Source organism: Aotus nancymaae, unplaced genomic scaffold (assembly GCF_030222135.1).
Source record: "Aotus nancymaae isolate 86718 unplaced genomic scaffold, 86718_ANA_hifiasm-v0.15.2.pri h1tg000036l, whole genome shotgun sequence".
Taxonomy (NCBI): Eukaryota; Metazoa; Chordata; class Mammalia; order Primates; family Aotidae; genus Aotus; species Aotus nancymaae.
In genome coordinates, this window is record NW_026988450.1 from 1,412,855 (window position 1) to 1,484,943 (window position 72,089).

At 42.0% G+C, this 72,089-nt stretch overlaps 1 protein-coding gene across 4 annotated transcripts; it reads right to left on the reverse strand.

The window, feature by feature from the left end:
- Positions 1–6,670: 6,670 nt before the first annotated feature.
- CLXN (calaxin) lies at positions 6,671–18,159 on the reverse strand. Of its 4 annotated transcripts, none has more exons than XM_012442943.2 (7): positions 18,008–18,092; positions 14,258–14,413; positions 13,444–13,548; positions 12,624–12,775; positions 11,949–12,053; positions 8,400–8,485; positions 6,671–8,075 (listed from the first exon to the last, which is right to left on the reverse strand). In XM_012442943.2, the coding sequence occupies exons 1-6, from the start codon at positions 18,063–18,065 to the stop codon at positions 8,426–8,428; spliced, it is 636 nt and encodes a 211-aa protein (XP_012298366.1). In that variant the 5' UTR covers positions 18,066–18,092; the 3' UTR covers positions 6,671–8,075; positions 8,400–8,425. The 4 variants fall into 4 exon arrangements, 3 of the variants coding, with proteins under 3 accessions (XP_012298366.1, XP_012298365.1, XP_064240238.1); XM_012442942.2 differs by having other exon boundaries at positions 6,671–8,317; XM_064384168.1 differs by having other exon boundaries at positions 6,671–8,485; positions 18,008–18,159.
- Between the last annotated feature and the right edge of the window lie 53,930 nt (positions 18,160–72,089).

A 72,089-nucleotide genomic window follows, 5' to 3' on the forward strand; every position in this document is an offset into this window, starting at 1 on the left:
GTTATTCATATGGAGGTCAGTATATACTCAACATACAATAAAAAGTTTAGGTACAGATGTCTAAGGTGAGTACTTTAAATGATAAATTAAAATCATGCTCATAATGGTCCAGGACACTTGTAAGGAAATTAAAAGAATGTATATTACAGGGAAAGGGATTCTCATACATTGGGCATAGCAGTTCAATTGGAAGCCTTTAGTGACCTAGCAACATGTGCTAGAAATCTCAGAATTATGCAGAGCCTCTAATCCAACAATTCTATGTTTACAAACTTACCCCAGGAAAGTAAGCACTGAGCCATGTGAAAAGGTTTATCTACAGGGGATGTTCATTATTAGAATTATTTATAATAGCAACGATGTGGAAACAGCTGACATGCCAATGGCAGGAAAGTGGTTTAATGGAGTCAGTCAGTCATGATGGAATACCAGGCAGCCATTACAAGTCAAGCTACAGACACATTATGAATGACCTCAAAAAATGTTCATGAAATAGTGGTACATGAAGACAAAAGTGCATTTTCAACACGATCACCTGAAAAATACAGTGTTCTCTTTGCAAAGATACAGGTGTACTCACAAATACATTATAAAAGCCTGGAAGGATTTAAACCAGAATTTAATCAGTATTTTAATCTTATTTTTAAATTTCCTAAATATCTGAAATATTCTTCAGAGAACCTCAATACTTTGTAATCAGAAAAATTAGCTAAAAAATTAAAAGCAGGCAACTAATATCAACAAGATCATACACTAGGAGATCCCAGCTCTTGTCTCCCCCACGAAAGCAAGAATTTAACAACTACTTACCAACACAAACAGCTCTGGGAATGCTCCAGAGTACAATGAAGAAGTGGCAGGAACTCATTAAAGCCCCTCAAACCAAGGATGGCTGTATATAAAGGTGTTGGAAGCATTTTATCTGCATCACCCGACCTCCACCCTGGCACAGCTTGGCAACAAAGGGGATCTTTTTGGCTATGACCTCTCTCTATGGGGAAAAAGGTGATCAGAACCCCAGCAGCTTTTGTCACCATCATGGACACCCACAGCTTTTATGACTGATGATGCCCACAATCTTCACTGATGCTGACCCCAGCTAATTAAACTGCCCAGAATCCAAGTTGTATTCACCTGGAGCCAGAACTGTCACACCCCAGCTGGTGCCCTCATACCCACCCATAGGTGAAGGTCTTTCCCCACCAAAGCCATCCCATAACATCTGGAAGAGGTGACTGCTCCTTCAAATGTGTAGACATAAATGCAAGTTTATAAGAAACATATAAAACCAATGAAACATGACTGATTTTCCAGTAACCAACCCCAAAGGAAACGGAAAGCCTTGAATTTTCTGGCAAAGAATTCAAAATAATTGGCTTAAAAAATCTCAGTAAGCTGTAAGAGAACACAGTCAGACAACTCAACATATTCAGGAAAACAACACATGAACAAAACTAGACATTCAACAAAGAGATAAAAGTCATTAGAAAACCAGGAATTTCTGGAGATGAAAAGTACAATGAATGAAATAGAAAATGCAACAGTCAGCCTTAAGAACAGATTCAATCAAGCAGAAGGAGGAATCTGTGAATTTGAAGATAGGTCATTTGAGATTATCCAGTCAGGGGAGAAAAAGGAAAAAAACAACAATAAAAAAGAATGAAGAAATCCTATAGGATTTATGGACCATAATCAAGTGAAGCAATATATGCATTATGAAAGTATCAGAAGGAGAAGAGAAAGGTTTAAGAAGTTTACTTAAAGATTTAATGGTTGAAAACTTCCCAAATCTTGGGAGAGAAATGAATATCCAGATTAAAGAAACTCAAAGGGCTTAAAATAGGGTCAACCCAAAGAAGAGTACAATAAGGTACATTATAACCAAATTGTCAGAAGTCAGGAACAAGGCGCATTTTGAAAGCAGCAAGAGAAAAGTGACATCACATCTAAGCCAATGTGGATAAGACTATCAGTGGGTTTCTCAGCAGAAACCCTGCAGGCCAGGAAAGAGTGAGGTAACAAATTCAAAGTACCGAAAGAAAAAAAACCCTGCCAATCAAGAATACTATACCTGTAAAATTATCCTTTAAAAATGGAGAGAGAAAGTCTTTCCCAAATAAACAAAAACTGAGAAAGTTTGTTACCCCCAAGCCTCACTTACAAAAATGGTGAAGAGATTTATTCAATTTGAAATAAAAACCCGCTAAGCAGTCACACGAAAACACATGAAAGCATAAATCTCAGTGGTAAAGATAAATATGTAGACAAATACAGAATAATGCAACATTGTGGTATATAAATTACTGTTAACCCTAACATAAAAGTTAAAAGATAAACGTTTATTAAGAGACACACAATATAAAAAGAAGCAAACTGACTACAAGAACACAAAATGTGTAGAGGGATTGAAAGTATAGTTATTGTGTATGATCAAAGTTAAATTGTTACCAACTTAAAACAGACAAGATATTTTATGCAATCCTTGAAATAAGTACCCAAACCTCTATCATTGATACACACACACACACACACACACACACACACACACACAAAGCCAATCATTACAAAACATGATCAAATCAAGGAGAAAACAATGGCCAAACAGACAGAAAACAATAAAAAAAATGGCAATAATAAGTACATATCTATTAATGGTCTCTTTAAATGTTTATAGATTAAACTGCCCAACCAAAGGCATAGAGTGATTGAACAGATTTTAAAAAGACTCAGCAATATGCTGTCCACAAGAGACTTGCTTTAAATTTAAAGGCACATATAGGTGGAAAGTGAAAGGATGGAAAAAGACATTCCATGCAAATGGTAACCAAAAGAAAGCAGAGGTGAGTATGTTTATATCAAATAAAAGAGAAATTTAGTAAAAAATTATCTCAAGACAAAGGACATTATGTAATGATGAAACGGTCAACTCAACAAGTACATATAATAGTTTTAAATATGTATGCAACCAATATCAGAACATCTAAAGATAAGCAAATACTGACAGATCTGAAGGAATAAATTTATAGCGATACAGTAATAGGTACTGTACTTTGATGTCCCTCTTACAATAATGGATAAAACATCCAGACAGAAAATCAGTAAACACGAGTTGCACAACACCACAGACTAAAAAGACCTCACAGACACGTACAGAACTTTCTATCCAACAACAAAAGAATACATTCTTCTCAAGCGTACATGTAATATTCTCTAGGTTAGATCACGTATGAGGTCACGAAACAAATCTTAACAAACTTAAGAAGACTGAAATCATTCCAAGTATCTTTTCCAACAGTTAGAGAATGAGACTCGGAATCAGTAACAGTAAGAAAATGGGCAAATTCACAAATATACAGAAACTAAACAACACATTTTTGAACAGCTATTTGTTCAAAGAGGAAATCAAAGGGAATTTAAAAATTATCTCAAGACAAAAACAAAAACCACACAACAAAACTTTCACAAGGCAGCAAAAGTGACAAATGCCTACAGTAAAAAAGAACAGAGATCTCAGGTAAAAAACCTAACTTCACACCTCAAAAAACCAGATGAAAAGAACAAACTAAGCCCAAAGTTACCTGAAGGAAAGAAATAATAAAGATAAAAGCAGAAATAAATCAAATAGAGAACAGAAAAAAATTAATAAAACTAAGACTTGGTGTTTTGAAAAGATAAACAAAATTGACAAACACCTGGGCTGACTAAGAAAAAAAGAAAACTCAAAATCATAAATGAAGGAGGAGCCATGACAATGGATGCATCAGAAATAAAAATGATCATAAAAGACAATGAAAAATTCCTACTCAGGAGGCTGAGGCAGGAGAATTGCCTGAACCCAGGAGGCGGAGGTTGCGGTGAGCCGAGATCGCGCCATTGCACTCCAGCCTGGGTAACAAGAGTGAAACTCCGTCTCAAAAAAAAAAATTCCTATGTGCAAATTGGATAAATTCCTAGAAATGTATAACCTACCAAATTGAATTAGGAGGAAACGGAAAGCCTGAACAGGCCAATAACAAATGAGATTGAGTCAGTAATCAGAAACTTCCCAACAAAGAAAGGTCCAGACCAGGTGGCTTTCTAGGTGAATTCCACCCAGCATTCTAAGAAGAATGAATACCAATTCTTTTTTTTTTTTTTTTTTTAAAAAAAACTCCTCTAAAAAATAGAAGAAAAGGGCACACTTTTGAAAACTCCTTTTATGAAGCCAGTATGACCTTAATTCCAAATCAGACAGTAATGGCACAAGAAAAGAAAACTACAGGTCAATATCCCCAATGAGTATTGAAATAATAATCTTCAGTAGAATACTAGCAAACTGAATTCAACAATGCATTTTAAAGATCGTAACACCATGGTCAGGTGGAATGCACCCCTGGGATGCAAGGATGCTTCAGCAGATGCAAATCAGTCAATGCGATACAACACATTAACAAAAAGGAAAACAGCTTCATGATTATCTCAACAGACACAGAAATAAAAGCATTTAACAAAGTTCAACATCCATCCACGATGAGATCTTTCAACAAAGTAAGTACACTAGTAATTTACCTCAACACAATAAAGGCCATGTATAAAAAGTCCACAGCTGACATCATTATTAAAATAAAGAAAAACCTTTCTGTCAAACACCTGGTAGAAATGGTGCTCATTCTTGCCATTTCTACTTAACATCGTACTGGAAGTTCTAGCCAAAGCAACTAGACAAGTAAAGGAAGTTAAATCATCCAAGTTAGACAGGAAGGAGCAAATCACTTCCATTTTCCAACAGCATCATCATCTATGCAGAAAATCCTACAGACACAAAACAACAACAACAACACACTGTTAGAGCCAGTAAGTGAATTTCATAAAGCTGCGGGACACAAAATCAGCTTACAAAAGTCAGTTACGTTTCTACAAACAAACGAGCTGTCTGAAAAATTAATAAAAACTCATTCCGAATAGCAACAACAACAACAAATAATAAACGTAACCAGAAAGGAGACAGCCTTACACACTGAAAATTATAAAGGCAACGACGGAGAAAATTAAAGGGAACACAGACCGATAAAATGGCATCTACTACGCATGAACTGGAAGAATTTATATTATTAAAATGTTCATACTACCCAAAGTGATCTACAGACTCAATACAATCCTTATCAAAATCCCAAGGTTATCCTTCACAGAAATAGAAAAAACAGTCCTAAAATTCATATGGAACCAGAAAAGACCCTAAATAGCGAAAGCAGTCCTGAGCACGAGGAACAAAGCTGAAGGTGTCATACTTCCTGATTTCAAAATACAGTGCTTTAGTAATCAAAACAGCATGGTGCTGGCATAAAAACCAACATACAGACCAATGGAACACAAGACAAGCCTAAAATAAATCCAGGCATCTACAGTCAACTGATCTTCCACAAAGGTGCCAAGAATACACAACAGGGAAAGGACAGTCTCTTCACAAAATGGTGTTGGGACAATTGGAGTTCCACATCAAAAGAATGAAACTGGGCCCCACCTCATAACATACACGAAGATCAACTCAAAGTGGGTGAAAGACTCAATGTGGCTCTGCAGCTGTAAACCAGTTAGAAGACAACACAGAGGAAAACGCTTCGTGACGTTGGTCTGGGCAAAGATTTTTGGACATGATGACAAAAACACAGGCAACGAAAGCAAAAATCAGTGAGACTGAATTAAACTAAAACAGCAAATCTGCACAGAGAAGGAAAAAATCAACAGTGAAAAGGCAACCGCTGGAGGAAATACTTACAAATCATGTATTTGCTTCGTGGTTAATGTCCAGAATATATAAAGAACACCTGCCACTCAATAGCAACAACAAAAACCAAACAAAACCTGATTTAGAAATGGGCAAAGAACCTGATTACACAGTTTTCAAAGAGATAGCAATGATCAACAGGTCTATGAAAAAGTGTTCACTATCAGTAATGAAATCAGCAGATCAAAGCCAGCATCAGCTAACCCCTCTTACAGAAGCTATTAAAGACGAATGGTAACAAAGGCTGGCAAGGGTGTGGAGAAAAGAGAATCCTCTCAGTTGTTGGTGGGAATGCAAATTAGTACAGCTAGTATAGAAAATAGTATAGAGACATCTCAAAAAATTAAAAGTAGGACCACCATTTGATCCAGAAATACCACTTCTAGGCATATACCCAAAGGAAATACAATCAATTTCACAAAGAGAAATCTGTGTCAGATTTCAGTGTATTTCAGTGTAGTCACAGTAGCCATGATATGGAAACTACCCAAATGTCTGTCAATAAATAAATGGATATATGAAATACGTATATGTATGTACACATCCCTGGAGTCCTTCCGGACAGTTCCCGCCCTGTCCACTGCAGTTGGTTGCCAAAACCCCCCTCTGTCCTGGCACCCAGTGTCCCTCTACCCTAACTCCACATTTCACCCCCATGCCACTGCCTGCGTGCACCATAGTGTCCCCGTCCCCCTATTACACACACACACTTACACACAAACATCATTCTGCCTTCAAAAGGAGGGAAATTATATCACTTCCAACAACTTGGATGAACCTGGAGGCCATTATGCTAATTGAAATAAACCAGACACAGAAAAAAACAAATACTGCATGATCTCACTTATATGAGGGACCTCAAAGGGCAACACTCATAGCAGGAGAGAGTAGAATAGTGGCTTCAGGGGTGGGAGTAGCAGGGTGGGGAGAAAAGGGGGAATGTCGGTCAAAGGCCACAAAGTTTCAGTTACACAAAATGAGTAAGTTCTGGAGATGTAATGAACAGCAATGTGACTCGAGTTCACAGTATTACATGTTTGAAATTTGCTCTAAGAGTGGCTCACACACACAAAAAGAAAATGGTAACCATGTGAGGTGGTGTATGTGTTAATTAACTTGATGATTATTTCACAATGTATACAAATATAAAAACATCAAGTTGTATATCTTAAATATATACAGTTTCAAATTATCCATGATCTCCCGATAAACAAGCATTGCATGTTGCATTATTTATACTTACTGCAAATAGAAAAATTATGTCAAAGTCCATCTATGTAAGAATCTAAAATATAAAAAAAATACTTGCACAGTAAAATATTTTTTCTTTTATTTCATGGAACTGTTTATTCCATTTATTAGTAACAGTGCATTTTCACACAGTATTCTCTTTTACTTAAACTTAATGCATATGTAGTCAGAAAGATTTACCATCCCAAGTAGCCTCTGAGTATTTAGATGAGGATAAGACAGATATGGCGTAACACGCCTCTCCCCTGCTTACTGTGTGTACTTAGAAGGCAGAAAGCAGCTCACACAAGCCTAACCTGGCCCTGTCTTCCTCGGGCTTCTCGGGATGCCCACAGCACATACTGGGGAGCCAGATGCAGGGAGCAGCCAGGTCTGTTTTCAGGAGGTCGCAGCCAGCAGGGCACAGTTAGGATGTGCCCAACTGTGCCCTGATAAAGGGGTACACAAGAGGAACCCAGGCAGTGGGGGAATGGGGGCACTATGGTGCACTCAGGCAGTGGCATGGGGACGAAACGTAGGAGTTAGGGTGGAGGGACACTGGGTGCCAGCACAGAGTGGGGCTTTGACAACCAACTGCAATGCATGGGGTAGGGACTGTCTGGAAGGACTCCAGGGTACACTGAAAGCTGTGCCAATGCATTAGCTGTGAAACCTAAGAAACTCGGCACACGTTCTCCCTCTGCTCACCAACAGTGTGCATTTATCTTGTGGCACTTTTGGTTTTCAGTCCAATCTGCAGTAATTACGGACAGCCCGTTGTATGCAGAAGACTAACTGCTATGGCAGACAAAGACTTGTATAGATAAAAGCCCTGCCTTCAGATGCTTGCAATCAGTAAGGTTATTAAGGCAAAGCCTCAAACAATAATGCAAATCATATCATATCTTAACATAATATGATTTCCACACGTTTCATCTCTCTGGATCTCCCTCAACGCCTACCAGAAGGTGTTTCAATGCACAATTGGTACTCTTATTCTTTTCATGCCGTCTTCATTATTTATTGTTTCAAAGGAAATCCAGTAGTTTCAATGACTTCTCAATGTACATCCAGCTTCTTTCTGATATGCAGAATATTTTCATTAATAATTCGTGATTACATAATCTCTCCTTTCATTTAATGAATCCAAAGATTTTATGCCAGTTATGTGCTTCAACAGATAATCTATGTGGTAAAATATCTCTAGAAAAGTTAACTGCCTTGCCAAACCCAGCATCTAACAAAGGACTTCGTCTCCCATCTGTTTTAATTGCACCTTACACTGCTGTTAAATGAGATACGTAAGTGAACTTCATCTTCACCCTGAAACACACAATTCAACATCATCCTTCTGAACTAAATAGAAAAAAATAAGCAATACATATGTGCCTCCTTTTTTACTCACTTGAGACAATACAGACATTTAGGTATTCACATATCATTGAATTCATTTGGATCTTTGAAGACTTGAGCTTCAAATTCCATCTGGCTCTGTAAAAAAAAGGTACTCAATTTAGTATAGATTTACAAAAAAGGCAGAACAACACAAAATGTTCTGTATGCTCCTTAGTGTGCGTCAAGACAGGATAACGGAGCAATGCGCATCGCGAACGTCTGGTGTTTGCGCGTTTCACGCACAGATCTCATAACTACGCTCCAAGCACAGTGTTTCGTTCTGTGGCCATGGAGATGAACAAGACCACTTGACCCAGCTCTCCAAAAGTCTCCAGCCTGGTGGCAGAGACTGGTCAGAAACTGGCAAGCATCAGTCAGGGCTGAAAGGCTGTGGGAGGGAAAGGCACACGGTGGACTCCGGGAGTCCAGGAGGATGAATCAGGGTACAGCCAAGTCTTGGTTGGGAATGAGACACTTTCTGGAGCAGAAAGGCTGTACTGAAAGCCAAGGGTGAGGGGGATGTGGTTCAATAAGGCAAGAACCCAAGAGCATTCATGGGTGAGGAGGGTGACCTTGCACTAGCAGATTCAGGGATAGATGGGAAGAAGTGATAGTTAGATCTTAAATCTGGACAATTCTTTTGAGAAACTAGACTTTGAGAAAGAAAACCATTATACAAGAAATAGAAGTAATAGGTGTGAAATTAAGATAAGTTCTCTCCTTTTCTTTCCTTCTTTCTTTTTGATTTTCAGATGGTAGAGTTTTGAATCTTTTAAAATTCTAATGGGAAGGTTTCGCTAGAGAGGGAAGAGTGAAGATGTGGTATAAAGGTAAAGGTAAATAATGAAATATTTACCTTAAATAATCTCCTCTCTGAGGAGATTAAGAGATCCAGAGCTCCCCATCAGGCACTTCTGAGACCCACCCACCCACCTCACCCATTCATTCACCTCACTCATCTATCCATCCATCCATCCACCCGTCCACCCATCCATCTACCCACCCATCCACCTCACCCATCCAACCACCCATCCCTTTACCCACCCACCCACCTCACCCATCCATCCATCCATCCCTCCATCCCTCCATCCATCCATCCATCCATCCCTCCATCCCTCCATCCATCTACCTACCCACCTACTTAACTCATCCACTCACCTCACCCATCTATACACCCATTCACCCCATTCATCCATCCACCCACCCACCCATCCATCTACCCAGCCACCTACCTCAACCATCCATCTACTTACCTCACCCATCCATCCATCCATCCCTCCATCCTTCCATCCCTCCATCCATCAATCCATCCATCCATCCCTCCATCCATCTACCCACCCATCCATCCATCCATCCATCCCTCCCTCCATCCATCCCTCCCTCCATCCATCTATCCATCTACCTACCCACCTACTTAACTCATCCACTCACCTCACCCATCTATACACCCATCCACCCCACCCATCCATCTACCCAGCCACCTACCTCAACCATCCATCTACTTACCTCACCCATCCATCCATCTACCCCTCAATCTACCCACTTACCCACCCACCTCACCCACTGACTCACTTCATCATCCATCCATTCATCCTTCCATCACCCATTCATCCATCCGCCCATCTATCCATCTATCTATCTACTCACCCACCCATCCATTCACCCACCTATCCATCCACCCATCCATCTACCCACCCATCCACCTCACCTATCCAACCACCTCATCCATCCATCCATCCATCCACCCATCCATCTCTCATTATTAGACATACATGATATGCTACACACAGGGTATAGGGAAACACAGTGAAACATAAACTAAATTCTTAGCCTCAGTGAGCTGACTTCTGTGTGGGAAGGCAGATATACGTAGGTAATTAAAAAACTGCTAAGAAAAAGAAGGAAAGCAGGGCTAGGGGATGAAAAGGGAGGATTGTTAAGATGGTCAAGACAGGGCTCTGTGAGGAAGTGGCATTGGAGCAGAGACTGGATGACATGAGAGACTGAGGCCCAGGAAGTTCTGGGGAAAGGGCTTCTAGAAAGAGGCTGCAGCAAGTGCACAGGCATGGAGGAGGAACACGAGATGGTTGCTGTGGCTCCAGCAGCAAGAAAAAAGGGAGATGACAGGAGATGTGGGTAGAGAGAGGGAAATGGCCCACTGGGTCCATTTCAGAACCCTCGGGGGGGTTTTGAGCAAGGGAGGGGCCTGACAGCATTTGCATTTAAAACATATTGGATATTGTAGAGAAAAGTCAGTAGGGGACAACAGTGGAAGCCAGAAAGCTGACGATCTAGGTTACAGGACAGATGACAGTGGCTTAACTTAGAGTGGTGGCCAGCAGATATGTGGAGAAGAGGCTGTATTCAAGGACATATTTTGGAGGCATAGCTAACTGTATCACAAGAGAGAAATTAAAGATGGCCCCTAGGTTTCGACTGAACAACTGGGTGTATGTGGTGGCCATTTGTTGAGACAGGGAAGACCTAGGGAGGGCTGAGTTTGGGGGAAAGTAGAAAAGTGTGTTGAGAACATCTAAGTGGACATGCTGAGTGGGCAGCTGGAGATACATGCTAGGGCTGGGAGGAGCGATACTGTTTCTATATCAGATCACACTGCCTGCCTCAGTCTTCCAGGGATGCCTCATCACTTTCAAGACTAAACCTGAGCTCCAAGTTCCGCAAGCTGCTTCTGCAGCCTCATCACCAGCCTCAGAGCACACCAAAACCTCGTCCAGTGCAGATGCATTTGCATCTCTTGTTCCATCTCTCTCTCTCTCTCTCTCTCTCTCTCTCTCTCTCTCTCTCTGTCTGTCTCTCTGTCTCTCTTTTGTGCATACATCATCCATCTGCTCGGATTATTTTCCCCCATTTGATCTGGCTACTTTGTCCTTTGAAAACCAGTTCTTCTGATAAGCTTCCTGTCTTGCCAGCCAATCACCAGTCCTCCCATACAGCTGTTTAGATGACCTCTTCTCAAATTCCACAACGCTCTACACATATCTCTATGACTCTGGTGCCAGGGTACCCAGGGTACTCCACTAATAAGGGGGTGAACTTAGACAAGGTGCCTAAACTCTCCAAGCCTTGGTTTCCTCCTGGAAAATGAGGCTAATATTACTACCTACTTCACAGGGTTGTTATGGGGATTAAATGAGGCAATACGAGGCTTGGTGTTTACAACATCACCCGGCATAGACAAAGCACACACAAGTAATTAAGTATCATTATAATAATACATATCATGCTCTTGTGTAATTATTTTCACCAGAAAATATGAGCCCTTGAGTAAAACCACTGAGCCTTTCATCTGTGCTCTGGCACGCATTAAACTCATTAATTGTTTCTGACATGAATGAGTTAAAGAATGAAACACAGCACTCACTGGGCCATAGCAGTACCGTGAAATGAATCAGCAGGTTCTTCAGTGGGCTTTCTGTATTTAAAAGGTGTTCTCTCTGGGTGGACAGGATTTGTCTGATCCACTACTCATCAAACGAAGACGTCCTGGGTTGTTCTACATTCTACTTTGGTTACTGTTCAGGGAAAGTCACATCAGTACCTTTGGATCAGGAAGGCATGGTCCAAAGGCCTCCAGTAGAAGAGTCTCTTCTCTCACAGCCAGTTCATAGTCTGCAAAAGACAGCTTCCCATCATGGTCATGATCCTGGAGGGATGAGAAACATGTGAAGCAACACGTAAAATGATTACTGTAAATACATGCTCTTCATAGTCAAGTGTCAATTTTTTAAAATGTGCTAGGCTGGGCATGGTGGCTCAAGCCTGCAAGCATAGCACTTTGGGAGGCTAAGGCCAGGTGACTCCTTGAGGCCAGAAGTTTGAGATCAGCCTGGGCAACATAGTGAGACTTCATCTCTACTAAAACAAATTAGCTGGGCATGGTGGTGTGCATCTCTAGTCCTAGCTACTGGGGAGGGTGAGGCAGGAGAATTGCTTGAACCCAAGAGTTTGATTATGCAGTGAGCTGTGACCACACCACTGCACTCTGGTCTGGGTGACAGAGCGAGACCCTGTCTCAAAAAAAAAGAAGTCCTAGAAAAATAAGAGGTTAGATGGTGAAATTGAAAAGAACTATTAATTTTTTAATGAAGAGCATAATTTATGAGTTTTATTTAAGCAAGCAGGAAACTGAAAATTATTATAATTTGAATTCTTATTTTTAGCTTATGTCTGGCCCACGAATTTTAATATAAAACTTGACATTACCCATATTTACCATTTTCTTAAGTGTTATTTCAACCAAATCTTTAATGCCTTCATCAGGGTCTTCCTCGGATGGCTGTTTGAGAAGGCTGTTCTTCAACATGTGAAACATTTCCTCCTTTGAAATGAATCCATCACCATTCAAATCAAACACTTCAAAGCAATCTTGTTTAAAAATAAGAAATTATGAATTTGATGCTATCAGTAAGGTAATATTTTCTCTGGTAAAGTTTTCAGGGCCAAGTTCTATCTTGATGCTGTAACAATCCCACGGGCCTTAGTACAGCCTGATTTCCATAGTGAGTGCCAATATATACTAGGATATATTCAATAATCCTTAGAAAACATTTCCTTACTCTCAAGTATGAAAAAGCATACCAAGGAACAGTAACTTGAATATCTTCACCCTGAAACTCTTGGAAAACTGATTGAAATATGACTCATAAGCAGAGTTCATCAGAATTAATTGAGAGTTAATTAAGAATAAGAACACTTGCATCAATATTCTCCAGTATTATGGTTACAATTGAAGTACTGAAATCTGTCAAAAGCTTAATATATAAATGTGTCTGTACACAATTAGCATGTGTACTAACGCCTATGGAGTCTTCCTTGGCATAAATTACTCCTCGGAATCACTTGATATTTCTTCACATTAACTTTCATATTTCATTGACTTGAATTCATTCCATAAAACAGTCTACTGGGATCCAAATCAACTGACCAGCCAACCAACAAACCCACTTCACTGGCTGGGTTGAGGCACACTGATTTAAGTGCCTTAGATATGTAATTCGCAATGTGCACACCATTAGGACAAAGTTCAATCTTACATTTCATTTTTTCTTCCAAAGATCCACGGAGAAACAGTGATAATCCATGAACCCACTCCAGTACATTTACACAGCCATCGTTATCTTTATCAAAACCTCGGAATACTAAAGGGAGAGAGGTTAAATGTAACACGTGTGCTGCATGGCAACTCTCAGTAAAGTATCTACATTGGCATCACCCACTTTTAAAATTAAGAGAACACGTCAGCCTGTATGGTCCAATATTCTCATTTGACAAAGAGGAAACTAAGACATCATCATATCATGAAACTCTTTTATTAAACATTCAATTTTTAAAATGTTTTTGTGGGAACAAATAGTTTTCAATGTCTAAATATGTTAATCATTAATTAATAATAAATATGTTGGTATAAAATATGTTGGTCATGTTAATTAGATATGTTAATATACTAATATAAATACAATAATCTGTATTTTTGTTACTCAAGTCATTACATGATGCATAGAATTATATCTTGTCACTGAAATATTTTCTATAATGTAAATAAATGTCCTTTAAAAACTATTCTATTTATTAGTTTTATTAAGTATAAATAGAAATTCTTTGGGTTTTCTGACATAAAGTAAGGGAAAGGTAGTTAGTCAACATGACTTTGCCTTCTTCGTAAATACAGAAAATAAAGCCAATATTACCTATTTTCTACGATCTTTTCAAAATTGAATTTGTATATTCCAGTGACACAGGGAATGCAAAACACTAAGCTTCCTACCAAGAGGATGTCCAAATGCCAAACCTTTTTTTTTTTTCAGTTGTGGCTGGATTTGGCTAATTTGAATCTTCTGTGTCTCTTACCTCTGTCCATAATCATGTCATCTGTCATTCCAAATGTCACATGCAGAATGTTTCGAAAGGCATTACGATCCAGTCCAATAATCAGACCTTGCCTCTCTACTCCTCCCACCAAGTTGTAAAAAAGCTTTATAAGACAGTTCACTTCAAATTTATTAACTGAAAGAATAAAATAGATATAACAAAAATGAATCCTTAATCTTTAAGTTCTAACTTAAACTTTGCATCAATAAGTTTTACAAACAACATAAAAGACATCAAATAGGTAATTGTCAATAGAAGACTCTTGTTTTGAGATTCATGACCCTTAATAGAAATAGAAGAAGTAGCATACCCTCCAAACAGGAGTTCCCACGTTTAGGGGAAAAATGTGATAGTTAGCATTAGCCTAGTTATTAGACTAATGATGGTAGTGTCAGATTCTAAACTCTACAAGGCTGGTAGAAATATGACTCAAAATAAGAACAGTAAGGTTTAAGAATGGTAACTTTTTCCCAGTATTTATAGACATTGATGAGTTTACAACTTCTTTTCCATGGAAATAGATGTCAGCTTCATGAAAAGTAGGTAACAATTTTCATTTCACTTTAGTCTTCATGAATTCATAAGCCAGATTTTGGAAACCAGAGTCACTTGTTTTCCAATAAAAAAGCTTTACAGTATATTCTAGCACCCAATATGGCTCTCGTTGAGGATTACATAAAAATTAATATGCAACTATTCAGGAATTGTTTGGAGGAAGGAAATTTTTTTAAAGGATATATACACACAGATGCTTGCTCATACACATTACTGTGTAAAAAACCATGGTTGTAAATACCGAGTTGATTATTTGTGTTCCAATTCCCATTTGAGAATGTAGGTGGAAGGGTTATTGCCTGGTCTTGGAAATATAAAAGCCCAAATACCAAGTATGGGCGAAAGCTGGGGAAAATTTATTTTGAAACCAGACAGAACTATGATTGAGCATTGTAAAAATAAAACAAGGACAAAACCTGTGTGTATAACAGAAGACAGCATCTAGGAATGGAAAAATCACACCTCATCTTAGAGGTCAGCACAGGCTTTTGTGGGATTCCTGGTTTTGAGAACCACGCTTAAAGAGAAACACTGAAAACTTTGGGAATAAAGGACTCAGTAAATAAATAGTAGGAAATAATATAATGGTTATGATTTTTAAAACAGCTGTTAGCCACTGTGGAAAACAGTAGGATGGTTCCTCAAAAATTTAAGCACAATTATTGCATGATCCAGGAATTCTACTTCTGAGTGCATACTGAGAAGAACTGAAAGCAGGAAACTGCACGACAATGTTCATAGTGGTATTATTCAGAACAGTCAAAAGACAGGCGCGAGAGTCCATCAACAGAGGGACGGACAGACAAAATGTGGCATATTTATACAATGAAATATTATTCAGCCCTGAAAAGGAAGAAAATTCTAACAGATAAATGAACATTCATGGACACTATGCTAAGTGAAATAAGCCAGACACAAAAGGACACATATTGTGTGATTCCTCATATATGCGGTACTTAGAGTAGTCAGATTCATAGAGACCAAGAAGAATGGTGGTTGCCAGGGGCTAGCGGGAGGAGGGAATGGTGAGTTAGCGTTTAATGGGTAGAGTTTCTGTTGGGGATGATGAAAAAGTTCTGGAAATGGATGGTGGTGATGGAAGCAGAACAGAGTGAAACAGAACAATGTGAATGTACTTAATGCCATGGAATTAAGAACTTAAAATGGTCAAAATAGTAAATTTCATGTTGTATGTAAATACACACACAACACACCCTTCTTAAAAAGCAAGAGCTGTTAGTGGCTGGGGAAGAAAAGCCTGCATGAAGAATGATGTACTCTGTTATGTATACAAAATGCTAGCAGATGGGATGTTGGTTAGCCGTTTTTCTATCTCAGCTGAAATAAAACTTTTTAAAAATCAGTTTAATTTGTTACCCAAAGGATCAAAGGTTAGCCATAAGAAAACTTTTATTGCTAAACATTTCTCAAATTCTAGAATACAATATTAAATGAAACTGAAGAAAATTCGAGAAGAGATTTTCATACTCTTGGAAGGCTCCAAATATGTCCTGCAGAACACATCTGCAGAATGGTGCATCAACTAGATGCCCTCTTAAGATCTTTTACTCTTCTTTGATTCTACAAAATTTATCCATTGAATCTTGATAGCTCAATTGTCTTGCAACTAAAACAAAATTTGACTTTAGGGGAAACTTCTTCTGTTCAAGGAAATTTAAAATTATTATAATGCCCGTGACTTGTGACTATTTCTATAGACTTTAATAATTATCTAAGTTTGTAAGACTCATTAAAATTGTTTTATGTAAAGAAAAAAATCAAAAGAGTAGACTTTTTCCTGCCATATTTTTACTTGTCTTTTAAAATATACACTCACTTTTGATTGTTCACAGAATGATTGTTTGCAATGCATTAAAATTTACTGAACAGAGACTAAATAAATTCACACTTACGGAAAGGGACAAAATCAGTATTGTGTGCAGCAGCAATCGCATTGTTTCTGAATATTTATCAAAAATGTTTACGAGATGTTTCAAGAATACCTATTTTTCTCCCAGAAATGAAAATGTTTTAAGAAAAACAATAACAGAACAAAACTCTCATCGGAGTATAAGTCATAATAATACCTTAAATTACAGGATAGTTTTCCTAAAAATTTTAAGATGCTTATACACACGATAACGTTCATTTATGTCACCATCCAACTAAGAGAGCATTTCTTACCAGTTATTAATCAGATACTAATGGTGATTAGAATGCACTAGATCTCATAATCTCTAAAACTACATCAACAGGTTTATTGCTTCTGCTTTGAGCAACCCGGGTATTTGGGAGACTGTTGCTTCTGTTTCTTCAAGTGGCTAGCAGTTTTGCAAATCAGCACACAACTTCTAAGTTTGCTCGACAGGCAATATCTTCCTCATCTCAACCACATCCACGGCTTCCCTTGCTCAAGTGCAATTCCGTTTTTCAATCTGAATACAATCTCAACATTTCTTATGAAATTCTAGGACCACCCTTTCAAATGCGGGATTAGAGCAGGCGCCTTCAATAAGGCAATACAGTTGGGTTGAAAGCCTCCTTTATCTTTCAACACCACGGGCCACTGGAAAGTGGGAGTCTAAAGTTTGGAACCCATTCTTTACCACGTGTTTAGTTGCGCTGAACTCTGGTTTCCAAACAAATCTCCTTGCTCTGAGGCACAGATGAGATGACACAACTCATCTCTCCTAAAGATGTTCAGAGGTTGAGCACCGTTTTCTCCTGTGGGTCTCTCGGCAAGCTTCCAGAACTTGGACCTGCGGGTATATGTGCGCGCTAGAAAGCAAGGTGGGTGCACGATCTACGTCGGGGGTGCTACTTTTCTTAAGACCAGTGGGTTTTAGCATTTATTTTACACCTCCCTTAGGCTAACACCACAAGTTTCTATCATGTAAAGGAAGAGGCTTGGAGAAGTAAGGGCATGTGTGGGAGTGTAGGTAGCACCAGCAGCGTAGGCCTGGGTGCCTAAGTTCCTGGGCGTTGGGGCCAAACGCAAGGAGCCGGCACCCCGGGATTCCCTCCCTGCTCCTGCGTCAGGGGCGCGGGTGGAGGGGCGGTAGCCCACCGAGGCCCAGGCTGCGGGGAGCGGGCACAGCTGCGGCCCTCAGCACCGGGGGGGGTCCAGGCCCGGCCCGGGAGCCTCGTCTTGTCCGGCACGAGATTCTTACTCACAATGCTTGCAATTTTTAGTTAAGGTGTCCGTCAGCTTCTGCAGCTTCTTGCGGTTCATGCCTGGCGCCCACGGAATCCGGCCGCGGCGGGGATCTCGGGGCGCCCGGCTGCCGAGACCCCCTGGGGCTGGGGCACAGTGGTGAGGTCTCCGTCAACGGGCGCGTGCGCGGCGCTCCCAGACGCTGTAGCCATGGCAACGGCTCTGCGCGCCGCCGATTGGCTCCCGGGGGGCCCCGCCCATTGGCTCCGCGGCGGCGCGCTCTGGGTCCCGGATGAGCGGTGCCGCCGGCGGGTCCCAGCCGGGCGCTTTGTGGTCTGCCTTCTGATGCTGACGTTGGGGTTTAAATGTTCAGTCGTCTCCGGCTGCTGAGTTCACAGCCTCTTCGCTTTGCAGTGTTAATCGTTAACATCTGAAATATGGTGTGCACGCTGCGTGAGGGGTGCTGAGCGTCACCCCTCGAGGGGAGGCCTAAGGTCTTGGCCATCTGGGGGGCCGGAGCAGCGTCACAAAACAGCAAGGGTGCTGTCCAGATGGCTGTCGGCCTGCGGCAGGAGGGCGAGGGGCTTGCTCTGCGCGGAGCCACTGCCCAGGCTGTCGGTGTCGGTGCGTGGCAGGAGGCGTCTGTCACCTGAGGTCTTCAAGTTTTTTATTTTTTTTTTATGGCATTTTAGGTTTTGAGGTACATGTGAAGAACACTCAAGATTGTTGCATAGGTGCCCACGTGGCAGTGTGATGTGCTGCCTTCCTCCCCTTCACCTATACGTGGCATTTCTCCCATGCCGTCTCTCCCAACTCCCCACTCCGCGCTGTCCGTTTTTTAGTAGTGTTTCTGAGAGCAAGGGGAAACTGGAATACCGTCACGGCTCGCCTCAGGAGGGGCATGCGTTCTGAGGTCACTAGGCGATGTCATCACAGTGCACGGACGCAAACCTAAGGGCCTCGCCTACTGCACGCCGGGCTGTACGGTAGCGCCCACTGCTTCTGGGCTGCACCCCTGCACAGCAGGTCACCCGCGGAGTGCTGCAGGCAGCTAGAACGGAGTGCTAAGCCCTCCGGGGAAGGTGGGCTTCCCCACACGGCTTTTATATATGTGTCATACATAAAATATTTATTTATTTATTTATTCATTCATTTTTTTGTTTGTTTGTTTTGAGACTGAGTCTGGCTCTGTCACCAGGCTGGAGTACAATGGCGCGATCTTGGCTCACTGCAACCTCTGCCTCTCGGGTTCAAGCGATTCTTCTACCTCAGCCTCCCGAGTAGCTGAGACTACAGGTACGCACCACCACGCCCAGCTAATTTTGGTATTTTTAGCAGAGACGGGGTTTCACTATGTTGGCCAGGATGGTCTCGATCTCTTGACCTCAGGTGATCCGCCCACCTCGGGCCTCCCAGAGTGCTGGGATTACAGGTGTGAACCACCGCGCCCGGCCCGGTGTTATATATATATTAGGACCACTGTCCTACTGCTGTCTGACGTTGATCTAAATGGCGCTATGTGGGGTGTGACTGTAGTGTTTTTCTTTTCCCACTGCCCTCATGTCACTCTCAAAAGGTGGAGGTTGTCTGTGGAATCCGAGGAGAGCCACTGGGAACTTTAATACTGGTTAAATAGGCATTCCCCCAATTAAAAACAAACTGACTACTACCCCTTGGGTGTGGGGTACAGCCCAATCTTGCTTTTCCGGTGAATATCTCAGTAACCTTGGTCCTTTACTTATTTGAAAGACGGGTTCTGTGCCTGCGGACGAAGGATAGTCCTTACATCTTCTGTGTGGGGGGACTTTCTGCTTTTCCTAACCACAGAGGGGATACCCTCTTTCAGCTAAGGTGGCAATACAAAGGGTGGCTCAGCCAGGCGCACCAAATCTACAGTATTCCCCAGAGAGCCTGCTTGTTTAACTTCGAGGGGAAGACGCCTTTGGAATACAAATTGTTTTACTGTACACGTACTGGCATTTTTAGACTGAAGGCAGAAAAATTCTACTAACCATGAATAATAATCCCAAATGAATAGTTCCAATGTCGAGGCCTCTGGTTTTTCTTCACGGTTTCATTTGTTTATGGAATGAAGGATTGGGACATTGTTTGAAACCACAGCAAAGGGTGCTTGGTAAAGCAGGGACTGTAAAGCAAATGTCCTGACAAACGTTCTGACAACAGTTAACTGATATGAATTGACGGTGGTTATGAGCTTGTAACGGTAGTCTGGTTAAATTGTGTTTCCACGTGTCCCCTTGTCTAGAAGCTGTGAAATTCCTGAGAGCCTAGAGAACAAAAGGGAAGGCTGGATATGAATATTTAATTACATATTTGAATATTTGAGTACTTACCTGTGACACCTCAATGATTTCTGTTAGATCACAAGAGTTGTAGCAATTATTTAATTCCTAGAGATTGCTGCTTCTTGCTCACTTCAAGAGATAAGGAACTGAAAGAAGGGTTGTGAGTAATTACTCAGAGAACCTGGGCTCCGCGTCTGATGTAGCAGCCCTGCGCTAGTGGTGAGTACATTGGAGGTTGTTTCTGACAGTCTGGGGAGATCGCATACACCGGGTGCTTGCTCTGAGTGAGCTGATCAGTTATTCCTTCACGAGTTTCAGGCCTAGAGCCCATCAGCCATATTCCGTTAAAGTGAAAAAAAAAAAAAAAAAAGATGTAGGGGCAATATCACAGATTGTATGCCAGGCAAAAATCCTTAACCTGTTGAGCAAACTTTGTAAGTCCCTCCTCCTCTTCTGCTTCTTTTCTCCTTCAGTTCTTTCTTTCCTCCATGATGTTCTTCTAGCCAAAAAAACTCTATATCTGTCTGTCTGTCTGTCTGTGCGAGTGCATTGTTTCGTGAATCTCACTTATTAAGAGAGTGGTTTACAGAGTTGACCTTACAGTAAGGTCTTGCCATGTTTTTCAGGGAAAGGACAGTGTTTATTTAGGGTATGTTTTGTCAACATGTGGGTAAACTTCAGAGCTTTCATTACATTCCTGCAAAGTTTTGGAAGTTAATATTTTTAGATTTTAGAAACAAGTTGCAGGCCTGCTAGAGTCAGTGAAGGACATTTCAAAGCAACTTGCAGTTTCTGTTTGTAGTTCTAGTTGCTTATGCTGAGTAGACACAGGACTGCTTTCCCCCAAGGGCTTTCTCAGAGTAAGGCAATGAAGCCTAAGAGGCTACTTCATATCAAATCAATCAATAATGAAATAATAAAGGATTGTGTTTAACTTGTATTGGACATACATTTTACTGTGCATGGAATGATCATAGAACTTTCCAAAATCCAAGCAACCTCAAGATGAATAGCCTGGTAAACACAGAAGGACATTAAACTGACTATTAACGTTGTGTTTCCTTTAGTTTTGTGTGCAAAACAATCTTCCCTTTGACTTGGCGTTCACTGGATTGTTGCCATGATAAACAGCTAGGGCCTTGACTTGATGAAAGCGTTTTCCTTAATGTGGACCTTTTATGATGAAGGCCTTTGGACGCTGTTGAGGAAATGACATCACAGAATTGATCTCCAAGTATATCACAAATCTATTATAAAATTGCTTGAATAAAAGGAAAATAGAAAGGTTAGTTACCTGCATAATAGAAATTGAATCTTACTAATCTTATTTTGTGGAGATAGTGATACCAAAGTCAGAGTTACCTGTGTGACCAGCTTTTGGGTGGTGGAATCGCCACCGCTCGCCACTGTCCCCTCTGCTTCAGGGCTGTGGTGACAAGCTGCTGTCAGTATTCAGACCCACAGAACACTGTCTCATGCACAGCTTCTGCATTTTCTTTGCCCTAGCCACTCCCCATGGGCAACTCTTCAAAGTGCTCTTTCAGCTCCTGATGTGAAGTGAGAATCCTTCCCCAACCAGCCATTTTCTTCCTCGGTACCATTTTTCTAGCACTGGCTACTGTGTGAAACAACTTGTTTTTTCTAACCTCTCCTTCCACTAGACTAAATTATACGATCTCTCTCTCTCTCTGTCTGTCTTCCTATATTTAAGTCTATTTCACTTGCTGTATCTCTGCATTTTTTTTTAATCATCTGCCTGTACCTCTGAAATTTGACCACACGGTCCATATTGTGTGGTCTGTATTGATGGAAAGTGGTGGGAGAATCACTCCAGCAGGAATGAACTCTGGGTTTCCCTGTGGTAGCACCCTGGGGCTGAGCCCCTGGTACAGTAACCACAGTGGGGCCTTTAAAGGGAGCCAGGCAATGTAGAAGAGCTTTCATTTAAACCGACCTTTCTCCAAAATTCACACTCGATATTCACTAGTGTTGATACATTTCTAGACTTTTTTTTTTTTTTTTTTTTTTTTTTTACTGCAATCAAGACCAGCCAGTAAGACAAATGCCTAATGTTTACTAAGGATAGGATTCTTGTATCCTACATGTAATTTACAAAGTTGTAAATTAAGATGTGGCCTGTGACAGTTAGTTATTGTGATAGCCATAATGTCAGCAGGTTTGAAGGTTTCAGTAAAGAATCTGGCTCTTTGAGACCTGGCAGAGCTAACCAAAAAATCCTGCTGAATTTGCTGGGCTTGATCCCCTGAGAACTGGGTCATGAGTCCCTGTAGCCAGAGTCATGGCAACTGTACTATTGGCAAAGCTGCCTCAGAGACAGAAGATATCCACAACTTTTTCCCACTCAGCCCAGAGCATCTTGCAAATTTGATCCCTGACCTGGGAATTCATCAGCATCACACACCACAGAACAGGACCCGGCCTACCCACTGACCCCATCAGGCAATTCCTGGCCCTCCTAGCCGATGACAACCAGAAAATAACTGGTGTCACTTCTAATACTTGCTTCCGTCTTTTAAACCCCTTCCCCCAACTCCGCAGCTCTTGCTCCCTAAATAAAAAGGAAGCTCCCAGGATCGCCTGCCCTGAGTCATCTTACCCCTTTAGCAGACTCCGATTATTAGTCTGCACCCTTGTACCCCTTTCACTCATAGTCAACAAAACTCCTTTTCAACTGCAAATGTTTACCTTACTGGGTCCATCTTTGCACAAAGCCAGCTCTCCACCTTTCTTCCCTAAACCTGCCACTCCCCTGAAAATATTGCTTGTCTTGTAGATATTCTCCACAAAAAAACTACCCATTTCCTCAAACCTACTCACTCATAGCCAGAAGAAAGTCAAAATCCTCTTGACCGTCATCAACTTTCCATGATCTTATGAGCCTTACCCTTTCTTCTCTACACTTCCGAGGAAGTTCGGGTGTGGCTTCCCCCTGCACTGCGGCACCTCTTTCTTTGTTCATCCTGCATGCTCCTGTCTGGTTCCTGAATTTGCCTGCTGTCATCCATCTTGTGCTCCTCAAAACTGTCTGCTGGGTTGCCAGAGTGATCCAACCATTTCTTCCTTCCGCTTAATATTGAAAGGACTTCCCAGTGCCAGCAAATGGAGTCCAGACCCAGTAGCATGGTTTGTGTGGTTTTCTAAGATATGGCCTCTGTCAGGCTTGAATGCCTGGCATTCTCTGACCGGTCTCTGTTTTTAAAGGCTGGAGCCCTAGCAGTGCTATTGGACTATGAGGTTCACTGGGACTCGGGGCCACTCAAAGTGTTGCATTAACTAGAAGAGGCTGTGTCTCTCATACTGTGGGCATTCCTCAACAGGCATGTGAAATTAGCTTGTCTCATTTATCCCACTGATATTTGGCGGCCTTCAAAAATTTTCATTTATACCCAGTCCTGCAAATGCAAACTTATAATGAGAAAGTTGGACTTCATTTTTTAAGGGTCCTTCAAGCTTTATGATTCTTGAAAACAAAAATAAAGTTGATATCCATATACTCCCACTGTCCTTTAACCAGGTCAACCTTATGAAAATGTCAGCAGTTGACCATTTTCACTACAAAAAAACTGCAATTTCATGCCAACCTAATGCATGGCTGTATCTTTTCCTATCTACTCAATATTTCAAATAGTCTAAGCAAAGCCAAGATTCATCTGCAAATTGAAAGTAGTTGTGTTATCATCAGTCATTCAAATTCCCCATGATTTCCGCTCTAGATGTATGTCGTGCTATAGGAAGGAATTTCGGATTTGCTTTTTCTGCTCGTCTCCTGTGTTGGTGGCAAATACCAAACGGCTGTATCTGGAGCAAGTGCCTTGCTCTTTTCTAACTGCTGTAGGGGGCGGCCACCTCTCTGGGAATGACAGACAGAAAAACTCTGTGTGTGTGTGTGTGTGTGTGTGTGTGTGTGTGTATTTATATACACAAAAATATCCTTTCATTAAAATTAATGTTGCCCACCAAGCCTCTTAGAGCAAACTTTGTCTAGCACTTGAGAAATGCAAGTATGTTAAAAAAAAAAACCTTTTCCTGCTCTGATGTAATCTTTAACATGGGGTTACATTTAGGGGGATTCAAAGGGGCATTTTTTGTTTTTTAGTCCTAGAAACTGGCAAATTAGAAAAAGTGATTTCACATCCATAATTGTGGGAAGTACTTGGTCAACTTTGTTGTCTTTATGTTAGTAAATATGTGTTGGGTCTGTTTCAGGGTAGACATTTTTCAGATGATCCAAATCCTAGGATCAAGTGTCACGTGGTGCACCTGCTTCATCCACTCATCCATCTAATCTACGCAGTAGTTTCGGGTGCCTGCTCTGAGCCAGGTGTGTCACGTTAGGACCTGATGAACCACACCTGCTTCCCACCTGGTGGGCACTGACCCTTTGTGTTGGAACGTGGGCACTGTGGTCTGTACATGAGGCTGGGAAGACCCAGCCCTGCACAGTATGGTTCCACAAAGGAATTCAGTTCTTGGGACGTGCTAATCCAGGCAACACTTTCTGGACTCTGGAGTGTGCAAGGATGCAATTGTTCACTTACTCAAATGTTATGATGAGATAAGATGTGATGGTTCACTACGATAAAAGATTTGGATCTCTGGGGGAGCAGGGCCCTGGCAACTGCTGTGCACGTTGTCCTTTTTTTTTTCATGTCATATTAATAGCGTCCTATGGTTTTGTATCTGGTCTGGCTGCTTTCACTTAGCACAGTGCTTTTGTGATTCACACTGCTGCATGTGTCACGGTCTATTTTATTTCTCAGCATCACTTCATCTTGCCAGTCTTTTAAGTTTTAGTCGTTCTGGTGGGTGTGCAGTGGCATTTCATTGTGGTTTAATTTGCATTTCCCAAATGATTAATAAATTATCTTTTTTTTTTTTTTTTTTGAGATGGAGTCTCACTCCTGTCACCCAGGCTGGAGTGCAGTGCCATGATGTAGGCTCACTGCAACTTCCGCCTCCCAAGTTCAAGTGATTCTCCTGCCTCAGCTTCCTGAGTAGATGAGGTTACAGGCGTCCACCACCACACCCGGATAATTTTTGTATTTTTGGTAAAGATGGGGTTTTGCCGTGCTGGCCCAGCTGGTCTCAAACTCCTGACCTGAGGTGATCCGCCCACCTTGGCCTCCCAAAGTGCTGGGATTACAGGTGTGAGCTATTGCACCTGGTCTATCTTCTTAATACTGGGTTGTATGTTTTCTTATGGATGAAATATCTTTATCAGATATTAGTCTGTGACATCTTTTGTACTCTTACTAGTGGCATTTAAGAAGTGAAAGTTTTGGCCAGGTGTGGTGGCTTATACTTATAATCCTAGGACTTTGGGAGGCTGAGGTGGGTGGATCACTTGAGGTCAGAAGATTAAAACCAACCTGACCAACATGGTGAAACCCTGTCTCTAATAAAAAATACAAAAATTAGCTGGGTGTCAAGGCAGGCACCTGAAATCCCTGCTGCTTGGGAGGCTGAGACACGAGAATCACTTGAATCTGGGAAGCGGAGGTTGCAGTGAACTGAGATTGTACCACTGCACTCCAGCCTGGGTGACAGAGAAAGACCTTGTCTTGTCTAAAAAAAAAAAAAATGTGAACGTTTTGAATTTTGATGAAGTCCAATTTGTAGAATTTTAATTATATGGTTCATGCTTTTTGTGTCCTGTCTAAAAAATCTTTCCCTAACTCAAAACCACAAAGATTTTTTTTCCCTGTGTTTTCTACATGGTTTGTCGTTTTATCTCTTAAATTTAGATTCCTGGTGCATTCGGTTAATTTTTGAATATGTGTGAGGTAAGTGTTGATGTTCATTATTTTTCGTGTGGATATCCAATATCAGAAAAATCAGAAAATAAGATGACCCATTTTCCACTGAATTACTTTGGCATTTTTTTGGTCAAATAACTTAGTAAGTGTGGATTTATTTTTGGACTCTGTATTCTGTTCCTATCCTTATTCCAATATTGTACTGAGTTGACTTTTGCAGTTTTACTGGTAGTCTTTAAATTAGATAGTGCAAGTTCTTTAAGATAGTTCTTTTTCAAAATTGTTTTGCCTAGTCAATATCCTTTCATTTTATATGTATTTTAGAATTAGCTTGTTCATTTCTACAAAAATACTGCTGAGAGTTTTATTTGGATTGCATTATACCCATATAGTAATTTGGGTAGAATTTCCATCTTAACAACACTGATTTTTCTCATCCATGGACATGGAGTATCTCTTCATTTATTTAAGTCTTCCTTAGTTTCTTTTAGCATTGTTTGCAGGTTTAAAGTGTACACATCTGCACATCTTCTGCTATGTAAGTCTTTTATAGTCATAGTATGGCAGTTTTACTTCTTTCTTTCCAATCTGTATGCCTTTTAAAATTTATCTTCTTTTATTAGCCTGGCTAGACCCTGTGGTACACTGTTGAACAGCAGTGGTGAGAATGGTCATCCTTGCTTGTTCCCACCTTCAGGGTAGGAAAGCATTTGCTCTTTTCCATTAAGTTTGATACTAGCTGTAGGTTTTTCCCAATGCCCTGCAAAAGGGGAAGAAGAGTCACTCTATTATTACTTTGCTGATATTTTTAATCATGAATGGATGATGAGGTTTGTCAAATGCTTTCTCTGTATCTATTGAGGTTTTGTATCATAGGTTTTTCTTTCTTAGTCTGCTAATGTGATATATTATGTTGATTAATTTTTGAATGTTAAACCAACCTTGCATTCCTAAACTCTTGTAATGATGTCTTATCCTGTTTATGTATTCTTGGATTCAATTTGCTGTATTTTCAGTAACGATTGTCACACCCACCTTCAGGAGTATTGGTCTGTAGTTCTGTTTCCTTGTAATATAATTGGTTTTGTTATCAGGGAAATGGTAACTTCCTTAAATAAATTTGGAAATGTTGCCTCTTTTTTGATTTAATGTAAAAGTTTGTGTAGCATTGGTATAATTTCTTCCTTAAATGGTCAGTAATCTGGTCCTGAAGTTTCTTCTAGGGAAGGGTTTTAACTAAAATTTTAAATTTTAACTAATAGATGTAGGATAATTCGAGTTATCTATTTATTTTATTAAGTGAGCTTTGGTAGTTTGAGTCTTTTAAGAAATTTGTCCATTTCATATAAAATGTAGTTTATTGGCATAAAGTTGTTCATAATGTTCCCTTATTGTCCTTTCAAGGAACATAGGATCTATAGCGATGTCCTGTTTTTAATTTTTATTTTTGGGAAGCTGTGTCTTCTTTCTTTTTTCATGGTCAGTCTGGACAAAAGTTTATCAGTTTTATTAACATTTTCAAAGAACTAGAACTAGCTTTTGATTTTACTGACGTCCTCTATCATCTTTCTATTTCCTGTTCTATTGATTTCTGTTATTATCTTTTGTTTTCTTTCTTCTCCTTAATCAACATTTATTCTTCTCTTCTCTTCCTTTTTTTTTTTTTGTGAGATGGAGTCATGCTCCATTGCCCAGGCTGGAGTGCAGTGGTGCAATCTCTGCTTACTTCAACCTCTGCTTCTCAGGTTCAAGCAATTCTTGTTCCTCAGACTCCCAAGTAGGTTAGAGGCACACGCCAACATGCCCAGCTAATTTTTAATTTTTTAAAAAATTTTTAGTAGAGATGGGGTTTCACCATGTTGGCCAGGCTGGTCTCAAACTCCTGACCTCAAGTGATCTGTCTGCCTCAGCTTCCCAAACTACTGGGATTACAGGCATAAGCCACTGTGTCCAGCTCTATTCTTCTCTATGTATTCTAGTTTTCTTGATGGAAACCTAACTATTACTATATAGAAGCACTGAATGTTCTACATTTCTGTTTAAATACAAAGTTAAATTTGCATCCCACAAAACTGATATGTTGTGTTTTTATTTTCATTCCTGGTAAATTGGAATAGACATTGAACACAGTGAATCTTATATATTTTGTTGCTGGCTTTGTCATGTTGCTTTAAGTGAGACTGAATTTTGTTCTAGCACCCAGTTATATTACCTGGAATCAGTGGGATTCTTTGAGGTTTTTGACTCTAGAGCAGTTATTTTCTAAAGCGAATACAGACCTACTACAAGAGTGAGACTGCTCTGAGGATTCCACCTGATGCCCGGTTAAAGTCCTTTCAGTCAGACTTGTGAAGCCATGGACGATTCCCAACTTTGTGTGACCTCTAGGGATGATTTGGATATTTGTTTGCCCAGTCAGGGGTAATCTCCTGTCATGTTTCACAGACAAGTACTCAGTCAAAAATCAAGGTGACTCCTCTGTGATGCTGTTCCCAACTTCCAGCCATCTCAGTCTCCATAAACTTCCATCTCAACCCAGTGAGCAGCTCAGTCTGTCCATTGGGCACTGTCTCCAAGGCGTGAGCTGTGATCACTGTGGGCTCCCAACCCTTTGCTTACCTTCTCCCTGGGCCCATGGTCCTCTGCTGCCTTCTATCCAAAGCCCAAACCATGATTAATGTATTTTGCCTGCTTTTCTGGTTAAGTTAGTAGAATAAATCTGATCCCTGTTTCTTATCTGGGCCAGAAGAGAAAGTCTCATTGTTTATTTTTTTTCTTAAAGAGAATTGTATATTAGGTGCTTGAAGTCTGAGGATTTTGGAACTTATAAGAGAATAACAATAATTCTTTAATATATAATAACCGCATGAAAAGCAGCCTTGATATACTTTCCAGCATTTAAATCTGTTCTAGCTCTCCACACTTTTATGGTTTCATAATATCCTTTTGAGAAAAAAATGCACATATTTCAAACATATATTTTTAGATACTTATATATTATGTACATTCATATACATGTATTTTATGTTAATGCATTTATGAATTATAAAGCATATACATCTATAAAATCTATGTCTATATACATTTGTAAAATGTATTAAAGCATACACATTTTAAAATCTTATTTTTTTGGTCTAATAAAAATTATTGCCTAGTGAGAAATGTGATCAAATGTTTTCATTTCAAAATCAATTTTGGAATCAACTTGCCATTTTTCTTGGTAAAAAGCCTGCCGGGGTTAAGACTGGGATGCCCTCAAGTCTACTGACTAATTCTGAGAGAACCGAGACGATACCTGTATTGAATATTCCTGTGCACACCCAAGGGATATCTCTTTTATTTCAGTCTTCTTTAATCTCTCAGCCGCATTTGATAGTTCTAAAAAGCATATTCTTAAACAGTTATGTTTTTAATGCTGCCATATATGTAATTCTTTCTTTTCAACAAATTTATTTCCTATTGTTGGTTGCTAGTATATAGAAACACAACGGATTTTTGTTGACTTTGTATTTTTCAAACGTGCTAAATATTCTTCACTTACTAGTTTTGGTAGCTGACGTTTTCTCAGGATTTTTAGAGAAGCAATCATGTTGTTCATATATGTTGACTAGTTTACTTATTCTTTTCAAAACTTGATTTTTGTTTTTCTGGCTTTATTCAACTTGTTAGAGCATCTGGTATAATGTTGAAGATAGGCAGTAGGAGTAGATATCCTTGCTTTGTTCCCTCTACCATGAAATATATTAGCTGAGGATTTTTCATGAATGTCCTAGAAAGGATTGAGAAATTCGTGTTGTATTCCAAGCTTCCTGGGAGTTCTTATCAATGAGTGTTGGATTTCTTATGGCTCACCCCCCATTGCTGGAAGCAGCACAAGTATCTATTAGGTGACAGCTACATATTAGAGAAAGTACTAACAAAGCTCGAATGCTTCTCTTCTAGTAAAAGAAACGATGTATAACGTACTCTTAATTTTGACAGCTTTTTGAAACGATGCCACAGTATGATCAGCAAACGTGTGTGTGGCACAACAAAGACACATAATCTGTCCTCCTCTTGTTATGAATTGTCAAGGTTTCACAACTTTTTTAAAGCTCTTGTTTTTATAAAATTGACTATATCGCTGGCTTGTTCACTTTGGATTTAATTTCCTTACTAAATTACTTTGCCCATGACTTATGGAATAGATTCACCTGATAGTCTTACCTACTTGTTTTTGTTTTCATTATGGTTAAAACATCATAATTTTTCAGTGAAATATTTTTTTTATTTACAACTTCCTTTTGTGTTAGAATACACTTTCTTTAGCATATCTGTCCTTTAGATGCTCACAAAATTTCCTTCCTGAAACAGAATTGATCACATACTATAAGATTATACATGTTAGAAATATATGTGGACAGTTTGAAACACACCTTTAATTTTCCGCTGAGTTATATGGGAAGATTACCCTTCTCAGCCCCTTTGCATCAAGATGAGACAACATATCTGGGTTCTGGCCAATGGAATATGAGTGGAAGCGAGAGGAGTTGCATCTAGGTCTGGCCACACAATGTCTCTTGATCTTCTGCTTGGCTCCCCCACTCTGTGCTGCCAGAAACAAAGGATGCTGACGGTGCAGGCACATGACAGTAGGAGCCTGGGCCCCTTTGGTTAGCCCTTGGAGGGCAGCCATTCAGAATAGCTTCATAGTCGGGGTCCCCAGTGGACACTGGATAAGTAAGAAATAGTCATATATCTTTATTGCTTTACAACACTGGGACTTGGTGCTTCTGTGCTACAGATAATCTATCTTGACTAATACATACATATATATATATAAGATTAGCTGCACTAATTTATAGCTATTAAAAGAAGGAGTAAATTTTGTTATCTGGTTGGAAGATTAGCTACACTAATTTGCTATTTGTGTGTGTGTGTGTGTGTGTGTGTGTGTGTATTAGGATAGGCATATACATGTATGTATGTGTGTATATATAGGTATATATTATATATAGCAAATTAGTGTAGCTAATCTTATATATAACCTATCCTAATACATACACGCACACACACACACACACACACACACAGCAAATTAATGTAGCTAATCTTACAACCAGATAACAAAATTTACTCCTTCTTTTAATGCTTTAAATAAATATATTTATTTTATATGCATCTTCTAGTAGTATTTGCTGGCAAATTGTGATGGTTAATTTTAGGTGTCAACTTGACTAGATTAAGGAATACTTAGAGGACTGGTAAGGCATGACTCCTGAGTGTGTCTGTGAGGGTGTTTCCAGAGGAGATTAACATGTGAGTAAAAATCTGTCCTGCCCTCAATGTGGCAGGCACCATCCAATTGGCTGGGAGATGAATGTGTCCCCCAAATGAAGCGTGTGTTGGAAACATAATCCTGAATGCAGCAGTGTTGGGAGGATTTAGGTCATGAAGGCTCCAGCATCATGGATACATTAATGCTGATTGTGGAAGGGCTTGGGGCTATGAGTTTAGTCTCTTGTTCTCTCTCACGATCTCTTGCTCTTCTGTCTTTCTTCCTGGGATGATGCAGCAAGAAGGCCCTCAACAGATGCCAAGCAGATGCTGAAATCATGCCCTTGGACTTTTCCACCTCCAGAACTGTGAGCCAAATAAGCTGCTGCTTTGCTAAACCTCCAGTCTGTGGTATTCTGCTATAGTAACATGAAGTAGACTAAGACAGAAAATTAATACTGAGAAGTGGGTCTACTGCTTAAAATAAATACCTGAAAATGTAGAAACAGCTTTGGAACAGGGTAATAGGTAGAGGCTAGAATAATTTGGGGGACAAAGCTATAAAAAGCCAGATTGCTGTGAATAGAATGTTAAGGGAAGTTCTGGTGATGGATCAGAAGAAGACAAGAATGTTGGAAAAATTTGGTACTTAGAGGATTACTTAAGTGGTTGAAATCATAATGTTGGTAGAAATATGGACAGCAAGGGTCATTTCTATGAGGCCTGAAGTGGAACTGAAGGGCAAGGTATTGAAAACTAGAGTAAGGGCCATCTGTGTTATACAGCAGCAAATCACTTGGCTTAAGTGTGTCCATGCTTGAGGGCTTTATGGAAGGCAGAATTTAGGAGTGATGAACCAGGAGATGTGACAGATTAAATTTCTAAGCAAAGTATTAAAAGAGTTGCATGGCTGCTTTTAATCACATATAAGATGTGAGAAGAGAGAAATAATTTAAAGATGAAATTTATAATCCAAATAAAAACATAACATAAAAATTTGGAGAATTTTTCAAATTCTGGCCATGTAAAGAATGAAAAGGCATCTTTGAGAGAGCAAACCAAGGGTCTGCCCCGGTCATCTTTTGCTGAGAGATTGGTATAGCTAGAAGGGAGTCAGATGCTATTCATTAAGACAATGGGAAAATGACCCTTAAAGCATTTCAAAGATCTTTGAGATAAACTAGGATCTTGAGGACAAGATTTCCAGAGAGGCACCTATAGGACCCACACATGAGCCTTTTCAGGACTGTGTTCCTTGCATTCTTGTGCCGTGCCCCTCTGCCCCCCAGCCTTTTGCTCAAGTGGGCCCACATATGGCTCATTCCATTGCTTTGAAGGTACAAGCTGTGAACCTTGGTGGTGTCCACATGGTGCTAATTCTTCAGGCATGCAGAATGCAAGAGCTGTGGGCCATGGTGAATTCCACCTAGATTTCAAATAATGACAGTCTGGAGACCCAGTCAGAGGCAGATATGAGTCCCTGTGAGGGCAATGGCTAGTGGATCCATGGAAGTGAGACCACCACTGAGATCCCAGAACTAGTGTTCAACTTTAGCTTCGGAGAACTGCAGGAAAATGATTCCAACCCATGAGACCTGAAGCATGGGTTAAACTCAGCAAAGCCATAGGGGTGGAGCTTTCTGAGACCTTGGAGGACCAAACCCTGCCCCAGTGAATGAAGATTCTGGAATTTTAAGATTCCATGTCGGCCCTGTTGGATCTTAGGCTTACTTAGGACCAGTTACCCTTTCTTCTTTCCAATGTCTTTTTAATATAATGGGAATGTCTGTTCTATGCCTGTCCCAACATTCTATTTTGGAAGTAGATAACTTGTAGATTTAACAGACTCAAAGAAAGGAATTTGTCCTATGACAAATCTTGACTTGAGTCTCATCCATATCTGATTTCAATGAGACTCTGACATATGGACTTTTGAGTTGATGCTGGAATGAATGAAGACTTTGGGGCCTAATGGATGGAATTAGTTTTGTTTGTGTGAAGAACATAAAAATTGGGGACTGGGGGCCAAATTCACGGTTTGGATGTGTTCTCCAGAATGCAACAGTGTTGGGAAGTGGGGCTTCATGGAAGGCATGTAGTTCGTGAGGGCTCCATTTTCGTGGATGAATTGATGCCAGTTATAAAAGGGCTTGAGGCTGCCAGTTAAAACTCTTGCTCTCCCCTGTGGTCTCTTGACCCTGCCTTCTGCCATGGGATGATGTAGCAAGAAGCCCCCGACCAGAGGCCAAGCAGAGGCTGGCACCATGCCTTGGACTTTCCAGCCCCCAGAACTGTGAATCAAATAACTTTATTTTCCTTATCAATTTATCTGTCTGTGGTATTCCATTATAGGAACATAAAACGGACTAAGACAAATGAATGATTTAAACCTTGTTGACACTGACACATTCATTTCCATGTATTATTTCAATAAATTTGCAGTGGCAGGAAGAACAAATGCTTTCCCAAAGCTATTCGGATTTTCTTGGTCTCTTTTATTATTTAGTGAGATGCCATCAGCAAGACTTACAAATACATTTCTCATTAAGTTAATAAAAATTGTAAAGTACAATATTGAGTATTCGTGGCTTTAAATATCTTTTAAAAATTGAAAAGATTTTTCTCCATAGTCTAGATAGCTATTTTTAACTATCTTACTAACCATTCTATCTTTAATTTATATTTTAAATCACAGTGCACAGTTAGTGCAAGCTTCCTTTTCATTGATTCACTTGGAATCCCATAAATCAAATGATCTTTCTAAGTAATGTGTATTTCTTTTGGTCAGCGTCCTGCAGTTCTGGCTAGATCATCACTGACCTGACCTCCTGTTGTTGACAGTGAGCTTGTGCTCGGAGACGGACAGAGGATGGCTCTATCACTCTTGCTGTTGGCTTTGAGTGTCAGTATTACCCTCAACTCAGGGTTTCTGTGAAGGAACGATTTTAACGCACGTGTCCTTTTTCTGTCAGGGTTAGTTTAGTTAAAACCAGGTAATTTAATCCTTACATTTACTTAACCAGGCACTACCTATGATATTTTGAAAGCAAATAAACAAATGAAGGTGCCACCATCACTTCCTCCATGTTCCCAGAACACTTGTCTTGAGGATACTGTTGTGGACTGAATGTGTGTCTCTAAAATGCATCTGTTGCAATCCTCATCAGCAATGTGACAGTGTTAGAAGGTGGGGCTCTTAGAAGGTGATTAGGTCATGAGGGTTTTGCCTCCATGAATGGGACTAGTGCCCTTATAAAAGTGACTCCAGAGGGCTCCCTTACCCGCTCTGCCATGTGAAGACACAGTGAGAAGGTGGCCGCTTAGGCAGCAGAAGGTGGATCCTCACCAGAGACTGAGTCTGCAGGAGTCCTGATCTTGGGTTCCGCAGCCTACAGAACTGTGAATGATAAACCTTTGTTGTTGGAGACACCCAGTCCATGGTAGTTCGTTACAGCAGCCTTAATGGGCTGGGACACATATGACTATTATCTCTATGTATAAGAGCATGTTATTTTTAGAGCCTGCCTTAGAATATACCCCATAACTCAAAAACAAGACAAAAGAAAACAAGACGAAACCCTTGACTCATTCTAACTTAATAACCAACGTGGGGAAATTCTCCTCTCAGTAGTTTGGGAAACATGTTGCTGCATTATGTGTGTTCCTCCTGGCACTCCGTAGGTGTCACATCCTTCACACACAGCCCTGCCTCCTGCTTCAAACAGGAAGTAGAGGTCATCCTACATCCTACACAGAGCCCTGAAACTCTTACCTCTTTTCCTCCTCCCTGAGCAATCACATTTGCCCTTCCTTCCCACCTCACGGGAAGAGTATTATCCCCCTGACAAAAAGAATAAGCTCAATGTTTCCAAAAAGCACATACAATTATCTTCAGTCTTTTAGCTTATTTTCAAGTGTACTTTTGAATGACGTCCTCGACACTTTGAAAATCAGTTTTCTATTTTTTTATTCCTATTGTTTTTGAGCATCTGCCTACCTTGAACTGTATTGTATTCTGTAAGGTGATATCACGTCCTGTACTAAAGATATATCATATTAAACAATAAAAAGTTCCAACTAGAGCTTTAGTTAAAATGACATCATTTGACATGTCAAATTTGGGTTTGAATTTGCAGATGATTAGTTTCCTGCCTTTATTTGATTGTTCATCATCCTGCTCCTGAAGCCTCAGTAGTGAGCCAGCCTTGAGATCAGTGAGGCCTTCACTTTCTCTTTCACATTCCACACTGAATGCAACATGAATAGATATGCAATTACTTGGCTTGGTGCTGTGGCTCACTCCTGTAATCACAGCACTTTGGGAGGCCGAGGCGGGTGGGCCACCTGAGATCAAGAGTTCAAGACCAGTCTGGCTAACATGGCAAAACCCAGTCGCCACTAAAAATACAAAACTTTGCTGGGCGTGGTTGTGCATGGCTGTAATCCCAGCTACTTGGGAGGCTGAGGCACAAGAATCGACCGAACCTGGAGGCAGAGGTTGCACAGGAAGCCAAGATTGCACCACTGAACTCCAGCCTGGGTGACAGAGCGAGACCCTCTCAAAATAAATAAATAAAAGAAATAGAACTACTTGTCTTCCACTTCCTTAGCTATACACACAGTTTAGCTACACTTGAAGAGTTTAGAGCCAAGAGATTCTTTACTTTAATAAAATATTGACTTTTACAGGGGCCACACGATGACCTTGGTTTGCTTCGGGAGAGCTTAGGAGGAGTCAAATACATTTTTCTTCTTCATTCATCCTCAGTGAAATCAGCTCCTGATCGAGGTCAGGTTTTGAGTTTGGCAAATCTAAGAGTCTCTTATTAAAACCCCGACGGCATACGCATGACTGTTCAAGAGTCACAGTAGACAAGGAGTCGTGGCACAAAGGCTGATGTTGTTTCTGCTGCTTTACCCCAAAGAATCCAGCATGTGGAAAATGTGTATCAACTGACCCCGTGTCAATGAAACCTCACAATGGATGTGTCTTTTGAGTTACCCTGAAGCAGTGCCATTCAATTCAGACCCGTGGTTCTACGAAACAACGTGTGACTAATTCTGATTTTAGAGGGCATAGTTAACAAGGCAACTGCTGGAGGTGATTTGGAGGGGGAAAGGCGAATCCCCTGCCTATGCAGTGTTGTTTTAGAGTCACTATGACATCAGCTGATTTTCTGCAGATAGCGATGATGCATTTGAGAAGCTGGCTGCGAGGCTGAGAAGTGTGGGTGTTGTTAAGTTTAGGAATTGTTACGGGACTAACAGGGACTTGAGAAATTAGAGACCAGTGAATCTCGGTATAAAGAGTGATCAATTCGATGTCTGCTTGGGAGCAGCCAGTTGCTCATCATTAAAAAGCTAGTCTGTGATTGGACGGTGCTGCGGTAAGCTAATTGGGGAATCCTGTAATTTCAAATTCAATCTATGAACGTAAAAATCATCTCCTTTTAGTGGTCAGAGAGCCGTGCACTTAAACAAAAACGAGTCAGTGTTGTAGAAGCCTTTTATGTTGACAGAATCCTACAGTGGATTTCAAGTTTTTCAATATCTTTGTTTCAGTCTTTTGTTTCAATTGTTGAGGTCTACGATACACATATTAAAATTTATTTTACCACTGTGTGGATACATCAATATAACCCGGTAATAGTTAATCAAGTCTTTCCTTTTTTAGATTAAAAATTGGATCATTCTGATGTTTCCTTTTTACTGGCAAAGCTCTGGATAATGGAGCAATACAGCTCAAAGGGTAACTGACTTATCAAAGCCCTTTATGGTGTCAGGAGCAACAGCACACAGTTCGAGCCTCCCCTTCCCTGCTTGAGTCTTCACATACGATCTTCTGTAAGGCTTTGCTTTCAAAATAATGCCAGCGCTGGTGGTAGAATCGTGAGTTTCGTATAAACAGATAGACTTTACAGCACTTTGGGGTTATTCTCCTAACAGTTGTTGAACAATCATTACTTAATCTAAGCCACAGTGTCTCCACGATGAGAGAGTCTTCACCCCCGTTGGCTCTGTAGGGGCTGTTACCATTTCCTTTTCATAAACAGGGGTGTGGAGTTTCTTCAGTGTAGACAATGGCTTGGGCATAGTCAGTACTCCTTTTTCCCATGCCAGCTTTGATTTCATGGGCCATCTTTTGGACATAATTGTTCGGAGATATTCCCTGTTTCTTTTCCCTCTTGGGTTTACAGACCTTTAAGTCTGCCCGGTCTGTGTGTGGGAGTGCCTCAGATAAATGTATTACCGGTGTTTACATCTATAGCTGCATTAAAAAGAAAATAAACTGTAAAATCATCCAAGTGTTACCTCTACGATGGTCACGAAATGCCCTCCATTTATTTTCCTTATCATCACCAAGTGGTAACAAGGATGACTGCCATCTTAAGGAAAATTTGCTAATTCAGAAAAATGTGTATTTCCCAGGACCAAATTTGGACTTAGCTGGTTGCTGTGTGCCTCCCCACGTCAGTCCGGGTCCTTTCCAACGTTTATGACGCCTTCTGGGTTCCAGCCTGTTTCACTGGTCATCACTTACTTTTATACTCAGCAATACCCGCTGAAGCGACTGCCTGCTTTTCTAGGGACATAAGCTCATGATCAGAATGGTGAATTTATTAGTCCACAAACCAGCCAGCCATTGGCAGGGGTGGGCTTGGGCGGAGAAGGGCCCTGCTGTACCCCCCGGCCATGGGCTGTCTCTCTCCTCCTGGTTTCCTGTCTGATGGAGATCGGATGCTTGTTTTCTCTTTTCTGACGTTTGACTAGACCTCTGTGTACTGGCTTTTGCTAGATCCCACTAGCTAATCCATCACGTCTCTCAGTTAAACCTAAGGAGTCCCAGAAAGAGGGGTGCATGTATATCATCTATTTCTCCTTTTTTTATTTTAAATTTCAATGTTAATTATTTTGATGCAAGTTCTACAATCACAGTTCCTGGGAAAGCTATTAATTTCTGATGGAACTGGGGCCAAGTCTGTTGCTGATGTTCAAAGTCTTTTCTCTCACCAGCCATAGGCTCGTAGCTGGGCACACAACTGCCTGGCCAGGCCCTGGCTCACTCCCCCACGAGCTGAGATGAGGGCGTCTCCTGTCACTCCACCTGAACCATGCAGGGCATGGTGGAGACGGTAGATATAAGAGCTCAAGTCCCTGAAGACTCTCAAGGCACAGAGGCCCCTGCCGGCCTGGGACACGCCCCTTGGGTCTGAGAGGAACAGCCACTTGTCCCAGTCCGTTTAGTGTTGCAACACAGGAATACCTGAGACAGGGTAATTTATACAGCAAAGATGTGTATGTGGCTCGTGATCCCAGTGGCTGGAAGATCGGGCATCTCCCGCTGCTCCCACTCTCGGCTTTTTTTATCATGGCGACAGAGGACGCAGGAGAGAGAGACAACCAGCCCGGGCACGAACCAACAGAGGGAGAACCCACTCACTCCCCGCCTTCAGGAAGGGCATTCATTTGTTCACAAGGGGTCCGCCCCGTGACCCAAACACCTCCCACGAGGCTTCACCTCCCACCACGCCCACAATGGGGTTACATTTCAAAATGACAGTATCCAAACTGTCACCCCGCCTACCTGTTCTAAGCCACTAGGTTGTCACCGGGTCTCTCCCCAGCGAATACCGTTTACAGGGCAGGGTGTTAATCTAGGACTAGCCGATGAAAACTTCCCTTGTGGAATTCTCCTGCCTGAGACAGACAGCAAACAACCAGAGCTGAAACATGCACCATGTGAGATAGTGGCCAGGCCCGTGGGCCAGGAAGGAAAATGAAAATGCCAGGGAAAAGGGTTGCAGTGTCCGATCGGGTCAGGCACAGCCTCTCTGTGCCTGGGGTGCAGCTGTATTGGTTATCTGTCTCTATAAAGCAAATCGCCTACACCGTGGTTTGAAACCACAGTTATTAGCTCTCAGTTCTGTGGTTGGCAATCTGGGCTTGGCTCAGCCACGCAGTCTTTCTCCTGGTCTCAGATTAACAGAGGCTCCACGGGAGCCAGATGGCCCAAGATGCCCCCGTCAGGACACACGGTGCTTGGGCGTGGTCGCTGTCACCAGGTGTCCCCTCATCTTCCAGGAGGTGAGCTCGGGCTTCTTTCCATGGGCATTGCAACAGCAGAACGACCCCGCGTGGGTACGACCGGCCCCCTGAAGCCATGCTTCTGAAGACTTCACCTTCTACTTGCTGAAGCAAGTCACAAGGCCAGCCCAGACTCAAGGGATACAGAAGCTGCACCTCTGGTTGGTGGCAGTGGCCACTTTGGAGGGGTTGGGGGCATCACTGTGGCTCTCTTGACAGCCTTTCTACTGCAAGAGTAAAGGAGGCTGGCAAGGTTAGAATGAACGGGAACCCCACCACGTGGTTCTGTGAATTCTAGTCAAGAGACCTTCTTTGGGTTTTGGCCAACTATTTTACAGAATCTCCAGAAGTTACTGGAAATAGACTGACTGAGTGAACATTATGTAACAGGGAACTCGGACTGGTGGCAGGCAGAATACGCCACTGAACAGATGCCCCATGTGTGGTTCACTCTGTAGGCGCCAGGCAAGACCTTCTACCCATAAGTGCACTTAACCCTGGGCAGCACCGCAGGTGAGGAGGGGTAGGGGCGTTCCAAGAAGGCCTGGGTGGCAGTGCGGGGAGTTCCATCCCACCCGTGTGTCCAGAGAGCTTGAGCCGTCCATGAGACCCTCTGTGGCCACTGAGCTCCCACGTGATCCAGAACGTCCAGAAGGCATGAAGTCAGAGGTCTCACCCTGGGAATACTCTCTACAGGGAGGAAGAACTAAAAATAAGCAGGAGGGAGTCTAAAGGAAGAGCCAAGAGGCCGCCCTCCCTTGCTTCTACTAATATGGACTTTCTTCGCCACCAGGAAGGACTTCGTTTCAAAAACAGCTGGGGCTTTTCCCGGAGGAGCCTTGGCGCTGTCAGCATCTGCACCAGGCTAGCCAGGGGCTGCCGCGGGAGGAGGCGGCCTCCAGGACGGCCAGCGCTGGCTTCCTCCTTCCTGCTGCGGTCCGGACTGTCATGCCTGGGGCAAAGGGGACCGGGAGACCGGCAGGAGGGGCTTCCCCTCTTCCTTTCCTAAAGCTGGAATTGTTAGTGCGGAGCAGGCATCTGAAAACACAGCTGAGAAACTGGACAAGTTGGCTAAGGCTAAGGATTTGTCCTAAGGACAAACTTTGAGCTTGCCTAATTGGAATTTAGCGGCATTTGTAATCACAGATTCTTGTTTTAACAGGTAAAAAGTTGGAGGTAAAGGGCAGACACCAGAAAGGTGGCAAGGAACAGTGCACATTTTGTTCTAAGAACAAGCTAACTTTTAGCAAGTACTTACTATATGCTAGACACTGTTCTCAGCATTTTATATGTACTAAAGTATTAGTCCTCGTGAGGACCCAAAGCAGTCAGTACTATTATTTTTTCTGTTCTGCATTTGAGGAAGGTGAAGCTCAGAGCGATTAGTAAGGTGCTCCTCACTATTACAAGCTAGAGAAGGCTGTCTTTAACTTCGCATGGGCTATGGTATCCTGCCCAAATGGACTGATGATGGTTTTTGTGCCACGTGTGTGTGTGCGTGCATGTGTGTACTGTGTGCACGCGTGTACTTTCACGTATGCACGTGTGTGAGCGTGTGTGATGTTTCTGGCAGGCATGCATTTGCCTGCATTGGCACGCGTGTACTTTCACGTATGCACGTGTGTGAGCGTGTGTGATGTTTCTGGCAGGCATGCATTTGCCTGCATTGGCACACGTGTACTTTCACGTATGCACGTGTGTGAGCGTGTGTGATGTTTCTGGCAGGCATGCATTTGCCTGCATTGGCACGCGTGTACTTTCACGTATGCACGTGTGTGAGCGTGTGTGATGTTTCTGGCAGGCATGCATTTGCCTGCATTGGCACGCGTGTACTTTCACGTATGCACGTGTGTGAGCGTGTTTGATGTTTCTGGCAGGCATGCATTTGCCTGCATTGGCACACGTGTACTTTCACGTATGCACGTGTGTGAGCGTGTGTGATGTTTCTGGCAGGCATGCATTTGCCTGCATTGGCACGCGTGTACTTTCACGTATGCACGTGTGTGAGCGTGTGTGATGTTTCTGGCAGGCATGCATTTGCCTGCATTGGCACACGTGTACTTTCACGTATGCACGTGTGTGAGCGTGTGTGATGTTTCTGGCAGGCATGCATTTGCCTGCATTACTTCCATCAACATTGTACTGGCTTTCCCATCCTCAGGGGGCCATTTGTCCTTTGATGCCAGTGCTTAATTTATCACTTGCCGTTTCTTATCAGCCTGCAGTCCCGGGAAAGCTATTTCCCTGGGAAGATGGATGTGGACGGGGCTTTTTGGGGAAAGCATATGTTCTTTTTCCACACGCCCCACTGCAGGGTGTCTTTAGCAGACGTGTATGTGCTGTGATCTGAGCACCAGGTTCTGCTCTGAGTCTGGTTTGTAGACTACCTTTTTTTTTAAGCTTAGGTACAGATTTAATTTCTATTATACACATTATAAAGCAGGCTTCCTTCTGCAAAGAGAAGTTAAAGGTGAACAGAAGAACTCAAGTGTCTGAAAAATAATCATTTATTGGTGTATGAGTGTATCTGTTACCTTTGTATACTTTATCACATTTAATATTATGTTTAGACTTCACCTTTTAGGTAGCAAGGAATTATCTTTTTTAAAACGGATAAAAGTTTCATTTGTGTTTATAGCTGCAGCGCATCATCAGACTGCAGCTCATCACATGGCTTAGCTTGGCTGTAATTTAAATCTGTAATACACATGAAGAATTGCTTGCTTCAAATTCATAACACGAGCAGGGTTTGAAGCTTACATAGAGCATATTCAAGATAACATTTTTGTGTTCTTCAGTATCTGCCTTATGTCCAAATCAATGTCATTAAGTACAGAGTAGAATTAGTCACTCCTTAGCTGCTTGTCAACTAACAGTTCAAATTACTAGATGTATAATTACTTGAAAGAACTGACAAAATTTGGTTGAAATATATTACAATCCAAAATGTTTATGATTTAGACTCTATCCGTGCCTACTCTGTTTTCATATTATTTTTATCCATATGCTCACTTTGAAATGCTTACCCCACTCTATTTTAATTTTGATGGTGTTATGTCTCATAAACTCATCGTTAGTTGAAAATATTGTATGCCAAAATGCATTCTCCACCCCAAGAAGCCCGTTGTAAGGTCAAAAAAACAAACATGAGTTGGAGACGATCTGTATCTTGTTCTTTATCCGTCTTTTTAAAAATCTTATTTTTAATTGACAAATAGTAATTGTATACATTCATTATTGCTCTTTCTGGACACACACTGTGATTACTTCCAGGTAGCAATGGCTCAGCTCAGTGTGTCCTGAAACCGAGGGGCTCAGGGGACCTGTGTCTTCTCGGATCCTAGCATTTTGCTCAGACTTTGTGGCTCTCTCTGCCTGGGAATCACTTGGTACCTTCTTTTTTCTAGAGGAGCATATATGAAACTGCTGCTAATTCTTATTTAAGTGTTTGGTGGTGTTCTCCATGGAAACCATCTGTGTCTAAGATTACCGTTTTAGGATACTTTCGGTTACAAATAGAATTTTCTTACTAGTTATAGGGCTATTCAAATTAGATATTTCATATGAGTGAGTTGTGGCAGTTTGTGCTTTTCAAGGAATTTGTCCATTTCATGTAAGTTGTCAAGTTTTTGTATGCAGAGTTGTTCATTTTATGCCTGTATTGCCATTTTGATATTTGCAGGGTCGACAGTAATATTCTCTATTTCATTCCTGATACTTGGTAATTTGTGTTCTTTTTTTCTCTGCAAATCTTGCTAAAGGTTTGCCGATTTTGTTGATATTTTCAAAAGGAAAGCTTTTTGTTTCCTTGATTTTCTCTATTTTTTTTTTCTGTTTTTAATTTCATTGATTTCTGTTCTTTTCCACTATTTTCCTTCCCTCCGCTCTCTCTGTGTTTAGGATTCTAAAGTCTTGAGATGGGAGCCTATCGATCTGAAACTTTCCCTCTTTTCTGATAGAAGCATTCAGTGCTATAAATTTCTTTCCCAGTATGGTTGTAGTTACGTCTCACGTTTTTTTCCTTTTCGTCGCCTTTTAAAAAATTTATATAAATGTTTGAGGTACAAGTGCAGTTCTGTTACACAAATATATTTTGTAGTGGTGAAGTCTGGGCTTTTACTGTAACCAGCACCGAAATAGTGTGCATCGTACCGACAGGTAATTTCTCACCCATCACCCCTCGCACCCCTCCCAGCCTCCTGAGTCTTCAACGACCCAGGATTCTACACACTATGTCCACGATGTGTGGTTGTTTCATTTGCATTTATTTTGATGCATTTTTTAATTTTTCTGAGATTTCCTCTTCGATTCATGGATTATTTAAAAGTGTAGTCATTAGTTTCAAGGGTTTGGAGATATTTTTCCATTATTGATTTCTACTTTGGTTCCATTGTAAGTGATATTCTGTATGATGTTAATTCTTTTTTTTGTTTTTGTTTTGTTTTTTTTTTGAGACAGAGTCTCACTCTGTCGTCAGGCGCCAGGCTGGAGTGCAGTGGTGCCATCTCAGCTCACTGCAACCTCCAACTCCTGGGTTCAAGCAATGTTCCTGCCTCAGCCTCCCAAGTAGCTGTGACTACAGGCCCTTGCCACCACACCCAGCTAATTTTTCTGTATTTTTTAGTAGAGACGGGGTTTCATCATGTTAGCCAGGATAGTCTCGCTCTCTTGACCTCATGATCCACCTGCCTCGGCCTCCCAAAGTGCTGGGATTACAGGCGTGAGCCACCATGCCCGGCCTGATGTCAATGCTTTAAAATTTGTTGTGTTTTGTTTTCTGACAGAAGGTATAGTCTTCCTTGATGTGGTGACTAGATTTTGTTGGTTGGTGGTATTGAGTTCCTCCATATTCATGGTGGTTTTCTGTCTAGTTGTTCTATCAAATATTGAGGCGAGGGTGTGCGGTGAACCCTCCCACTGCAGCTGTGGGTTTGCTATTTCTTTTTCCAATTCTATCAGATTTTGCTTCGTGTAACACTCATCTCTGTTGATTGATACACACATTCAGAATTGTCATGCCTTCCTGGTAGTTGGACACTTCTGTCATTATGTCATGTTCTTCTCTGTAACTGGTCATTTTCTTTGCTCTGAAGTCAATTTCATCTGATACTAACATAGCTATTCCTCCTTTATTTTGATTAATGTTCGTGTGCCATATCCTTTCCATCTTATTATTTCTATTTATCTATACCATTGTATTTGCAGTGAGTTTCTTGTAGACAGTAAATACTTGGGTTGTGTTTTTGTAATCCACTCTGCCAATATATTTTAACTGATTAGTTAATGATTTCAGACAGGGTCTTCCTGTGCAGCCCTGCTGGGGTAAAGTGACTACAGCTAACTGCAGTTTCAAGCTTCCGGGGTCAAGCAGTCCTCCCGCCTCAGCCTCGTCAGTAGCTGGAACAGTGTGTGCATATCATCACATCTGGGTAATTTAAAAAAACTTTTATAGCTGTGGGGTCTTGCTATGTTGCCTAGGCTGATTCAGACTTTTGGTCTCATGTAATCTTTCTGCCTTAGTCTCTCAAAGTGCTGGGATTACAGGTGTGACTGCTGTGCCCTGCCTGTCTTTCTTAAATACATATTTAGACCACTTAAACTAAATTTAATGTAATTATTGAATTGTTAAAGCTTAAGCCTGCTATTTTATTTTTCTTCTTCCTGTTTTTCTTTTTTTGTGTGTGTCTTTTTTCCTGGCTTCCCATGGGTGAACTGAACTGATACACCAACAGACAGGCTTTGAGCTCCTCTTTTGCTCAGGGAGTGAATGTACGTGTCATTGAGGCATACAAAGCTGTATTAGTTTACAAGGGCTGCCATAACAAAGTGCCACAAACCGGGGAGCTCACACAACAGAAATGCATTCCCTCACAGTTCTGGAGGCCGGAAGTTCAAGGGTAAGGTGTCAGCAGGATTGGTTTCTCCCGAGGCCTCTAGATGTAGCTTGCAGACGGCTATCTTATCCTGTGTCTTCACATGGTTTTCCCTCTGTGCGTACCTGTCTATCTCTTCATCTGTTCTTACAACAACACCAGTTGGCCGGGTGTGGTGGCTCATGCCTCCCAGCACTTTGGGAGGCTGAGGCAGGCAGATCACCCGAGGTAAGGTGTTCGAGACCAGCCTGGCCAACATGATAAAACCTAGTCCCTAAAAAAAAAAAAAAAAAAAAATTAACCAGGCGTGGTGGTGGGCGCCTGTAGTCCCAGCTACTCAGGAGGCTGAGGCAGGAGAATTGCTTGAATCTGGGAGGCAGAGGTTGCAGTGAGCCAAGATTGTGCCACCACACTCCAGCCTGGGCAACGGGGTAAGACTCTGTCTTACAAAAACAAAAACCCACCAGTTATATTGAATTAGGACCCATTTTAATGACCTTATTTTACCTAAACTATCTCTTTAAAGACTTTCTCAAATACAGTCACAGCATGAGGGTCTGGGGTTAGGGCTTCAATATGTGTGTTTTTAGGGGACACAATTCAGCTCATAACTTAGGATTTTGAGAAAACTCATTTTAATGCAGGACACAGCACCACACCTGCCTGTCTGCCGTCCCTGGATTCAGAGGGCAGGCAGGCCCGGTTGCTCATGGAGGCTGGCTACCTGAGGTGGATGTTATGCTGGGTGTTCAAGGGAGGTTAGGCCAGCCTGCAGGAAGCACTGGGTCCTAGGCAAGAGAAGTCCCCTCACTCTTGCTCGACTCAACTCCAGCTTGAACCAAATAGGGTATTGTTCTGTCCCAAAAGAGGAGCCGGAAGCCCTGGGGCGTGTGTCCCTGTGGCCTGGGGTAGCTGCCGCTTCCTCGAGCCCATGGTTATCCAACAGATCCTGTACTCACAGGACATTTCATCATTTTTAAAACGACCGATGGGTTTTTTCCTGCTTTTTAAAAGAAAACTGATTCTTATATTTGAATGAAATAGAAGACAAATGATGTATGGCAATAGATCCTTTTGCTAAGAATTCACATGTTCTGAGGATAGGGTCTTGTTTTTTTGTTTGTTTAATTTTAACATAACATCTGCACTTAGATTTAGCAATTGGATCTTCTTTGACCTCAAAAACCCGTGTAGACCAAAGCTCCAGGCAGGAGCTGCCACCCCACAGCTTCTTTTTACCTTCCACCTCCAACACGCACACATGTTCTGTTGGATTCAAAAAGCCCAGTGAAGTCTCTGAGCAGCAGTTGGTAGGGAAAAAATAGCAGCATAAAAGCCTCCTTCCAGACGTGTTTAGCAAATTCTTTCTTATTTTAATCCTTCATTATGATTTATTGACGTATTCAGAGTTTGTCCCGGCGACCAACCCAGCCGTCCCAGCCCGTAGCGATAAACATGCTCGCTGCCTCTTAGCTGCGTTTGGCCATCTATTCATGGCTAGTTTTTACTGCACCCCTAAGGAAATAAGAGCACTGTGTATTCTAGGGAAAAAAAACACTCTTTTTCAAATATCCCTTCTTTCCGCGGCTCCGTGTGTGTGCCCTGCAAGCAGTCCTTGGTGGCAGGGAACAGAGTGGCTTTCTGTGGAGCCGCCGCTCCCGTCTCAGGCCGCCGACTCAGTGTCTGTGCGGGGAATTCCTGTTCCTGGCCCAAACCCACAGGCCTTGCTAGTGAAGGCTTCGCACACACTCTCATTTTCTGGCTTGGATAAGAATCTGTGCTCTGGAGACTGCTCTATGGAACCCAGAAAGAAAGAAAAAAAAAGAGAGAGAGAGAGAAAAGCTATCACTCACATCCATGGTTGGAAATTCAACTCGCTCTTTGTAACGCAGACTCTCCCCTGAACATTTCTACCGGGCAGCAAATGCAGATAAAAAGCCACATGCCTGCCAGCCCCTGCTTTCTGCAGGCCGAGCCAGCTGTGGAAACCATAATTCCTCCTCCTTGTCCACAGCCCTGGGGGTGCTGCCCCTGCCTCCACCTCCCTCCTTTCCCTTTCCCCAGGATCTGATCTGAGTGGCCGGTGAGTTATTCTGGCCTCTGAAGCTGACCAAGGCCCTGTCTCCAAGGACTGCTTCATGTCATATTTAAGTCAACTCACCCAGAAACTTCTTGTTTCCAGAGCTGTGTGCTAGCATCACAAAGTGTATGCTGCTTTACGAAAGAGTGGCCTTTGGGTAGGGCTGCATGCTTACCTCTTTCACCGTCCACAGCCAATCAGTGAGCCCCTCCACCCCTCTTCTGATGAGAACTCTCTGGGCTCTGATCATGAACCCTCGTAGCTGTGCCTTGTGAGTCACAGGGTCAGACGAGGAATTAGCAAGCCTGGGAGTCTGCAGTCAGTTTTTGCTTGTAGGTTTTGCTGGGAACAATCTTGATAAAGGAGTCCGGTGATGCCTGTGGCCTCCACACCTTCCCTGGATCGTGAGAACTGCTGTGGACACTTTTGAGAAATAAAGACTCCCAGATCCTGGCATAGGAGAGTGTGATTCATAAACGTGTTTGGGAAGCGTCCCCTGAAAGTGCATTTCTTAAATGCTCCAGATGTGATTCTAACTTCAGCAAGATTTGGGAACGATTTATTCGGGTGAATTCTCATGTCTTCTGAAAAGCAGTTACCTGGGAAGGAATGATTCAGAAGAGGAATCCTTCTGAGTCCCATCCAAGCCTCCATTTTTCCTTTGAGGTAGGGTCTTGCTCTGTCGCCCAAGCCGGAGTGCAGTAATCACGGCTCACTGTAACCTCGACCTCCTGGGCTTGAGTGATCCTCCCACCTCAGCCTCCGGAGATCTGGGACCACAGGCACATGTCACCATGCCCAGCTATTTAACAAAACACACGTTTTGTAGAGATGGGGTATCCCCATGTTACCCAGGCTATTCAAGCTCCGGACCTCCAGCAATCGTCCTGCCTCAGCCTCTCAAAGTGCTGGGAATTACAGGTGTGAGCCACGTGCCTAACCACCTCCTTCTATGTTTGAACAACTGGCGGTGTCACGGAACAAAAAACCCTGAGGCTGCAGAGCTGACATTTCCAAGGGGACCCTTTCAGTCTGCTGACGGGGGCCCAAGGATGGGCAGGAAGGCTCTTCTCCGCAACGCGCTTGTATTTCCCTCAGCACAGCAGGACTGGGCACATCCACGTCCACATTCACATCCCATGGTTAGTCCCTAGAAGATTTTATCTTGGTAACGTCAGGTATGCACCAATTGTTATATTTTTAAAATTCTCTTCTGTACAGCCTAACGCCTTGAGAATCAAAAACCTCTTTGTTAAATTGCATTCCTTTTCGAATCTTGTTCACATAGACCTTGGGACGGGGCCACTGACTCTCAGAGGACATGCTTGGAACTATGCTGGAACATTTCTGTCACCTGCACATCAGGGAGAACCCTCCATCCCAGGAGGCGAGCTTTATGTTAGTGAGAGGTCTTTTCCCTTGGGATAATCATCTAAGCTGTTCACTGGTGATATTTCAGTGGAAACTAAAATACCTTTATACAAGCACCTGGAATGCTTACACAGATGTAAAAAGAGGTGGCCGGGTGCTGGCACATTAACACTTTAATGCTCACTAATATGCATTGATCAATACCATGGGTGGCCTGAGATCTAGGGTAGCTTAGCTGAGTATTTAATTTATTTATGTGCTTATTATTCATTCCATTTCTTTATGAATTAGGTAACTTATTTGTTTAGGGTAACTAGACTGAATTGTTAATTAATTAATTAATTAGGATAGCTTAGTTGAATTAACTTATTTAATGCGTCTGTGTTCTAAAAAAACTGGGAATTCATTCTGAGACTTGGGAAATATTAAATTCTTGCTTCTGAGAAATGACATGATCCTCTCTGAGAAAAACAACAAACCATACCAAATAATCAATCTAAAATCAGACCAGAAATGGTGTCCCATCAAGACAGGTAGGGACTGAGGACGGGGCTGGGAGAGGCCACAGCAGCGAGCTGTGCAGGCGGCTGCAGAGTGCCCTTCTTTAGCTTGAGTTGTCTAGAAAGAGGTCATCTTCTTCGTTCAGAGCTGATGTGGCTGCAGAGAGGTTGAGATGTTTGAGTGGCACCTGTGCTTCCTGGAAAGTGAGTTAAATGTGCTTTCCCTATTCCTCTCACCAAGAGCAGCTAGATGCAACGGACGTTATAGATCAAACAAAGGAAGACTCAAAGGTGGAGAGAAGAAGGTGACTGGCTAGGGGGCCTCAGGACCCATGGGAGCTGTGGCGAGCTCCCTGATGTTGTGATCTGATTGTCTGTGTCCCTCCGAAGTTCCTGTGTGGAAACCTAACTCCTAAAGGGATGGTATTAGGAGGTGATCAGGTCAGGAGAGTTGGAGCCCTCATAAATAGGATTAGTGCCTTTATGAAAGAGGCCCCGGAGAGTCCCTTCCATCATGTGTGGATGCAGTGAGACGGTGCCATCTGTGAGCCGGGAAGCAGGTCCTCACCAGACACTGAGTTGGACACTGCCTTGATCTTGGACTTCCCAGCCTCCAGAACTGTGATCAGTTAAAGGTCTGTTGTTCACAAGCCACTCACTCTATGGCTTTTTCTTATGGCAGTCCAAATGGACTAAGACAAAACTTGGTACCGAGGAGTGGGCTGCTGCTGTGACAGGTACCCAAAAGTGTGGAGGTGGTTTTGGAACTGAGTAATGGGTAGCAGCGATAAGAGTTTTGAAGTTCATGTTAGAAAACACCCACTATAGACTCTGCAGTATCGAAATGACAGTAAAGGTATAAAATGAACAATTCTACACACACACAGGCACACACACACACACACACATTTTACAACGTAGATGAAGTGGACAGTTTCTTGGAAAAAGTCACCAAAATTCATTTATTATAACATATGTGATTGGCATAGCCCTATAAATATTAAGAACATTCAATTTGAAAAATTCAGTTAATTAAACCTCTACTCTCCCTGAAAAATCTTGAGGCATGGAGGGTTTCCATGGAGAATGCTACTCAACCTTTAAAGATGAATTAGTATAAACTGTAAACTACCCATTCCAGAAAATAGGAGAGGGAAAGACCCTACCCAAGTCATCATACTGAAATTGCAACCAGAGGAAACAAGACGACAGCAAGCAACTGTAGACCACTATCCCCCTTGAAAACTGACTCAAAAATCCTAACAAAATAGCAGCAAATCAAAATCAGAAATGCACAAAATGAATTATGTACCATAACCTAGTGTGAAGGCCGGGCTAGTTCAGTATTCAAACACTGACCGAGGTTTTATGCCGTATTAATAGGCTAAGAAGAAAAATCACATAATCATATAAATAGAGTCAGAAAAAGCATTTGATGAAACTTAACACTCAGGATAAAAGCTGCCAGAAAAATAGGAATACGGGAACACTTTTAAAATCTCACATAACGATCATCTACAAAACATGCTGCAGTTGACATACTGATGGTGAAGGCCGGCTTCCTTCCCTTGGGACGGTGAGAAGCCTGGCACGTCTGCTCTCCCTGCTCGAATTCCGCATAGCTCTGGAAGGTGCAGTCACTGAAATAAGGCAGGAAAGGAAAATAAAGGCATGTAAATCAGAAAGGAAAAAAAACCCACAATTCTTCCTCTTTACAGATGGCGGGATTGTCTCCTTGAAAAATCAAGGACTCTCCCAAAAACACTCTTCAAGAACTAAGTGAATTCGAGTTCACAAGGCGCAAGATCAGCATACAGAGATCAATTATGTTTCTAGGTATTAATAATACTTCTCTATTATAGTGTTTATACTGCCACATGGACAGCAAAATAAAACATACAAAACCACAAAAATGCACACAAAACATGCCCTGTATACAGAAACCTATAAAACACTGATGCAAGAAGTCAGAGATCCAAATAAATGGACAGACATACCATGTTTATGAATTGGAAGACTCAACAAAGTCAAGGTGCCAAGTCTACCCAAATTGATGTACACATTCAACACAATTCCTATCAAAATCTCAGCGAGAAGTTTTGTAGATATAGATAAGATTACTCTAAATTGTATATAGAAAGCCAAAATACATATGACAGCTAAAACAATAACTCTCAAAACTCAAAAGCAATGAGCCTTCCCCCCGACCACCAAATGATTAGAAATAGAAAAAGTCATGAATAGAAATTTCACGGGGTAGAATATCCCATAGAAAATAAGCACAGATGGAAATATAAGCGTAGATGGAAAATAAGCCCATGAGAAGCTGTTCTCAACACTATTGGCCAATGAGGAAATGCAAATTAAAACCACAAGAGAGAGATCACTCTACACATATTGGAATGGTTAAAATAAAAAAACACCAGCAACATCAAATGCTGATGAGGATGCAGAGAAACTGGGTCGCATACATGGCAGGTAGGAACATAAAATGGCACGTCTACTCTTGCAAATAGTTGGGCGGTTTCTTAAAAAACTAAACACTCAACTATCATACCAACAAGAAATTGCAATCCTGAGCATTTATCCCAGAGAAGTGAAAATTTATTTTCATTTCACACAAAAACCTGTACCCAAATGTTCATGGCAGATTTATTCATAATAGCCCCAAACTGGAAACAGCCCAAATATTCTTCAGCAAGTGAATGGTTAAACAAACCATGGTACATCTACACCATGGAATTGTACTCAGCAACAAAAAGGAATGAGCTATTCATACAAGCAGCAAATTACATGAATATCCAGAGAAATATGTGCAACATAGAAAAAGCCAATCCCAACAGGTGACACGCTACGTGATTCCTTTTATTCAATGTTATTGCACTGACAAAATTATACTGATGATTTTGGGAGCACCTTAGCACTAAGGGTGAAGGATGAAGGCAGCGGGAAGGGACATGAGTCCTATTAAAAAATGCAACAGGAGGCATGGTTGTGGTGATGGAAATGCTTAGAATCTTGACTGTATCAATATCCACATCCTGGTGGTATCGTACCACAGCTTTGCAAGACGTGAATGCTGGAGAAAGTAGACAAATGTGTGTGAGATCTGCCTGTATTATTTCTTGTAACTGTATCTGAACTTGCACTTACTTCAAAATAAATATTTTCATTTAATTGAAAAAATGATTTTCTGACCAGGTGCAAATCCTTCAAGCCCTGCTTTATGGGGAATGCCTGGAACTCACATGCCAGGTGCTGCAGGGTCCTTCGCTGATGAAGGCTGCCTCTTGGCACCGGGATGGAGACCCCCCCACCTTGATGTGACTGTGACCTCATAATAGTGCTACATATCTTTAGCAACTGAAGGTCTGAGTTGGGGGCTCTTTGTTCTGACAGTTTTGGAGCCTGAGGTTGAGAGGGAATGGGAGACAGTTCCCTATGCACCTGAATGAGCTGTGCTTCCAGCGCTCTCAGAGCGGATTCCATGCTGTTGAATGAAATTTTTGTAGTCCTTAGAACAGCTGTGACATCTCCCCTCAATGTCCCCTCCCCACACTCGCATTTAAGTGCTTATTGAATCATTTGGGGTGCTTTTTCCTGGGAAGAGAGTAGAAACCTTGCTTGAATCCTCATATAACAAGAATTTCAGAGGTAAGGTACACAGACACACAGACAGTGCAGATGCATTATCAAGGTGCAGGTCCTTTCCTTCTCTCTGCACTGCCATTCTTAGTATTCAGGTGACAACATTCATCCCCACTTGTCAACTGCAGGAGAGGGAGCAGACACCTTGCCCTGTCTCTCTCCTGTATCCAGAGTCTGGCCCCAGCAGGAGGTCCCTCACTTTCCCATGGCCCAGAATTGGGTGACATGCCCATTCCTGACTAGACCACCTCCGCTGAGATGGGTGGGTGTCTGCAGTGCTCCTGCTAAGGCAGCCACACGGCACGCTGTTCCCTGCTGTGCACCAGCTATGTGTTAGGTGCATTACATTTGGTTCCACAACAGCTTTACACACTAAGTGGTGGGGCCCAGCACACAGAGGGGAGTGCCATTCATTGTGATTAAGGCACACAGGTCACTACACCCCAAAGGGCGGGCTGGGAGTGGAGGAGACTTTGAAAACAGAACTACCCTCACTCTCAGTAAACCCCTTTCTCCACTGGTGGTTATTTTGTGGGTTTGTACCGTCTAGATGCCTTTTTTAATCGTATTAACTTGTTTGCTTATTAATCACTTTTAGACAAAAAGCAAACCTTTCAGCCAGTGTGACTCCTGGCTCAGCCACTTTCACGTCTGGGCTCATCCTCGTGAATGAACTTGTGAATAGTTCGGGCAGAATCAATGCAAACGGAGAGGGTGTCTTGAAATGAGCACCACGCCCCGGCTGATGGTGCGCATCTGAGCACATGCCACGCTGACTTTCTGTTTCTCTTCCGGGTACCGGTCGTGTGTGGTTTTCGGTTCTGTCTTTTGGTCATCCCTGTCTTTAATGTTTATAGATGGGCAAACTGACCATCCACGGATGCCTACACAGGAGTGCCTATTTACCTTGTCAAATGTAATTATCGACAAGTGTGATCACAGATTTCTCTGTGCCAAAATACAAGACACCTTTCTGTAGAAGAAAAAGGAAACTCGTAGGAATAGGAGACGTGGAAGAATCCATTTCCCGACACTGGCGTTTGTAATTAAGCAGAATATCCCATGTTGTTGCAACCAGGATTCCAAGCATTACCTGTTTGAGAGACCCCCAAGGAGCTGCTGGTTGGTCTGTTTGTACACGGTGTGTGATAGGCGCTCAGTAAGTGTGTGCTGGTCAACTTTTGGTGGGTCTGGCATTTCTCTTACAGCACCTCGCTATTAGAAGGATGCAGAAGGGCAGATACTGCAGATTAATGATGATTTAAAAGCAGCGAAACCGAAGTTAACCCAGTTTTTCCTTTTTATGCTCTTCAAAGCAGCTTTGGTTTGGCTTCGGCGTCCCTTACGGGAAAGGGTTTGGATCCCGTCACATTTATCTGTAATGATTCCCCACTTTAGGGTTGTAGGCAGTGCCTCCGGTCCCTGTGGGTATCTGTGCCAGTCTAAACTACATAGTGCTGATTGTGTATTTAAAACATGCACTGGAGTTTACAAACCAGGAGAAGCAAGAGAGAGACTTTTAAATCCTCATCAATGCATAAATACATTTAAATTTTTAAAAATAAATAGAATATTTGTCAAGGATCTATTTTAGCTAAGTCAGCATTCACACACACACGTGTGTGTGTGTGTGCATGTGTGTGCACACGCTCCTGTTTCTGTCCATGAGGAAGGGGGGGAAGGGATAGCCCTGCAGACTCTGTGATTGGCTTCAGTCACCATTCTGTGTAACCGCTCATTAAAATATCACAGCACTACCCATAGGGCGAATACGTACATAAATTTCACAGTAGTTTCTTTCTGAACGTTTTCAAACAAGGAAAAGTTGTTTAAGGGCTAAGCCAGGTTGCTCAGCAGTATTATGTGTTTACATAGTTTTATTTATTTATTTTTTGTTTCACAGCTCCTAGGACTTCAGGCATTAGGATTAATTCATAAGAAAGCTCACTGTGTTTCTCTGAAGTTTATTTTATGGTAGGAGAATGTTTTCAATGAAGTATGAACTGTGTGAAAGGTATATGTTGTTGATGGACACTGAGTGTATTTCACTCTCATTGGATGGTTCTTCCATTAACACTTATTTCTCATGTGAAAAATACCAACTGGGCAAAATTGTCAGTGCTGTCATCTTCCTGACTCTTCGTCCCCTTCCTTAAGTAACAAACAGCTGTCTTTCATCCTCTGCTCTATTAGTTCTAATCAACACCCTAATTATTTAAATGATACTCAGCAGTGTTATCAGGAAGGGATTGTTAGAGGAAAATCGTTAAGACATACACAAGGAAAGAGCAAATAAACGCTTTCGAATTTTATACGAAGAAACCTTTCTATTCAAACAACAGAGAAAGTAATTTGAACAGCAGGGAGAGAGACACAGGGTGGGGGGGCAGAAGATATATACATGTGTATATCAGAGAAAAATAAATGAAGGCATAGGAGACATGGGAAAATCTATATTCTTATATTTTCATTTTGTGTATACACACACACAATTTTCAAAGATGCTTGTAGACTTTATATTATTGTATTTGTGAATGTCTTTAAATATTTGAAAAATAACTTTAGTTAATCTGGGAAATAATGGCTGGGTATGGTGGCTTACGCCTATAATTCCAGCACTTTGGGAAGCCAAGGAGGGTGGATCAACTGAGGTCAGCAGTTCGACACCAGCCTGGCCAACATGGTGAAACCCCGTCCCTACCAAAAATACAAAACAAAAAACAAACAAACAAAAAATAGCAGGGCATGGTGGCAGGTGCCTGTAATCCCAGCTACTCAGGAGGCTGAGGCAAGAGACTCGCTTGAACCTGGGAGGCAGAGGTTGCAGTGAGCCGAGATCGCACTATTGCACTCCAGCCTGGGCAAAGAGTGAAACTGTCTCAAAGAGAAAAAAAAAAGGAAGAAAAGAAGTGACCATAGTTCAATTTTACAATAGGAAAAGTGACAGAGATTAAATAAAGTGCCTACCCTCATTGAACCTGTTCATGGGTTCCGTCTCCTAGTGTGGTGATTTCCTTGTGTTTGCCACCTGCTGTGTAGCATAGCAGATTGTTCTTCTGTTCTGCTGTACAGGCATTTAATGAAAAGGCCCATACTGTATCCATGTAGACTTTCACACCTGCGTGACCTGTGCTTCGGAGCCTGTCAAAGTCCAGGTGACAGACCTTTGACAAGTCACCCCAGGGGAGCTTACCTGCACGTTGTCTGTGGCACTCAAGTGTTTGCCCTGGGCCCCGGCCTGCTGGTTTCCAGCCGTGTTTGCGTGACCTGTTTTTCTGTGGTGACACACATGCACGTGTGATTTATGCGTGTGGATCCCTCCTGTAGCACAGCCGATGCTGTCCAGCCAGCTGCAGCTCTGCCACTTCTGCTCAGAAGCCCTGAACACACAGGAGAAAAGAGTGAGTTCGTGGGGAGAACTGCATACTTTGTAACTTACAGACCCTGGTGATTCACTGCTACTCAACAAAGTTAACAAATAACCTTTGGCATGCCTCACAGACAGTTGCCATGCAGTGACCCCTGACTGCTCTGGCTGCACTGTGGTGAACACGGCACCAGAGCCGCTGCGGGAAGGCAGAGTTCAGCGGGTGGAGGGCGGAGGTCAGAAAAAGCCCTGGGTGAGCCCTCCCTGCTTCCTCCTGCTTCAGCTGCCCGGGAAGGTGGCTGAAGCCATCAAAGCCTCGGTTTCCTCATCTGTAAAGTGGGAATACATGACCCCCAGCCTCCTTAGACTTTTGTGTAGTATTATTCAATAGTGTCTTGAAAGATGCCATCATTTTCACAGTTAGTGTTTTTAAATATCTCCCTAAATACAGAGAAATTGATTTCCCCGAAGGATTTTATGGGACCAATATCCTCTGTGTTTCTTCCTGCTAAAGCTTTCAGACCATCAGCACATAATATTTTTGTCAACTTATTATGTTTTAAAAATTAGATACATTTCTAAAATTATTTTTTCTGTTGTATTCATGTCAAAGGGTTAGCAAAATAGTACATATTTATGTTTGTCTGCATTTGCCTAAAAATGCCCGGAAAAAGAGATCTGTACATCCGTGTTCTTTTGAACTTTAACAATATCACATAATCTTAAATGTCAAACTAGCTCAACAGGTATTATAATTTTTTGGATTATTTTATTATCAGAAAATGACTATTACCAGCCACCATACTTATTACAAGGCCTAAATAGAAGCTTTAATAATTTTTTTTAGTTGATTCATGTCTTCCTTAAAGGCTGTGCAGCAAAGTGCTTTGAACAACCTTGCCAACTCACTTTAACAAGGTCTGAATTTTACACATATTTTCAATAATACTAAGTCATTCATTCCTTGTGTGCACAAAGAAGTTAAAAAAATATTTTCTTGTCCTCAATATATTTTATTTCAAGATGCCCCAGGCAGAGGCCCTAGAACTATTCTGCTGATGTTTATTCTATAGGTTGCTTTGAGGTCTTGGGTGTTTTCTGTCCCATAGTTGGAGATATTTTGGCATCGTTTCTTGTCACTGGCTTGGCTTGAAGGTCACCGTCTACTGTGTCATTTGCATCTTGTCACACAGTGGACAGGAGGTGATGAATCAGCTCATGCAATATGGTTAATTTCGTATAAAGCCAATCAATAGCATTATATTCATCATTTAAACTTCTGTTAAATGTCTTGTTTGAACCAGAAATTTACTAATAGTTTTAAAGGGAACTATTTTGTATTGTGCAGCTTTCCACCAGAGAAAAATATGCAAGTTGAAAATTATAACTTTACTTAAATAGATCAATTTGTTAGAACTTATAAACTGAGATAGGCACCGGTTCCTCGAATCCTGGCTCCATGACTTCTAAATAGGATATAAGCCCTATAGTAGTAGAATGCAGTTTTAGTTTGCGGATTGAATTCGCCAGCCCATCCCAGATTTACAGGGTTTAGAATGTCAAATAAAGGCTGACCACTAAAAAAATACATAAAGTTGGAGTGGTTTATTATTAGTAAACAGAGCTTTTTATTTTATGAACAATGTAAAGTCTGTAAACAGAATTGCTTTTCGTAGATACATTGTCTTAAAACCAGCGTTGAAGTTGTTTATATTTTGTGGGTTATTTCCTTTCCGTTTCAAATCTTGAGTCTAAAATGTAAAAGGGCGAGTGAGCAATAAGGAGATGCCTTCAAATAACTGATACTCTGGAAGACATCAGCGCTTGAGGGAATAGCTTGTAAAGAGCAGCTAAAACAGGAGGCTTCTCTTTTAGATACCCTAAAAATCGTCTTCTTTATCCTGCTGGAGGAAATCTTTGTTTTCTCTTTCTCGGGAAGCTGTGTCCTGTGGGCAGAGCCAGGGTCACAGACGTGAGTAGACAGATCAGCGCTGAAAATGCTGGTGTGAGAAGACCTGGCTCAGACCTCCCAGCCCCACACTGATGGGACACTTTCGTTCCCTTCTGCTTCCTCCATTCTCCCTCTTTTTCCAAGCTCCTTGTTAGATACTTTTAATCTTATGTCCTTCTTCTCTAATTCAACAAGTTCCCACCACTGAGGACCTCTTAAGCACTTCTTTCTCTATTGACCTTTGTTTCCTGGACTTGGTAACAAGAATATACAAAATATCGGAGTTATTTTGCTATCTTTTATTTAAACACAAACAAGCAAGCCAACATCTCAAAACATAATCTACCCTATTCTCTTGTTAACTTAAAAGTTTGTCTTGGCTGGGCACAGTGGCTCATGCCTGTGGTCCCAGCACTTTGGGAGGCTGAGGTGGGCAGATCACTTGAAGTCAGGAGTTAGAGACCAGCCTGGCCAACATGGTGAAACCCCATCTCTACTAGAAATACAAAAATTAGGCAGGTGTGGTGGCAGGCACCTGTGATCCCAGTTACTCAGGAGGCTGAGACAGGAGAATCGCTTGAACCTGGGAGGCGGAGGTTGCAGTGAGCTGAGATCACAACACTGCACTCCAGCCTGGGTGACAGCAAGACTGTCTCAAACAAACAAACAAACAAACAAACAAGTCTGTCTTTCGATATAGTCAGTTGATATAGTTGAATTAGTATAATTTTAATTAATAGATTGTTTCTAAAAAATATAGTTCCCTTTGGTGGTACATGTGCTTCTGGAAGATTGCTAGAGGAAATCACCATAGTTTATCTTTAAAATACCATGGAATGTTCTTTTGGTAACAGCTATGTAATTGCCACCAGGCATGGAATACTTCGGTGGTGCTGAAATGCCTGTGCACTCAGATATACATTTTCTGCTCCACAGCAGAAGGAATATTGGAAAATGCACATTTATTTTTGGGGGGACTATGAAATGGAAATTACGTATAACCGTTTCTCTTATTCAACCACAAAGGGTGTGGAACATTATTTCATAACGATCTGTTTGTTGGGTCCAGAATCCAGTCTCTTTTAAGGGAAATGTAAAATAAAAGCCACCATGCATAATCATAGAGTCGATATGTGTATTTTTGTATAAGGCAATCAGTTCAACAAAAATTTTGAGCTGTTTAATAAAATGTGACCACTGTTTACTGCTACTCCAAGTCTTGACTTTGGAGGCTGCTTGCTAGCCAGCTGGTGGTTTTATACACTGGAAGAGTTTGGTGATGTGTCACATGGCTTCATTGAAAGGCTCTCCTATGTCACATAGACTTTTCTTAATTAACTTCCTGTGGATGATTACTCCATAACTGCCCCCCAAGGCGAGGAAGGGCTGCAGACAGTGGGTGCAGGAATGGGAATGCCGGTTCCATCATTACCCACAGAAGAGTCGTTCCTGCACCAGGGAGGGGGTTTCTTTGCATTTTCTCAACCCAGTAGTAAATTCAGGGGCTTTATGAATGTGCTGGTTCACCATCAGTCTGGTGCTGCCACCTCTGAAATCCGACATGAACATCTCACTCCCCCAGCTCTCAGCAGGGCTCAGCAGCCCACGTTGCCCAAGACTGTACTCTGCCAGGCAGCTGGCTGGACCGTCTTACTGCCCTGTGGACAAGCCGTCTAAGGAGGAAAGCTTTGTTAGAGTGTGGTCTCTCTTGTGAAGCTGCAGACATGAGGCAGGGGACCTCCTGGAGGCCATCTGAGCAGCCAGAGTTACTGGTTAGTCACTTGGCCTATGCATCCTTATTTATTTATTTATTTTTAAAGCAAATGGTAGAGAATTTCAGTTTCCAAGGGTAGGTTGACGGGGACATACAGGAGCTGCAGTGCCTGGGAAGTTTGGGATGGGACGGTCCCAGCACTGACAGCCACAAAGGCTGGGCTCTAACTGCCTGGCAATGTGAGGAAGGTGTCGGCTCTCTGAGGCCTGGGGAAAGAGGGAGCAAGTCCAGGGAGACGCTGCTGAACAGACAGCTGAGGGACTCCCCTCTAGGTCTCGCTGCTGACAGTTCTCAGGGTACTGCTTGATCTCCAAGTCCATCCACTTCCCCAGGCTCCACCCACCTACAGATAAAGTTCATGTGGTATGGTAAGAGCTCCATAAATGTTTACTGTTGAGGACGGAATTGAACTTAATCCTTTCCTAAGCTGCCGTGTTTGTCCTTCAAAGGCTGAGTAGCAAAGAGAACCTGTGGCATGAACAGAATGCATCACTGCTCTGCCGAGACTGGGGAATCTAAAGGCTTTGCCCATGTGACAGAGAGAAACAGTACAGTTACATGGGAGACGTACAGTTAGAGATTTGCCCATTGAGTTCTGTTAGAATGGGAAGCATTTACTTCATGATCATGATTCCTCATTTTACAGTGCATAGGTTTCTTTCACAAAGATATGATGTAATTGTAGTAATAGTTTCTTAGTATAAGGGCCTGGAGTGAAATTGCACCTGATATTACACATAGACTTATGCATTGAACTCTGGAGTTCTCATTTGACAAACTTCCCCCACTTACAAAAAGGCTTTTCTTTTGCTAAAAAGGCCAGGTACTTTCAGAAATACTATGTTCTCGGCCTTAATCAGATCCAATTGGTGTTTAGGAAGATGCAAGAGAAATTAATGAAGTCTTTACTTATTTACAAAATATAAACAACAAATTTAGCGCTTAGCAGTATTTAAAGGCTTACTCTCTTGGAAGCAATTTGATGTCTTAAGCCGGCATAAACCCTGTGTCACTTTTCACGACTCTTTTCCAAGTCACTGTTGCTTTTGACCATCCATCTTGTTCCATAATTGCTCTTCTAGTTTTAACACAACCTCATTTTTGAAAATATGCACTTAAAAATTTAAAAGGCAATGAAAATATGCAAAGTTGAATGCAGCTGACAGGGACTGGCCTAAGTCAAACAGCATACTCCTTTGATGAAAGCCTCCAGTGTTTGAGCTGTGACGTGGTCAACGACTGTGTGCCTTGGATTAAAAATGTAAATGGCATATTCCGGTCCTAACAGTTAAAAATCCATCAGAATTTAGACTCTGGGCCAATGGAGCAAGGGCGCCATGTCCAAGACCAGTGTTGCCAGTACATTATCCTGTATTTCAAGAGACAGATAGAAGAGTATTTTTTATTTCATTTGTAGATATCCTCAAATGGGTTTTCTTCTTGGTGGAGAATTTTTAAAAAGAGGCAGTTTTCCTCCTTGTCACAGAAAGATACTGCCAACAAGTGGCTTTTGGGACTAGGATCTGGTAGAATCAACAAAGATAAAAATGAATGGAACTGGAAGGTTATTCTGGCCTTTTTATGACCTGAGCAATTAAAGTGATTTTTTTCGTAGAATTATTAAGAGTAATCTACTAACATCACAGAAGTTCAGTCACTCATTGGCTCTATGGTGTTTTAAGAGGAAAACAATGAATCCTATTTCTTTCTCAGTGACATCTCGCTTCCAAGGGCTTTTGTTCCTTGCAAGGGTGACTTCTGAGAGAGTCTTGTCCTGGTGTTTGTACGAACGACCTACACAGAGTACAGTCTGCCCCCGGCTCTGGAGCCCCATGTGCACTGTAACTAGTTTTAAAATGCAATGCATTAAAAGATTTCCCCTAATTCAAATTTTATGAACTATTAGAAGTCTTGCTTTGTTGTTTCTCTGATAGTTCTAGCATTTCACAGATGAATACTTGTGGGGGGGACATTCATGCAAATGAATCTCAGGTACTGTCATTGTGTGCCATTCCCACTCAGAATGAAGCTCTTACCCACTTGAACATTTTCTGTTTCTCCTCCAGACAGAAAATCTGGAAATCTATAGATCAGAATAAAATAGGCGAAGAAAGAGGGCTAAACATTTAAGTAAGAGTGTTCAGTAAAAATGCTTCAATGAAGAGTCTCTCAAAACCCTTTCTACCTTATTGAGAGATTCGTTTCTTTAGGTCACCAAGGCAAACTTTGCTCAAAGCTCCTCATACCTTCTCCAGGAAAGAAAATCATCTCTTACAACTATGCTGGGAAACTCACACACAGGACTCTGATTTGGCGAGCACCATTGAAAGACGTACTTGGCATCGATCTGGTACTCTGGTTACGTGGTGGAATCCAGCAGAGAAGCCCAACGTATCCCGTGCGGTCCCTTTGTCTACCCATCACCCATGTGACTGTGCCATTTTGTTTGTTTGATAATATCACATGGTTTCAGTAAGGGCTTGGGAGGACATAGCAAAGGCGCGGAGGACCTTCCCGGCTGATTGCTCAGTTACACTGGTTCTTGTAGACTGGACACTTGGCTGAAGTCACAAAACAGACACTAACAGAGTGAAGCCAGTGGGGACGACCAAGACACCGACCGGCCTCTGGCATTTGTCAGCACCCACACTCCAGACGGAACTCCTGGGTCTGCCGGTTTCTCAGCCACAGGGCCGCTGAACCCAGGCTGAGAAGAGAGGGGGCAGATACTTATTTTACTTTTTTCCTCAATGGTTTTTCTTCTCTTTTAACACTGTGGTTTTAATTCAGGGCAAGCTTATTTAAACGTCTCATGAAGAAATTTATGATGTAATACATCAAATAGACATTGTATTGCTTTTCTTGTTAAAACTCTTGCATCTCTTATTTAGATTTCCATTGAAAACCCTATGCAGTAAAACAGTTAATTTTTTCATATCTACAGCGAATGTATTCCTAACTATACAGTTACATGGATATTTATAGGCATATGTATGCATTATACAGTTAATATATGCACATATATAGTTAGAACGAAGAAAAACTTTCTAACCACATTTGTAATTGAAGGCTATGAAAGAAAGGCATTTAGCTCAGTTACCTAAGAGTGATTGGCTCACAGTATAGAAGCCACTTACGAAGTATTTATTGAATGAATAAATACAATCGGTGGGGACGTGACTAAGCATAAGCATTTCTGCACTCAATTGAAATTATTCTATCGTGTTTATTTGTAACTTAGAAAAGGCTTCATGTTAGAATAAACATCTAAGGGGTATAGCTGAAGAAAGAGAAAAACATTCTACTTATTAAAGTGATTTTCAAAGGTCTGGAATTTTACAGAATCTCTCACAGGATTAAAAACAAAACAAGAAAACAAAAAAAAACCCAGAAACTATCTATTACTCAAGGAATAAGCCCCACAATCTCTAAGTTATACATTTGCTGAACGGCTTTTTTTAATGTTAAAACTAAACAGAACAAAAAGCACAAAACCCTTCCGACAGAAGAAAGCGGGAAACAAGCAAACGAAAAGAAGATCCATTACTCAAGAGCCTATTTCTGTGCATGCTCTTCAGAGCACTTCCCCTGAAATCTGGCTGGATGTGACAGAAACTTAGAAAGAGGCAATTTAGCTACCTTCCTGGGGTAATTTTTACAAATGGGCTACCTTTATTAGAATATAAAGATTTTGCGTAAAAGGAAATCCAAAATGAGAGTAAAAAGAGGTTTGATAGCTGAGGCATATCTGGCGAAGTGCTTAGCGCCTTCCGAGCATGAATTAAATATTTCCTGTGTGTGTAACGAATAAAGGACGAGCCACGTGACTTGCTGGGCTTTCACGCCGTTGGCAAACTCCGTGGCCGGTCATGCCAGGCCATTGTGTCTCAGCAGGTGACACACCGTCCGTCCACAGCGCACGCCAGATGAGAGAGGCATCGCTCAGGCCCCTGCTCGCTCATGTCCTCTGCCCGGCTGATCGCCTTTTAAATTCCTCCAGCATCGTCCTCTGCTCTGATCACCTGGCCTTGGTCGGGAGCTCCTGTTATGCCTTCCTAGGACACTCTGCTCTTTCTCATCGTAACCATCGTATTTTACACTTAGGCACTGATTTTTGTTTGAATAACGCTGCTTTAATGGAGCGTTGGTTCTATTAAGCCAGCAGAGATTTGGTCACTATTGTATTTAGCACAGTACTAAGGCCGGTGGGGTGTGCTAAATACAGATTTCAAAATGAATGAATAAGATCATTGTAACACTAATGGCCAAATGACTGTGATTCTGACTGTCACCAACTCGGGCCCCTTATAGAGCTCCGTCAGATGTAAGGACTGCGTCTGTGGGTCCGGAACACTCCGCTTGGGGTTACTGCGTAGTTCTTTTTTTTTTTTTTATTGCATTTTAGGTTTGGGGGTACATGTGAAAAACATGCAAGGTTGTTGCATAGGTGCATACGTGGCAGTGTGATTTGCTGCCTTCCTCCCCTTCACCTATATCTGGCATTTCTCCCCATGCTATCCCTCCCCAACTCCCCACCCACCTCTGTCCCCCACTCTTCCCCACAACAGACCCCAGTGTATAGTGCTCCTCTCCCTGTGTCCATGTGTTCTCATTGTTCAACACCCGCCTATGAGTGAGAACATGTGGTGTTTGATTTTCTGTTCTTGTGTCAGTTTGCTGAGAATGATGGTTGAGATTCCCTCAGCCCTCCACCACTGGCGGCGCTCATGGTGAAATGGCAAGACTGGTGCCAAGTATGACCATTCCTGATGTTCCCGAGGCTGCAGATACTCAAAAGGGCCCCGTCTCTGCACTCAGCACACAGCCTACCACCTGCCTGTGCTCCCTGAACAAAGGCTCCTTGCGAACAACTTCTCCACTGGTGAGACACCAACCCAATCCCACAGCAATCCTCATCGCCTCTTATTTCCCCATCCTTAGGTCAAAATAATAATGCTCAAAATATCCTTCTGCGATGACACAATATCCCATATTGATGCCAAAGTATGTTAGCACACCCCCAGAGGGACCACCCCCGGTTCAGACCTGCTCTGCAAACCGTCTCATAAGTGAGTAACTTACATGCTAAATCCTTGGGTGGGCCCAGCTCCAGCACTTGGGGCAGCATTAAGGTAGAAAAATTCCACCACCGTTTTTCCTGTGAACTCTACTCCTTTTGCATCCTCCAACGACTATTGAATGGTGCAGCTGAAGCCGAGCCCAGGCTGAGGAAACTCTGCGGAGCTCCTTATTCACTCTACAGGGAAGGCCGTTAATGCGGTGGCTGTGGCTGTGAATGGTTAAGTATTTCTGGTTTAGTCTTGGGAGCTCATTGTAAAAAGGAATGTGACAAAGGAGAAAAGCATCTAAGTAAGAATCGTACCTGCTGGAATCCTGACTCCCTCCCTGCAGCAGTGACACCTTGAAAGTGCTACTAAGAACCCGTCAGCTTGCATTTCTTACGAAGTGGTAAATGTTCATCACCACTGTGCATAGCTACTGTGAGGATTCGGCCTGCTCCCCAGGAAAGCACTTGGAGCAGAGCTGGCCCTCGACACTCCATGACGAGGTCAGTGGTCAGTCTTCCTTTCTTTAATTAAGTGCTTGAGAAAATGTACGCGGCTTATACTCCAAATCCTCCCAAATCCCATTTGAGCTCTGTGCTTTCTTGTCTGTTTTATTCATATGACCACCTTAAACATTCTTCGTTTCCTACGTCAAGCTAGGAAATGTGATTCACTGCATGAGGGAGAAGCTACTTTCTGGGAGTTCTTTGTCCGGTTAGGCTGTGTGCCTCTTTGTGCCCTGGTACTGATTATACATGGCATAGGCCTACAGGCAGTGCCAGAGCAGCGTTATACAAACATGGAAAACACAGTCTGCTCTTCACATGCAGGACCTCCTCTCTGGCCGGCGTAAGCTGCTGCCTGAGCGTGGCTGCCAGCAGCTGCCTTGTCTCACCCTAGAGACCAGCGCACACTAGGACAGCCTGGGGCGCAGAGGGAACCCCGGGGACCCTGGAAGGGGAGTATTTTGGAAGAGTTTTCTCCGTTCTAGCCATCTCCACCATTCTGTATTGGGATGAGAAGTTAGCAAGGCATCATCTGAGTAGGAGGGGATACTTAGACTTATTTATAAGGTTGACTTATCCTAGAGGAAAACAGTGGCTCACAGGGTCACCTGAACCTGCTTCACTTTTAAAGACTGTATAGAAATGGACTCTCACAGCCTGTCTTTTGGAAACTTGTTCTTGTGACCTGGAATCATGGGCATGTTTCTTGACTTATTTCATAAAAGTTAATCTAATGGTCTCACTTTTTGGTAATCTAAGCCTTTAAGAATATGAAATTTATCTTGCATGAGAAAAGATGTTAACACATTGAATTTCTAAGTTATTCAATTAGAGAAATTTTTGCTAAAATTTCATAAATGCTATCAGAAATCTCATGAATATAATTCACAATTAAGAGCTCCACTTCTGCTAATGACTGAGAAAAGAAAATTATAGATCAATGTTTCTAAGAAGCATAAATGCAAGAATCCTAAACAAAATATTAGAAAACTGAATCCAGCAATCTATAAATAGGAGAGTACATTATGACTAAGCAGGGCTTCTGCTAGAAAGGAAAAGTTGGTTTAATATTTAAATATAAATCAACGTAAATTACTTTGTTATGAGTATAAATGAAAAAAATTATCTGATCATGCCTGTAGATACAGAAAAAGCATTTATCAAAGTTTAATACTCATTCATGATAAAAACTTGCAGCATCCTAGGAATAAAAAGGCATTTTCTTAATCTATGAATGATCTTGATCTAAAATACCCCATAGCTGATAGCATGTTTAACGGTGAAATATTGAACATCTTCCCCCAAAGACAGAGACCAAAGTGAGAAAATCCATTCTCATTACTTGTATTCAACGTATTCCTGGAGGTTCCAGCCACTGGAGTAAGGTAAGAAATAGAAATAAAGGGCATTATAATTTTGAGGGAAGAAGCAAAATTATTTTATTTGCAGATGACATTATGTTTTACACAACTGTCTAAGGAATCTTCAAAGCAATTTCTAGAAACCACAGTGAATTCAGCATGGTTGCAAAATATATGAACTATATACAAAAATGAATTGTATTTCTATATACTTCTAGCAAAGACTTGAAAAATAAACAAAAATAATCCATCTATAGGGCCCGGTGCGGTGGCTCAAGCCTGTAATCCCAGCACTTTGGGAGGCCGAGGCGGGTGGATCACGAGGTCAAGAGATCGAGACCATCCTGGTCAACATGGTGAAACCCCGTCTCTACTAAAAATACAAAAAATTAGCTGGGCATGGTGGTGCATGCCTATAATCCCAGCTACTCAGGAGGCTGAGGCAGGAGAATTGCCTGAACCCAGGAGGTGTACGTTGTGGTGAGCCGAGATCACGCCATTGCACTCCAGCCTGGGTAACAAGAGCAACACTCTGTCTCAAAAAAAAAAAAAAAAAAAAAAAAAAAAAATCCATCTATAATAGCAGACATACAAAATAAAATACTTAATAAGTTAAAGAAAAGACATGCAAGACTACTACACTGAAAACTACAAGGCGCTGCTGAGAGAAATTACAGAAGGCCCAAACAGATGGAGAGTAATAACCACCCTCATGGCTGGAGGACACCCTGTCATTAATGTGGTGTTTCTCCTCAAACCGATCTACTGATTCAGCACAGTCTCAACCAAAATTCCAACAGTACTTTGTAAAAGAAATAGGCCAGCTGATTCTAAAAGATATTTGGGAAGGCAAAGCACCTAAGAAAACCAACACCATGCTGTGTGGTGGGGATCGTGTGAAGAAAGAGCAATGCATTGGAGGACTCACTATCTGACATCAATTTTTTTTTCTGTTGACTTACATGAATTATAATAGTGGACTATTGCTTTAAGAATAAACAAGTAGATCAATGGAAGAGAGTGGAGAGCTCGGAAACAGACGTACACATACACGGTCAAGTGATTTTTTGACAGACGTTCAAGGCCATTCAATGGTGAAGTGAAAGTCTTGTCATCAGAATGTGCTAAACACCTGTTCAGCTGCATAAAAGTGTGGAAAAATGACTCTTCATCTTTATCATTCACAAACACATAAAATTAATTTAACATGTATCATAAACTTAACCTTAAAAACTAGGAGTCTAAGACTTCTGTAAGATAACACCAAACACTGTCTTTGCAACCTTTGAAGTAGGCAAAGGTTTCTGAGGGAGGAAACAGAGACTGATAAATCGGACTGCATCAAAACTAAAACTGCTTATCCAAAGAAACCATTCAGAAAATGAAAATGCAAGCTACAGACGGAAATAAAAATATTTATTATACATATTTGTGACAAAGGACTTCTATCAAAATAAATACATTACATATATAATCCATTTTAAAATGTGCAAAAGACACTTCTCTAAAGAAGAGAGGACCGGTCAACAAGAACATGCAAAAGTGATCAAGATCCTACACAGAAATGCAAATGAAAACCACGAGATACAATTTTATACCCATTAGCATAGTTAAAATTGGAAAGACTGGCAGCAGCAAATGTTGGCAAGGCTGTCCAGTAACTGAAACTCTCAAACGCTGCTGGTGGGGATGTAAAATGGTACAACCATCTTGGAAAACCATTTGGCAGCTTCTTATGAAGTTAAACATGCAGTTGCTTCCAGGCCCAGCCATTCCATTTCCAAGTATTTACAAGAGAAATAAAAACAGAAAAAGACTAAAATAAGGATATTCATAGCAGCTTTAGCCATAAAAGCAAAAACATGGAGAAAACCAAATGTCTATCAAAAGAGATGCATAAATAGTTTGGTAGTCATAAAATGGACTATTACTTAAAAATAAAAAGAAACAACTATTGAAAAATAAAACATTGTGCATGAATCTCAAGAACATTATGCAGAAGGAGAGAGGTCAGACTCTAAAAGGCATATACTTCATGATTCAACTTATACGAAGTCTGAGAACAGGCAAAATCAATCTATGGTGATAACAGGCAGAAGGATGTTTATCTCCGCACGGGTGGCACTGTATTCTTATAGTCTGTGGATTTCTCTGTCTGTATTTTCACCACAATACAATAAATATTCAATGTTAGAGGTCTAAGTTTGCTAAGTTGCTCTTTGGTGTTTACGTTACTAGGAATCGGAGAGAGTGAAGAGGTTTAGGCTTCGGGACAGGAAATAGACCAAGGAAACAAACCCCGAGGGCCGAGTGGGCCTGGCACGGGGAAGGATTCTCTCCCGACGACAGACCGTGTCTAGCCCAGTTCACTCCCACCTGCCCCTGAGGACCCATTTCAACTGTCCATTCTATTTATAAGGTTTGGGTTAGAGGTAAATTGCCAGAAATAGAGGCGAATTAAAATGCCAGCTTGATTTCCTTTATTTTCTCCTTCCTATTTTGGTGACTAGGGAGAGGTCTGGAAATGTTGATAACCAATTTAATAAAGACAAAAGCAGAGACCAGGATATACGACCATTTTTCATGTATTTTTCTTCTTAAATTCATTAGATTCTGAACCTTTCTGACTCTGCAGTTATCTGGCCTCTTATATCCCATGCACTTTCGTGACCTCATGGTGCTCCTGCTGCTCAGAAGTCCTTATTCTGCTTTCTCTTTAAAAAATTCTTTTTTTCCTCCAAATGCAATTCTAAATATCATGTTTGTCAAACCCGCTTCGTCTGAAGAAACAGATTTGGGTTTATTCACAACTTTGCCTCCAACATCTGGAACAGTGACAGGCCTTAGAAGGTGATCAGCTCCTTCCCTCATTTGCAGTGGATCAGTCACCCATCAGTCTATACTGCATATCCACAGTGACTGGCCTGTAGAAGGTGATCAGCTCCTTCCCTCATTTGCAGTGGATCAGTCACCCATCAGTATATACTGCGTATACACAGTGACTGGCCTGTAGAAGGTGATCAGATCCTTCCCTCATTTGCAGTGGATCAGTCACCCATCAGTCTGTACTGCGTATACACAGTGACTGGCCTGTAGAAGGTGATCAGATCCTTCCCTCATTTGCAGTGGATCAGTCACCCGTCAGTCTGTACTGCGTATCCACAGTGACTGGCCTGTAGAAGGTGACCAGCTCCTTCCCTCATTTGCAGTGGATCAGTCACCCATCAGTCTATACTGCATATACACAGTGACTGGCCTGTAGAAGGTGATCAGATCCTTCCCTCATTTGCAGTGGATCAGTCACCAGTCAGTCTGTACTGCGTATCCACAGTGACTGGCCTGTAGAAGGTGACCAGCTCCTTCCCTCATTTGCAGTGGATCAGTCACCCATCAGTCTATACTGCGTATACACAGTGACTGGCCTGTAGAAGGTGATCAGATCCTTCCCTCATTTGCAGTGGATCAGTCACCCATCAGTCTGTACTGCATATCCACAGTGACTGGCCTGTAGAAGGTGACCAGCTCCTTCCCTCATTTGCAGGGGATCAGTCACCCATCAGTCTATACTGCATATCCACAGTGACTGGCCAGTAGAAGGTGACCAGCTCCTTCCCTCATTTGCAGTGGATCAGTCACCAGTCAGTCTGTACTGCATATCCACAGTGACTAGCCTGTAGAAGGTGATCAGATCCTTCCCTCATTTGCAGTGGATCAGTCACCAGTAAGTCTGTACTGCGTATCCACAGTGACTGGCCTGTAGAAGGTGATCAGCTCCTTCCCTCATTTGCAGTGGATCAGTCACCAGTCAGTCTGTACTGCGTATCCACAGTGACTGGCCTGTAGAAGGTGATCAGATCCTTCCCTCATTTGCAGTGGGTCAGTCACCCATCAGTCTATACTGCGTATCCACAGTGACTGGCCTGTAGAAGGTGATCAGATATTTCCCTCATTTGCAGTGGATCAGTCACCAGTCAGTCTGTACTGCATATCCACAGTGACTGGCCTGTAGAAGGTGACCAGCTCCTTCCCTCATTTGCAGTGGATCAGTCACCCATCAGTCTATACTGCGTATCCACAGTGACTGGCCTGTAGAAGGTGATCAGATCCTTCCCTCATTTGCAGTGGATCAGTCACCAGTCAGTCTGTACTGCGTATCCACAGTGACTAGCCTGTAGAAGGTGATCAGATCCTTCCCTCATTTGCAGTGGATCAGTCACCAGTCAGTCCGTACTGCGTATCCACAGTGACTGGCCTGTAGAAGGTGATCAAATCCTTCCCTCATTTGCAGTGGATCAGTCACCCATCAGTCTGTACTGCATATCCACAGTGACTGGCCTGTAGAAGGTGATCAGCTCCTTCCCTCATTTGCAGTGGATCAGTCACCCGTCAGTCTGTACTGCGTATCCACAGTGACTGGCCTGTAGAAGGTGATCAGATCCTCCCTCATTTGCAGTGGATCAGTCACCCATCAGTCTGTACTGCGTATCCACAGTGACTGGCCTGTAGAAGGTGATCAGCTCCTTCCCTCATTTGCAGTGGATCAGTCACCCGTCAGTCTGTACTGCGTATCCACAGTGACTGGCCTGTAGAAGGTGATCAGCTCCTTCCCTCATTTGCAGTGGATCAGTCACCCATCAGTCTATACTGCGTATCCACAGTGACTGGCCTGTAGAAGGTGATCAGCTCCTTCCCTCATTTGCAGTGGATCAGTCACCCGTCAGTCTGTACTGCGTATCCACAGTGACTGGCCTGTAGAAGGTGACCAGCTCCTTCCCTCATTTGCAGTGGATCAGTCACCCATCAGTCTATACTGCGTATCCACAGTGACTGGCCTGTAGAAGGTGATCAGATCCTTCCCTCATTTGCAGTGGATCAGTCACCAGTCAGTCTGTACTGCGTATCCACAGTGACTAGCCTGTAGAAGGTGATCAGATCCTTCCCTCATTTGCAGTGGATCAGTCACCAGTCAGTCCGTACTGCGTATCCACAGTGACTGGCCTGTAGAAGGTGATCAAATCCTTCCCTCATTTGCAGTGGATCAGTCACCCATCAGTCTGTACTGCATATCCACAGTGACTGGCCTGTAGAAGGTGATCAGCTCCTTCCCTCATTTGCAGTGGATCAGTCACCCGTCAGTCTGTACTGCGTATCCACAGTGACTGGCCTGTAGAAGGTGACCAG

Bases quoted from the DNA above. Each gene is read 5' to 3' on its own strand.
- CLXN (XM_064384168.1), bottom strand. From the start codon at position 18,065: ATGAACCGCAAGAAGCTGCAGAAGCTGACGGACACCTTAACTAAAAAT. The intron at 14,414-18,007 runs GTGAGTAAGAAT...TTATTCTTTCAG, and splicing joins AACTAAAAATTGCAAGCATT to TTAATAAATTTGAAGTGAAC. The intron at 12,054-12,623 runs GTAAATATGGGT...TCATCCCTCCAG, and splicing joins AAATAACACTTAAGAAAATG to GATCATGACCATGATGGGAA.